Source organism: Pituophis catenifer, unplaced genomic scaffold, assembly GCF_029215685.1.
Source record: "Pituophis catenifer annectens isolate HBS135680 unplaced genomic scaffold, rPitCat1.0.hap2 SCAF_4, whole genome shotgun sequence".
Classification (NCBI taxonomy): Eukaryota; Metazoa; Chordata; class Lepidosauria; order Squamata; family Colubridae; genus Pituophis; species Pituophis catenifer.
The window spans coordinates 125,098,400-125,159,347 of NW_027256884.1; the positions used below are offsets into that span (position 1 = coordinate 125,098,400).

General features: G+C 44.9%; 1 protein-coding gene across 1 annotated transcript; it reads left to right on the forward strand.

Annotated features, from left to right (window-relative positions):
* Window positions 1-13,240: 13,240 nt before the first annotated feature.
* Window positions 13,241-60,529, forward strand: RAB30 (RAB30, member RAS oncogene family). Its single transcript, XM_070942965.1, has 5 exons — window positions 13,241-13,441; window positions 47,660-47,760; window positions 50,741-50,824; window positions 55,552-55,735; window positions 58,247-60,529. The coding sequence occupies exons 2-5, from the start codon at window positions 47,668-47,670 to the stop codon at window positions 58,495-58,497; spliced, it is 612 nt and encodes a 203-aa protein (XP_070799066.1). The 5' UTR covers window positions 13,241-13,441; window positions 47,660-47,667; the 3' UTR covers window positions 58,498-60,529.
* Window positions 60,530-60,948: the final 419 nt, after the last annotated feature.

The window sequence follows — 60,948 nt, forward strand, 5'->3', positions numbered from 1 at the left end:
TATATGGGGTGGGGGTTGGGGAATGAAGAGGGAGGGGAGAGTTCCTTAAGGTTGTTGAAAAGCACAGAGAGAAAGGAAGGAAGGAAGGTAAGAACGCTTTTGAATATTTGGCAGAATAAATGGTGACTTTCAGTTTGGAAGATACCATGTGGAGCAGGGGTGAAATTCAGCAGGTTCTGGCGAACCGGTAGCGGAAATTTTGAGCAGTTCGGAGAACCGGTTGCGGAAAATTTGAGCAGTTCGGAGAACCGGTAGCAGAAATTTTGAGTAGTTCAGAGAACCGGTTGCGGAAAATTTGAGCAGTTCGGAGAACCGGTAGCAGAAATTTTGAGTAGTTCAGAGAACCGGTAGCAGAAATTTTGAGTATGGCCCTAGAGTGGGGTGGGAATGGAGATTTTGCAGTATCCTTCTCCTGCCATGCCCACCAAGCCACGCCCTCAGAACCGGTAGTAAAAAAATTTGGATTTCACCACTGATTTGGAGTAGCTGCAAAAAAAGGAGGAAAAAAGTTGTATCATCAACACAAAATGCACTATGTATCTATATATTATCTATCTATCTATCTATCTATCCATCCATCCATCTATCCATCCATCCATCCATCCATCCACCCACCCACCTCAATAGAAGTGGATAGCACTTTTAAAATGGCTCAAAATCCTGCAAATGAAGCAACCATGTTAGTATACTTACACACACATCAGCTTTCCTGCTCCCGTTCCCAAGGCGAGTCCAGAAACTTTGTGCACTAAAAACAAGAGCTCTGTTGCAAACATCTTTTGAGTTTTTTACGGAGTTACATAACCCACTTGCCCCAAATCTGCACAAGGCGAGGACCACACAAAATGAAAGGGGATGAATTCACACCTCATCACAAACCACTCCACGTTTCAGCCAGGCCGTTATGGAAACCGAACTGTATACAGCATTAATTATGCTTGCCCCTTGGACTGTAAATAGCAGGGTATAAAACACGGCTTATGTAAATGTCACCTAAGCAACGCTGGTACTTCTGTGCAAAACTATTAAAAAGTAAATTCTACTTCAGGCTGAATTCTGTTCTCGGGGACCGAGATGGACTTACCTGTAAACCTCCAGCTTAGCTTACACTCCTGCCCGGTTTTTAGTCAAACTCAAAATTACAAACACCACCGCTCCCACGAACACAGATAAGGAAGGGCAAACCAGTAGTATACAAAGAGCAAACCCAACTCCCTTCCAGTGCTGATGATGTTACCAAGCTGGGTAGTGAAACGTCCGGCAAGAAAACAATCAAGCTCAGAGAAAACCAGACTCCACAGAACACCTTTTAAGCAAGCCTCTTTCAACAGCATCTCTTGATTTTCCCCCCCTATACCTGGAAGGATCAGGTTTGTAGGGATCAAAAGGCAAGATTTGGATAGATGCACGCAACCCACATTGGCTACAATTTTAAAGAAAAATAGCATTGAAATATTTTTCAGAGTATAAGATGCACCGGAGTATAAGACGCACCTACCTTTTTGTGTGAGGAAAAGAAGAAATCTCTCTTCTGCCTCTGAGCAATTTTGCCTCATTGGAGCAAACAGCCTGCTTTACTTTCGTTTTCAGCATAGCTTGATTAGCACAAGGGGAAAAAAAAATCTCTGCTCCAGCAATTTACCTATTTGCAGCAAGCAGCAGAGCCCTGCGCAAAACAGCGGAAAGCAAATCAGCTGAGTCTGGAGGCCGATCTAATCAACTTGTGCTAATTAGGCCATGCTGAAGCTGAAAGGAGCTGTTTTTTTCTTGCTTTTTGCTTGCAAGGAGATAACTGCTGAGAGGCAGAGGCCAAAGGGTGGGGGCCTGTGGGTGGGCGGGGCTACATTCAGTGTATAAGACGTACCTATATTTTCACCCCCTTTTGGGGGGGGGAAAGGTGCGTCTTATACTCTGAAAAATACGGTAAGTTGCTGGGAAACTTGATAGGACTTTACTTGGGTAGGTGTAGGCTTCCAGTTTACCTGTCCCATCAAAGCCCCCAATTGAACTGAGTCACAGCAGCTGAATCCAGAGATTGTGGGTGCTCCAACACTGGAAGTTTTTAAGAAGCGATTGGAGAACCATTAGTCTGAAATGGTGTAGGGTTTCCTGCCTGAGCAGGGGGTTGGACTAGAACAGGGGTCCTCAATCCATGGTCCGTGAACCAGCACGTCAGAAACCAGGCTGTGCAAATAAGCGAAGTCCCATCTGCGGGATGCAGGCAGCGCACAGAACTACTCCTCCAGTCCGGTGAAAAAACTCACTGCACAGAACCAGTCCCTGGTGCCCAAAAGGTTGGGCGCCGCTGGACTAGAACAGGGGTCTCCAACCTTGGCAACTTTACGACATGTGGACTTCAACTCCCAGAATTCCTCAGCCAGGTTGGAGACTAGACTAGAAGACCTTCAAGGTCCCTTCCAAACTCTTGTTATTCAGATTCGGCTAATGCCACGTTCCTCTTTGTGATGCCTAGACTCTGCTAACAACAGGTAATCCTGCAATTATGAATTGCCAATAGGGTGGAGGTTACCTGCGAACTAAAAAAAAAACCAAAAAAACCCACCTGATAACTTGTTTTACGTGGTTATAGATTTACTGAATGAGGAGGGGAGGGAGGGACTACTCTACACACAGGTCACCATTTGCACAACCAGGATTGCCACCAGCAACCCAGGCGAGGTTGTTGCAAGGATGACACACAGCGCACTCGGTTTAAAGGTAAAGGTTCCCCTTGCACATATGTGCTAGTGGTTCCCGACTCTAGGGGGCGGTGCTCATCTCCGTTTCAAAGCCGAAGAGCCAGCGCTGTCCGAAGATGTCTCCGTGGTCATGTGGCTGGCATGACTCAATGCCGAAGGCGCACGGAACGCTGTTCCCTTCCCACCAAAGGTGGTCCCTATTTTTCTACTTGCATTTTTTAATGTGCTTTCGAACTGCTAGGTTGGCAGAAGCTGGGACAAGGAACGGGAGCTCACCCTGTTAGGCGGCGCTAGGGATTCGAACCGCTGAACTGCCAACCTTGTGATCGACAAGCTTAGCGCCTTAGCCACTGCATCTTGGTTTAACTCTCCCCAATTCTTGCCTTCCTGGAAGGACCGTCAGGTCAAGAGACTCTATTGTGTGTTGCTGACCCGTAAACCTGCAAAATATTCCCTGATCAGCTGGGCTGTGAAAACATTTGGGTGGAGGCCTCTCCTTGGTGCTTGTTCTTTTTTTGGCATTTTAAAGGAAAAAGTGGGGGGGGGGGGCGGGATTGTTACAGCATTCAAAACACTTCGAGCTTGCAATGTTTACAGCCACATCTGCACAGCCGCAGCTCCTCTGCTCACCTCACCCAGGTGCAGCCACTGCCGAGACAGAAACCTAGAGTCTAGGGCTGTTCCCTACATGAACCCTGTCGGCGATGAAACACCGTTTACATTTGGCCTGCTCGGAAACCGATTGCGTAGCTGATGTTCTCTGGCTTGTTTGCGGCTGATGCTTTGCTTCCTGTCATCAGCTCACCGGGGCCTTGCGATTTCACAACCGCCCTGCTGCTGAATTGCATCTCGGCTGGCTGTCGTGGGTTTATATATATATATATATTTAATTGGGCATTTTTAGGACATTTCCACACCCCAAATTATCGGGAAAAATCAATTCTCATGCGCTCCACCTTTTGCACCAGGGAAAAGCTTTGAAAAGACATTCCTCCTCTTTTGTTGCTTGTCTTGTGGCGGCCATGCGCACCATAAGGAAAAGTTGTTATTTGGGTGGGAGTGTTTTACTGGCATACTTTTTTTGTTTTGTTTGACCACCGAAAAGCCCAGGATTTGCACTACTGCTGCCACCGAACCTGTTGGGAGAAATGAAAATGAGAGCTTTTTTTTTTCCCCAAGTAACTTCCTGCACAAATAATGAAGTGAAAATACAGCATTTAGAATCAACACAGAAGTGGCTGAACATTGTATGTTATTTCTTCCCTTTTCTCCATTCTATTTCCTTCATCGGACCCCTCATTCACCCACCCTCCATCATAATCCTCAATGAGCATAAAATGACTTACCTCCACTTACATTTGCAGGAGAAAACGGCCTACGTAAACTCAGAGACAAACCACAAAAGTGATTCCAAATCTACTTACGAGGTTTAAGATAAAATGTGTTTGTTCTTCAGACGCTGGGCAGTAGAGAAATGATCCATTGCTGGGGTTTCTGGAGAAATGGCAAACAAAGGAACACCAGCTAGCAGAGAAACGTGCATTGTGCAAAAGCTTAAATCGGCCAGTAATCAGCATGTAAATGCCAAGTTGCTGGGCTTGTATAAATGCTGGTCTCAGCTCTTTACATCTGCAGTTTCTCTACAAGCCACACACCATCCATATCTCCCAAGCCGACACTTATTAGTTCAGCGTTATTAATCCTAAAGAAACTTAGAAGGGACCTTCGAGGTCTTCTAGTCCTACTCAGGCAGGAAACCCTGTGCCATTTCAGACAAATGGTTGTCCAATCTCTTCTTAAAAACTTCCAGCGTTGGTGCATTCACTTCTGGAGGCAAGTTGTTCCACTGGTTATTGTGGAACAAATAATTAACTTGATCGTGTTAAGCCTTCAAGCTGAACACCAGGTAGCTTCACGGATACTTCCAAAGAGTTTTCTTAGCTACATCTTTCCCAAGCCAGCTTGGATTTTTTGGTGGCCTCCTGTCCAAAGGTTAACCTTGTTTTCTTGAAATTGGCTACCTTTGCCTGTTATTGTAGTTGTGGTCAAAGGTTGCTTTCATTAAATGGACTTCACGGCCTTTGGCGAAGGGCCTGTTTTAATTATTTGCGGCACGAATATCAGATTGAGCGGCAAGGATGAGCAGGTGGAAAATGATTTGGCAAATTGGGGCAGCTAACTTCAAATGCAAGCCTTCATTAGAGGGGCACTGAATGAAGTGCCTTATGTTCTTTAAACATAGCTCACGCTAATCTAGTGAGAGAAACAAACCAGATTCTACAAGCCTGACGTAAGCTTCCCATTCATATTATGGTGTAGCGCAAATGCACTTTTGTATAAGTTGCCACATTACAACATAAACACAGGAGCCACAGTGGCAGTGGTTAATATTGAAGATTCTGCTCACTGCCATCAGTTCGATCCTGACTGGCTTGTGCATTCCATCCTTCTGAGTCCAGTAAAATGAGGACCTAAATTGTTGGGGGAAAGATGCTAACTCTGTAAACTGCTTAGAGAGGGTCGTAAAGCACTGTGAAGTGATATAGAAGTCTTAAGTGCTATTGCTATATATAAAGAATATAAGCAGTCCCTCACTTATTTTAGCGACCATTTCATGACGACAGTCATGAAAAGAAAGTGCTTTAGAGTTGGTTCTTGCATTTATGACATCATCCCTATGGCCACGTGAATGCAACTTGGGCAGTTGGTAGCGAGCATCCTGGGGCCATGCGAGCTGCGCTTGCGAACTTCTCAGCAGGCTTCCGATAAAACAAAACCCATTGACCTTCGGGCAGTCTCTCTCTTCTCAGCCCAACTTACCTCACAGGGCTGTTGTTGTTGTGGAGAAAATAGGGAGTATTCCTCATAAGACTTTATTTGTAAAAAAAATAAGAAAGCCAGGACACAAAGTAAATTAAATGTTTCCGGTGCAAAACGAGTAAAGCTGCACGGATTAAGTCATGCGGCAATTAAGGGAAGCTAGTTAAGAAATCCAGCCTCTCGGCATAGTTCGGTGACACCGAACGTGGCCAATATATAAATGACCAGTTCTTGGGTCAATTCCAAATTTTGAACACAGGTGAGATGGTTTTGGAAAAAAGCTCACATTACAGATGTGCAAGTGGACCGTATGCTGGTTTGCCTCGAACAGCATCTGGCTCTTAAAACACGCACACACAACCCATGTATTAAAAATGGACTGTTGTGTGTTGTATGTAGACAGATGTCCATGACAGCAAACCTATGGCACACGTGCCCAAAGTGGCACATGGAGCCATATCACCTGGCATACAAGGCGTCACCCGTTCCTCTTCTGGGTTTCTGGCGGACATGTGCACATGACAATCAGCTGGACTTTGTGCATATGGCAGTGCCAAAAGGTGGAAGAGTTGGTCTTCCATTTTCTGGCATGAGCATGCATGCCAGCCAGCTGATTTGGCACTTGTATATGCGCGGCAGTAACCAGAAGATTTGCTTGCTGGCGTGCATGCATGCGCCGGAACCCCGGAAGTACCTTATCTGGTGCGTGCATGCCCCAAACAGCACCTTTTCCTGGTTGTGGCTTGGACGAGCGCACGTGTGCACAAAATGCTCTCTTTTAAGGTACTCTGTGCCGAAAAGGTTCTTCATCACTGGTATACGTATATGTATGTGCATGGTAAGTGTAGGGCTATTTCTTTTGAGTGTGGGAATCAGAATTTCGTATTTTATGTGTGCCGGTGTGTTCACAGATTAAAGTGCTAAGGTTATCTTATCTCAGTGGGTGCTTGGTGTCCAAATAAAATCTGGTTTAGACTTCCACATCACTGCACAAGGAACGTATGTATGCGTTGATCGGAGACGGTTGTATGGCAGTTGCATTTATAAGTCTGCGAATGTGTAACATTCTCGCCAGGGGGCGCTTAAACAGCCACACACAGAACAGGAAGTTGGAGCATCTCCGCGCAACATCCAGCTGGGATTCGGGAGGCGGGTACATACATTGGCCCCTCTGCAAACCTAGACTTACCCATCCATCCATCCCTTGGCACCGCAGGCATGCAATGACGGCTATGCAGTTGCAGGAAAGTCTAAATAAAGCTTAATGTGTAATGAACGCAATAGCCCGTTGGTGACCCAGTGGTTAGAATGCGGTACTGCAGGCTAACTCACTGCTCACTGTCAGGAGTTCGATCTTGACCGGCTCAAGGTTGACTCAGCCTTCCATCCTTCTGTGATTGGTAAAATGAGGATGCAGATTGTCCGGGGGGGGGGGGCTATGCTGACTCTGCAAACCGCTTAAGAGAGGGCTGTGAAGAGGTATGTAAGTCTTAAGTGCTGTTGCCATTTGGGGGAATCACAGCTTTATCTATCACCGCAGACAACAAATTGATTGCCCTCCTTCTTCACGGAAGCAGATCCAATCGTCGCTTTGCTTTTTCAAATACTTACCATTCTCACCTAGGAAGGGTATGGCGAAGGCTCTAAGCGAGATTTAATTAGCAGAGAAACACAATGTTCTATTCGCCCGGAGAGGAACATGATAATCCAGTCAGACACCTAAGTCCTAAATAAATCTTTGTGGTTTTTTGTTTTTTTTTGGTCAAGAGCCAATGAAGCCTGACACTATCTAGAAAAGCACGTGGAATAAACATACTCCCACGTACTGTCTGTAGAAAGGAGAGGTCCAAAAATATGATTTGCTCCCTCTGATCATGCTAATTTACACCGTGGTCTCAAATCTACTTGGATCCAAGGTTGAGAAGCGTAAATTTCACCCCTTCCGGATTCATCGTTCAGGAACGGTAAGATTAATCCCAGCTGGAACAAACTACCTGGAGAGAAGGTGCTACAGAAGTCGCGTTTCACATCTGTTGCTCTCCTAGCTCCTGAAAGAGAATGCAAATCTGAACATTTAGTAGGGTGCATTTACACTCGCCTCTTATTCCTGAAGAAATGTACGGAGGTTTCCCCTCTAAAACGTTCCAAATCCTATTCTCCCCTTTCCTGCCCCCAATACTTCAAAATCATCCAGGTGCTACATAGTTTGTGACTAGCAATTCTGGTTACTTTTGCAAGATTGCTTTTGGGGCAAAAAATGTTAATGGAAACAATTTTGGTGGCTCAGTGATTAGAATGCAATCATCGTCATCTTCATTTTATGACCCTATACTCTGTTTCCCCGAAAATAAGACATCCCCTGATAGTAAGCCCATTCAGGCTTTTGAGCGCATGCACTAAAATAAGCCTCCCCACAAATAAGCCCTTCCCAAAAATATTTACACACATGCGCAGCTGGTCCCTGCCATTTCCTCTGGTTAGGTGGAGGGCAAGAGGAGCCCCAAAATAATAAGACCTCCCCAAAAATAAGGCCAAGCGCTTATTTTGAGATTAAAAAACAAATAAAACAGGGTCTTATTTCCAGGGAAACACGGTAATCCCTTGCAATGGGGTGGAATCTGGGCAACTAAATGGAGCTAGCAAAGTGTTTTACTGGCCAGATGCCCTCCGTATTGCCAATGTGGAGTTTTGTTCAGCAGATATATTCTCAGTGTGCCCAGAGAGAGAAACATCTGCCTCTACCTAGCATAGAACTCAACAGCCTTCTGATTGTGAGGAGAGAGTTCCACCTCTAGGCCACCGCACCACTCCAATGGTTAGAATGCAATACTGCAGCTTAATTCTGCCGATTGCCAGCAGTTCGATTCTGACCGGTTCAAGGTTGACTCAGCCTTCCATCCTTCCGAGGTCGGTAAAATGAGGACCCAGATTGTTGGGGATGATATGCTGACTCTCTTAAGCAGTTTAGAGGGCTGTAAAGCACTATGAAGAGGAATGTAAGTTTAAGTGCTATTGCTAATCAAAAAAATGTTTATGGGATAACCTGTGTTTCTCCACCTGAGCAACTTTTAAGACACATGGACTTCAACTCCCAGAATTCATGGCTGGCTGGGGAATCCTGGGAGTTGAAGTCCACACATTAAAATTTGCTGAGGTGGAGAAACACTGGTATAAAACACAGGTGGCACATCCCATGTTGTTTCTCTCAGTATAAATCTTACCTGTCACCTTCCCAAATTGACCTGGAAGACACAAAAAGTATTCAAGGGCCTTTGGAGGAATTTCACCTTAAGGTGGTTCGTTTTAAGGATTGCTCTGCTTTACACACCAAGCCAGAGGAAATCCTCCCATCTCTGCTTCACTTGAAGCCAAAAAAAACCCCACAAAAAAAAAATTGTTTAAATACTTGCATAAGGCGTGAAGCGGCTTTTCCTAATCTGGCATCCTTCCAGATAGACTAGAATTGCCACTCCAGAATTTGGAGCCAGTGTAGAATTGGATTACATTGTGGAAAAACGGATTAAGAAAAGTTCTTGGAAAGGTGCCAATATTTAGCCAATTTTTCAGGAGGGGGGGAGAAAGAAAGAGGCTACAGGTAGTCCTCAACTTACGACCAGTTGAGCCCAAAATTTCTGTCGTTGAGCGAGACATTTGTTAAGTGAGTTTTGCCCCATTTTTACGACGTTTCTTGCCACCGTTGTTAAGTAAATCATTGCGGGTTATAAGTTAGTAACCCAGTTGTTAAGCGAATCGCGCTTCCCCATTGAATTTGCTTGTCAGGTGGTCACGAAAGGGGATCATATGACTGTGGGACATAGCAACGGTCATAAATATGAACCAGTTGCCAAGCACCTGAATTTTGATCATGGGGGGGTGGGGAGGCTGCAAAGGTCGTAACTGTGAAAAACGGTCATAAGTCACATTTTTCAGTGCTATCGTAACTTTGAACTGTCACTAAATGAAGTGTTGTAAGTCAAGGACTACCTTTATTTTACCCAGAAGGGAGCTTTCTACATTCAGTGTCCCAAAGAGGCATAGTGGATGCATCCAGAGAGCTTGGCCCCAACAAGAAAATGACTACAGCTGCATTGATTTTGCCTGTGATTCAGGAAGTGCCTTCAAAATATTAGGAAAAGCCACATTGGATAGAATTGATCCAGACTCCGAATAAAATTGAAGCTTGTACTTTACAATTTTAGGAATCTACAACTTCCCCCCCCCCCCTTTTACCCATCAAGCACAGGAACGATCTTTGTCTTTCTTATATAACCCGGAGAGTTACCTACTGTATATTTCGGACTGTAAGACTCACCTGAGTATAAGACGCACCTAAATTTAGAAGAGGGAAAACAACAAAAAAATGCTTTTTGCCTCCGCGCGCCTCATTTTCGGCCCTTTTTTCAGGCATTTTGGGCCCATTTTTGAGGCTTTTTTCGTCGCGTTTTCAAGGCTATCTTCGCCCCTTTTTTTGGAAAAAAAGCCTCAAAAACGGGCTGGAAAAAGCCTCAAAAACAGGCCGAAAAAAGCCTCAAAACGGAAAACGGACTGAAAAGCGTCCCAAAAACAAGGCGTGCAGAGGCCACAAAATGGCTGGCGGTGGGAGCGGCTTTGGCAATATTTGGTCTATAAGACTCACAGACATTTTCACCCCCTTTTGGGAGACAAAAAAGTGCGTCTTATAGTCCGAAAAATACAGTATCTTGTTTAGTATAAGGATTTCAGACTAGTTTAACTACTCAAAAGAGGAAATGTAAAAAAACAAAACAAAACCCTTTAGTAATCTCCAAAACGATGAACACCCTGCAAGGGAAAATGTAAAAAAAAAAAGAAAGAAAAAAAAAGAGCAGATTAAAATTAAGTAACTTTTAGTTCAGATTTTTTAAAAAATAGATGATGTTAAAAATATTCTAGGTTATCAAAAAGGATTTACGGTCTGAATAAAAATGCAACAAACGTGAACTACAGTTATTTTGAAGTGTTTCCACTTACCTTTCTGCGTATAAATTCTAGTCATTTGGGACTTCTAGGTAAATGTTTAAATATTTGTCAAGTAAGTATTAAAACAGTTTGTCAATATTTAATAACCTTTCCTTCCTAATAAGCTCCATTCCAGGTTTTACAAAGATGTTTGTGCAGGACTAGGAAAAAGATTATCAACAGCTTTTTTGTAATTTTTTTTTTTTTAAATTTCCAGCCAGGGCCTCAAGATTCCAGGATCTTGGCTGGGAATCTATTTTCCTAGTCTTGCACAAATGTCTCCGTAAAACCTGGAATGGAGTTAATATTCCAAGCGAAGTTGTGTGATCTGCTTATATTCTGCATAGCTGGCTGGAGAATTCTGGGAGTTGAAGTCCACAAGTCTTAAAGCTGTCAAGTTTGAAGACCTCTGCTCTAAGGAGATCCGTTGTAACTTTGAACTGTCACTAAGCAACAGGTCATAAATCAAGGACTACCACTATATCTCACCTAGTTCCATAATAAGATTATAATCCTGTATGCAGGTAAAAAAAAAAAAAACCTTTATGAAGTTTTATAAGACTTTCATCCAGGAAACACAGATGAGTCCTTGATTTTCCACATTCGTCGTCGTCTTTTGACAATTAAAAATCCATTTTTATTTTATTTTAATCCCTGCTCAATCCAGACCTTTTACTAATCTTTTCTAAGCTTGGCCTTGAATAAATGCAATGCTTTTTTTGGAGACATTCTCATTATAGTTAATTTAAAAAGTTACTGAGGACAATTTGGGTCTTGGTCTTGCAGGCATTTCCTAAGTCTAGGAAAGGGATAGGGTGGCTGTATAAATCGATCAATTTATTTGTAAATTGATTATAAATTAAAATAAGTACAAAAGCAAGGCACAAAAACCTGGATGTTCTCCCAGGAGCCCATGAATGATTTTTTTTTCTTATCACAATTATGATTTAAGACTGGGTTAGATTACCCAGGTTGCAATTAATATTGTTATTGTTGAATTTTACTGGAAGTCCTTGACTTACGACTAAAAACGAGCCCAACAGTTCTATGGCTAAGTGAGACAGTGAGCTTTGTCCCATTTTACGCGACTTCCTTGCCATATTAAGCGAAATTCCTGCAAGTTTTAACAACACCCAGACAACTGTTAAGTGAGTAAGTGAGTTTTGCCCCATTTTACGACCTTTTATTCCACCGCGGTTAAGCGAATCGCCACAGTCATTAAGTTAGCAACACGGTCGTTAAGCGAATCTGACTTCCCCATCGACTTTGCTTGCCGGAAGGTCACAAAAAGGGGATCACCCATGACCCCGGCGACCGTTGTAAATATGAACCAGTTGCCAAGTTGTCTCGATTTTAATCATATGACAGGATGCTGCAACGGTCGTTAAGTGTGAAAAATGGTCATAAGTCCCTTTTGTCTCAGTGCCACTTACTTTGGTCACTAAACCGAGGACTACCTGCATGCTATGCTTACCATCCAGAATTGCAACTGCAAGATGGGCCATAAATAAATATTTTTTTAAATGTATTGTTTGAAACCCCTCCCCCCCTTCAGCAAGCTCTTGATCACAACCACCCAGCGAGGTAGGCTCAGAAATAGAAAAAAAAAGTTACTCAATTCCCCCTCCCTTCCTTTTAGTAATGGCAGAGTCTAGAGAAGCGGTACCCCAGATCCCATCATCCACAGCTTCCCTTCGTTTCGAGGGAAATCTTGCGATGAATTTATGCGGCGCCGGGACTCGAACACGCAACCTTTCGAACTTCGAAGAGGGACCGGGCACCACTAGGCTACGGCCAACGTTCGACCAATAGCCGCGCGTGGAACTCCTTAAAAAACAGAACTAGGCGGAGGGAAGACCCACATCCGGGTCCTTGCCGCAGGCTGCCATAGCAACGCGCCGGCCCTTCCCCAACCCCGCGCGCGCCTCTTTTTGCAAAGGGGAGGGGTAGGAGGCACAGAGAGCAGCTATTACGAAACGCGACTGGAACAGTTTTGGCCCTCGGACCCGCCGCCGGGAGGCCAACATCGCTTTTTTTTTTCCCCCTTGGGAAGAAGCAGCCCGTTATTACCCCCACCCCCTTTTCCTTCTTACACCGACCTACGAAGCGCGGTCTCCCGACGGCCTCTTCTCCGCTTTTTCAAGGGGCCTTCCCAACCGCGAAGCTCTTTACTACCGACATACCGCCGCCCTCCGCCACGACTCGGGCTAATATGGCCGCTACGGAGAGAGGGTTCGCCTTCTCAGGAGCCAAGCAAGCCTCTCCCTCCGTCGGCCGTCTCGGTGGTTCATTTGTGAGGCTGCGCGGCGCGGGGCTTGACGGGCGTTGTAGTTCTGGCTGCGCTCAAGCAACGCTAATCGGGTCGCAATTGGGAACTCCCCTTCCCACAAGGCCGCGCGGCGGAGGAACGCCCGGCCCGAAAGGCAGCCAATGAAAAAACCCCGCTCGCCTTCTCGCAGCCAGTTTCTCCCCCCGCCCCCTCGCGTTCCGAACCTTCAGAAGGATGATGTAATGGCCAAGCGGGCGAAAGGGCGGAGCTGCCCCCCCCTCCCTTCCTCGCGCTGCAATTCATTGTGCCGTATAAACCCAGCCCGGGGATTCGCCTTCTTCCCGGCTCCTGCTGCTGCTTTGCAAGCGCGCAGGGCAGGGGACGAGCCGCTAACTCCCCCCCAGCGAAAGGGGGGGGGCGGGAGTGGGTGGGTTGGTGGGGAGGGGGGGAAAAAAGAAAAGAAAAGGGGGTGGATTTTTGGGGTCCCCCCCCAAAAAGCGCCCCAATCTCCAATCCAGGAGTTTGCATCCTTTAAGGAAAGCTGCTGCAAGCTTTTAGCCCCCCCCACCCCAAAATGTCCCAGTGACTTTGCTTTCAAAACTGGCTTTTTTTTTTCTTCTCTCCGTTTTCTATTCTTTTTGGCAAAAGGGCAGAGGGAGCGGCAGTCCCCAATCAGGTGAGTTGCTTTCTATATATATACATGCATAGATATATAGATATAGGGGTGGGTTATATATATATGTATATATATATATATATACATATATACACACACACACACACACACACACACACACATATATACATACATCATACATACATACATACATATATATACATATATATATATATGTGTATATCTATCTATCTATCTATCTATCTATAAAATTTATTTATTATTTTATTTATTTTATTAAATTTCTATACCGCCCTTCTCCCGAAGGACTCAGAGCTGTGAACAGCCACAAGATAAAACACATAAATACAAAAATTTAAAATAAATTAAAAACGAATTAAATAATTTGGCTGAATTTAAAATACCCCATAATTTTAAACAAATTAAAATTTACATTTTAAAAATGTAATATTATAAATATTATAATATATAATTAATATATATATATATATATATATATATATATATATATATATATATATAATTACTATTATTACTATTATTACTATTATTACTATTATTACTATTATTATTATTATTATTATTATTATTATTATTATTATTATTAATTGAATTTCTATACCGTCCTTCTCCCGAAGGACTCAGGGCGGTGAACAGAATAACATTTCATATACATATAATAATTTTATTTTTTTTTAAACAGTAAATAATAAATTGAGTCAACTTAGTGTATCTGCTAAGACCTTGGCATAGAATTTAGATGTTTATGCTAGCCCTTCTTGTTGAAATAGAAAGGTCTTCAGGGCACGTCAGAAAGTGCGAAGATCTGGGATTATTCGTATTCCAGGGAGTATTTTGTTCCAAAGAGTAGGTGCATATATATGTATATGCATTATTGTTTCAGCCAGGGTTTTTCCAACATAAATCAAGATGTTTATATAGCCATAGTTCAGTGAAATCCCAATTCACTATTTTCTAGGCTTTATCAGACATTAACCAGCATTTTGCTGTCTGTTGTAAAAATCTAATTTAAAAATCAGTTTGGGCTGTCTTGAGTCTGCCAAGCCTATATAATAACCTTCTGCTGGTGTTACAACAGGGGATGCTTTGTCTCCTGTGGGTTGTTGGGGTTTTTTTGGGGGGGTGGATGGGTGGGGTGGAGGTGAGGGGGAGAAACCAGCATAGCCCCGAAGTTGGAAAATTGGTAGGGATATTCGGGATGGGCCTCGCCTTTCTTGGATAGGAGAGCAATGGCCCTTTCTGAGCTTCTCGGCCCCGGGAGTTTTATCCAAGGGTTGATCTTCCTTCTTTCTCTGTCCTTCCTCCCTCCTTTTCCTTGCTACTATCCTCTTTCCTTCCCTTCCTCCCCTTCCTTCCTTCCTCTCTGTCTTCCTTGCTACTATCCTCTCCTTCCCTTCTTTCCTTCCTTCCTTCCTTCCATCCTCTCTCCCCCCTTCCTCTCCTTCCTTCCTTTCCTTCTTCCTCCCTCCCTCCTTCTCTCTTCCTTCTTTCCTTCCTCCCTCTCTCTCTGTCTTCCTTGCTACTATCCTCTCCTCTTCCTTCCTTCTATCCTCTCTCCTCCCTTCCTCTCCTTCCTTCCTTCCCTCTCTCCTGCTCTGTCTTCCTTGCTACTATCCGATTCTCCTTCCTTCCTTCCTTCTATCCTCTCTCCCTCCCTTCCTCTCCTTCCTTCCTTTCCTCTCTCCTGCTCTGTCTTCCTTGCTACTATCCTCTCCTTCCCTTCTTTCCTTCCTTCCTTCCTTCCATCCTCCCCCCTTCCTCTCCTTCCTTCCTTTCCTCCTTCCTCCCTCCCTCCTTCTCTCTTCCTTCTTTCCTCCCTCCCTCCCTTTCTGTCTTCCTTGCTACTATCCTCTCCTTCTCTTCCTTCCTTCTATCCTCTCTCCTCCCTTCCTTTCCTTCCTTCCTTTCCTCTCTCCTGCTCTGTCTTCCTTGCTACTATACTCTCCCTCCTTCCTTCCTTCCTTCTATCCTCTCTCCCTTCCTTCCTGTCCTTCCTTCCTTTCCTCTCTCCAGCTCTGTCTTCCTTGCTACTATCCTCTCCTTCCTTCCTTCCTTCCTTCCTTCCTTCCTTCCTTCCTTCTATCCTCTCTCCCTTCCTGTCCTTCCTTTCCTCTCTCCTGCTCTATCTTCCTTGCTACTATACTCTCCTTCCTTCCTTCCTTCTATCCTCTCTCCCTCCCTTCCTGTCCTTCCTTCCTTTCCTCTCTCCTGCTCTGTCTCCCTTGCTACTATCCTCTCCTTCCTTCCTTCCTTCTATCCTCTCTCTCTCTCTTCCTCTCTTTCCTTCCTTTCCTCTCTCCTGCTCTGTCTTCCTTGCTACTATCTTCTTCCTTCCTTCCTTCCTTCCTTCCTTTTATCCTCTTTCCCTCCCTTCCTGTCCTTCCTTCCTTTCCTCTCTCCTGCTCTGTCTCCCTTGCTACTATCCTCTCCTTCCCTTCCTTCCTTCCTTCTATCCTCCCTTCCTCCCCCTTTCCTCTCCTTCCTTCCTCTTCCCTCCCTCCCTGTCTTCCTGGCTACTATCCTTTCCTTCCCTTCCTTCCTTCCTTCTTTCCTCCCTCCCTCCCTCCCTCCCTCCCTTCCTTCTGTCCTCCCCCCATTTCCTTCCAAATGCATACCCTGCAGAGAGGGACTTGGCTGCAGAAAACGCAAATCGGGGGGCAGTGTTTTCTTTTTCGCAGCTCCCTCCCTCTTTCTTTTCCCTTCCAGATGTTGGGGTGGGAGCCTCTGGGGCCGCTGGAAGAACGGGTGGCGGTATCGATTGCGCGTTGCCGGGGGGGGGGATATGGCGGGGGGGAAGGGAGGGAGAGAGAAAATGACACGTTGGATGACTTGTTGGGGGGCGGCAATGGCTGTGAATTTATGACACCTTATAAAACTGGTCCTTCCTCATCCTTTCATTGTTGGTTGCTTTGATGTCGGAAAAAGCTTTCTAAATGCAAAATATTGCTGTTTTCTCCTTCTATCCTTTTTTTCAAAGCTGACAGACGTGTGTAAGGTTTTTTTTTAAAAAAATCAGCTGCTTTAGCAGTTCCATGTTGTGAGTTTATCTACTCTGGAGTAAATCCCAGTAAGTTCAGTGGATCTTTTTTTTTAAAAAAAAAACAGTCTTGAGCTGGTTTGCAATGGAGTGGCGCTTTCTTTGCCTTTGATTTCTGCCCATCTAAATGCCCCACCAACCTCACAGCTGGGTGTCAAGGGGGCTACAATTGTAAAGGAAGAGTTAGCCCGTTAAAAAGACCCCCCCTCTCTAAATAACCGTTTAGGATTTGGCTTTGTTTGCTCCGAATGTAAGATGGACTTGGAAAAAGGTGCCTTTACTCTTAATAGTGACAGAGTTGGAAGGGATCTTGGAGGTCATCTAGTCCAACCCCCTTTCACGCAGGAGATCTGGACTAGGGATTCGAACCGCTGAACTGCCGACCTTTCTGATCGACAACCTCAGGGTCTTAGCCACTGAAAAGGTTGGAATCGAACGGAAGAAAATGCAGGGGATTAAATTAACAGATTTCAAGGTTCTGAGGGAGCCGCTTTTGCAGATGTTTGAAGAAATGCTTAGAAAGCTCTTTTTTTTTTTCTTCCTTTCGTTTTTTTTGCAAATATTCTTCTTCGACCTTCCAACTTTGGTTTGGTTTCCAATGGATCCCAGTCGAAGTAATAAATGACGGAGATTTTGCTGGTAACGGTGGGTGGATGGGTGGGTCCCTTATTTTTTTGGGTAAAAAGGACATGCAATGCAGTTCGTTGGAATTGACCCCCATCTTAAAAACGGTGACTTTGAAAGACAGACACAGGCTTTGCTGAGGGGAGAAGAGCAAACATTAAAATTAATCTTGGCTTCTTAAAAAACGGGCCTGGGGAAGTTCTCAGTGAGATCTTTTCAAGTCTGTTCGAAAGAGTTTTTTTCTTTTTCTTTTCTGGCAGCTGTGACCACCGCTCTTTGTTTAGTTGCAAGGAATTGCTTTGAGTTCGCCACAACTTCTAAATATTGCAGCGTTTCCACAGTGAAGGGCCTTGATTGCAATTTTGTGGGGCTCGGCAATCCTGACATCACAAAGCATAAATACCTTGTCCTTTAGGGCAGGGCTGGGTTTAGGAAGGGATATTCAAGGTTTTCTAGATTATAAAATGGGTTTGTTTAGACCAGGGGGTCTCCAACCTTGGCAACTTTAAGACTTGTGGATTTCAACTCCCAGAATTCCTCAGCCAGCTTTGCTTAAGTCTTAAAAGTTGCCAACATTGGAGACCCCCTGGTTTAGACCGGTGTTTTTTTTCAACCTCGACAACTTTAGGATGTATTTGTATTTATTTGCATTTATTAGTTTCTCAAACATGTACAAGATAGCAGGTATAAATATAAACATGGATATGAACGAAAGAAATGAATATAAATAAATGGGGACAGTAGGGCAGGGACTATCCTATATCCCTGTCCTACTGTCCCCATTTATTTATATATATATATAAATATATATGTAGGTCTTTGGTTATTCGGGTTTTCTCCCGCGTAAAATTGGAGGTTTCTTGGCAACGTTTCGACGAAGTCTCATTCGTCATCTTCAGGCTGGTGTTTTCGGCTTCGTGCTTCTAGGAGCAATGTGATTATATATATACATATCCAGAAATACCGTAAGAACTTAGTTTTAACAGTTGTTTGTCGTGCACCACTGAATCAAAGGCTTTGCAGAAGTCTATGTATGGACTGCAGTTACATGGCTGAGGGAGGCTGGGAGCTGAAGTCCATCTCAAAAGTTGCCGACTTCTCAAACTCAAAAAGTTGAGAAACGTTGGTTTTTTAGATATTAGAATATTCTCTCCCTTCTCCCCCCACCCCCCGTTTTCCCCGTTTTCTTCTGAGGAATAAGATGGCAGTTGAAATCATACAAGAGAGAAATGATGGGTATTTTAACAGAAAAAGTATGATAAAGGGAATACATATTTAATTTTACATGTGTTAACAGCAGCGAGAATTGGACAAAAACGAAGAGATCTCTACAGATGAAAGTAATAAAAAATACTAGAATGTGCAGAGATGGATAGATTAACAGTCAGAAGAAAGGAGAAGAAAGGAACAGAATATTTTTTGATGTGGCATTTGTTTTACCAATGGTTAGTTAATAGAAACAGAAGTCAGAAACTCAAAAGTTTTAAGAGAATTATTAACTAATATAATTAGTTAATTATAACTAACCTGCCAGAAGGTTTATTAGTATGGATAAGCAAATATTATCATGTGATTATCAGTAATGCTATGAATATTAGTGTTATTATTGCTATTATTACTTTTCAAAATTAATTGTACCCACACAACACACTGTTCATGCAGATATTGAGTTTTTATGTATTATAAAGAAAAATGTATAAATAATATATGTATATGAAAAAAGTTAAAATCTCAGGTGTTTTCCTGCGTCATTAAAAGTCTGTTGGTTAAAATGCTTAAAATCCTGGCTAAAATCCCAGCTTAAAATCCTCCAAAATCCCAACAAAACACTTTGTAAGGTCTTTTGAAACTCTAGCTAAAATCCTAACCAACATTTTAAAAGTTTTCTTTTTGGCAATGTTTTGACAAGCTCTCTTAACTTGTCATCATCGGGCCCCTACTTTCAGTTTAGAAGCTTTGGGTATGCTGCGAGGTCAGAGTTGTCGCTTTTCGCTGCTGCTGACGTATGCTGATTAGCCTGCAACTCTGTGTCCTGATTGGAGGGCAGCAGTTTTTTCTCCTGCTTCATTATCCTAGCTGCAGCCTGACTGCGTGTTAAAGGCCCAGCTTTCTCTGGTTCCCTATTACTAACTGTCAACTGCAAAGAGGGAAGGATTCTGGTAGGCATCACAACACTGCTGATTGCCTGTTGAGATCTCAGCCTGTCTTCTGACTCGGTTCTCTCTCTCCCTATTGCTAGCTATCATCTGCAAATATGCATATATATATATTTAAAAAAGAGAGAAATTATTCTGTTGTGTTTCACCACAACGGGTTAGAAAATTTGCTTTAGGAATATAGATGGTCCTTGAGCTACGACCACAATTGAGCCCAAAATTTTTGCTACTAAGCGAAATGTTTGTGAAGTGAGTTTGCCCTATTTTTCAACTTTCCTTACCCCCGTTGTTAAGGGAATCACTGCAGGGGTTAAGTTAGTCACACGACGGTCAAGTGAATGTGGCTTCCCCATTGGCTTTGCTTGTCAGAAGGTCGCAAAAGGGGACAGCTCCCCCCCCCAGACAATGTGACCGTTATAAATACGAGCCGCTTGCCAACCATCTGAATTTCGCCCAATCCGGGGTGAACCGGTAACAACCCACCACTGGTGCAGCAGTATATAAGTCTAGGTGTTGGAAGGAAGAAAGGAAGGAAGGAAGGAGCCGTGATGGTGCAGTGGTTAGAATACAGTATTGCAGGCTGACTCTGCCCGCTGTCAGGAGTTCGATCCTGACTGGCTCAAGGTTGACTCTGCTTTCTATCCTTCTGAGGCTGGTAAAATTAAAATGAGGACCCAGATTGTTGGGGGCAACAGGCTGATTCTGTAACCCGTTTAGAGAAGGCTGTAAAAAGCATTGTGAAGTAGTATATAAGTCTAAGTGCTATTGCTATTGACACACCAGTGCTGGTGGCACTACATGGCCTCTTTCCAAGCCTATTAACAATATTCTGTCAAAGGGGGTTGGACTAGATGACCTTCAAGGCCCCTTCCAACTCTTGTTAATCTGTACCTGTATCTGAAGGCTCTGAACGTAATGAAGAACTTAAAATCTTAAGTCGCCTTGCAAGCTGCATTGGTCTGAGAGAGCTCTCTTTCCCACATGTGCAGGTTTTGGTTCCCAGTATTTTCAGTTTTTTTCCAGTGACGCCTGGAGAATGATGGGAGCTGAAATCCATGCATCTGGAAAACTGGCAAAAGGTTTGTGCAAAGTCACAAACCTGAAAAATGTTTTTCTTCTTCTACTTATTTCTGGGGTAAGTAACTTACTCACGGCAGCGATTCACTTAACAACCGTGGCAAGAAAAGTCGAAACATGGGGCAAATCTCACTTAACGACTGTCTCGCTTAACAAAGGAAATGTTGGGCTCAATTGTGGTGGCGCGTGGAGGACTCCCTGTACAGCTAGCCCTCGACTTAACAACCATTCGTTTAGTGACATAGTGACAAAGGCACTGAAAAAAGCGACATACAACCGCTCCTCATATTTATTTTTTATTATTTTTTATTTATTTTTATTATTCATATTTCTATGCCGCCCACTCTCCGAGGACTCTGGGCGGCTTACGCCAAAGACAGTATACTAAATAACATATTGCCCCCTAACAATCTGGGTCCTCATTTTACCCACCTCGGAAGGATGGAAGGCTGAGTCAACTTTGAGCCGGTGAGATTTGATCCGCTGATCTGCTGAACTAGCAGTCAGCTGAAGTAGCTGCAGTACTGCACCCTAACCACTGCGCCACCTCGGCTCTCATATTTATGACTGTCACATCCTCTCCATAGTCACGTGATCAAAATCCGGGCTTTGGCAACCGGCATCCTAGGTGGGTCATGTGATAGCTATCCCAGCTGGCTTCTGGCGAACAAATTCAGTGGGGGAAGCTGGTTTCACTTAACAACCTTAGTTTAAAGCAACTTTTAAACTATTGGGATTTTTAATTGTCTTGGGCTAAATTATTTAATTTGGTTTTAATTATGTTTCTAACTTTTGTATTTATGTATTTTATTTTGTGCCTGTTCACTGCCCTGAGTCCTTCGGGAGTAGGGCGGTATATAAATTTAATAAAACAAGCAAATAAAACAAACCACATGATTCATTTAACAATCACACGATTCACTTAACCCCCATACGATTCACTTAACAACTGTGGTGAAGAAGATAGTAAAGTCAGCCATGACTCGCTTAACAACCTTTCCTTGCTTAGCAATGGAAATTCCTGGTTCCCATTGTGGTCATAAGTCGAGGACCACCTCTGTAGACCATGCCAAGCAAGATGACAATGTAGGCGGGTTATTTCCCAACCTCAGCAACTTTCAATTATATGTGGGCTTCAACTCCCACAATCTCCCAATTGGCTGAGGAATTCTGGGAGTTGAAGTCCAACATCATACTACTGTAATGCTCTCTACATGGGGCTCCCCTTGAGGAGCACCCGGAGGCTCCAACTGGCGCAGAGTGTGGCCGTGCGGGTGGTTATGGGAGTGACGTGGCGCTCCCATGTAACACCTCTCCTGCGCGAGCTGCACTGGCTTCCGGTGGTCTTCCGGGTGCGCTTCAAGGTTTTGGTTACCACCTTTAGAGCGCTCCATGGCTTAGGGCCTGGTTATTTACGGGACCGCCTGCTGCCACAAACGGCCTCCCACCGGCCGGTACGCTCTCACAGAGAGGGGCTCCTCAGGGTGCCGTCGGCCAAACAATGTCAGCTGGCGGCCCCCAGGGGGAGAGCCTTCTCTGTGGGGGCACCCACTATCTGGAACAAGCTCCCCCCGGAGATACGGAGGATCCCGGATCTGCGCACCTTCTGCCGTGCTCTTAAGACCTTTTTATTTCACCAGGCTGGTCTGGCCTAACCTTTCCCATTCTTTTTTTAATGTAAATTTTAATGTAATTTTTAATTTGTCCTTAACCTGGGGTTTTAAATTTGTCTTGGGCTAAATTGATTTAATTCGATTTTACTTTTGCTCATAAGAATTTTTGTATTCTTATGTGTTTTATTCTGTGCCTGTTCACCGCCCTGAGTCCTTCGGGAGTAGGGCGGTATACAAATTAAATAAAATGAAAAAATGAAATGAAACATCTTAAAAGTCTCTGAGGTTACAGAAGTGCTGGCAGAGACCAATTAACCAGTGGAATAACTTGTCTCCAGAAGTTGTGAATGCTCCAACACTGGAAGTTTTTAAGAAGAGATTGGACAACCATTTGTCGGAAGTGTTGTAGAGTTTCCTACCTAAGCAGGGGGTTGGACTAGAAGACCTCCAAGGTCCCTTCCAACTCTGCTATTCTATTCTATTCTACTGCATTCCAAGGGAGATGGGCCCGTGTTCCTGACTTCATTCCAATCCAGCTTTTGGGATTTTTCTCCTAAAATGTCTGATCCTCGGGGGAAGAAACTTTTGCCAAACTTTTTGCCTCTTTAAAACAAAACCCCCATGTTGTTTTTTATACTTTAATAAAGAGAGAGGGGGAACTTCGGGCCGGCGAAGTTCCTTTCACTCTTTTGGGCGAACACTGTGCGGCTTTTCATCCTTCCATTCTGGTGAGAAGCCAAAGTTGGGATTCGTTTCATTGGGAACCAGTGAAGCTTTTCACACTTTGTCTTTAGGATCAACGCCCAGGAAGCTTCTCCCCAGAACTACTTCGAAAAGAAGAGGTGGGGGCGGGGGGGGGGTAAGGATGATTCAGCAAGAATGAGGGGGCAAGCAGAGGTTTATATTAAACCTGCCTTCTTCTGCCCCATATCTTGCTATGCAATTCAAGGCTCAAGCAAAAACTCTCTCTGGAAAAACAGACTACAGTGAACAGTAACAGAGATGGAAGGTGTCAACTTGCAAAGCTTTTATGTTGCCATGAGCAGGAGGGAGGGAGAACTGAAGTGAATTCCATACATTCTTTCTGACCGCAATCAGAAGGAGGGCGTTAGGTTTCACAGCCAGCCAAAGTGGTTAATTGGAGAATGTGACTTATGACATGGCCAGAGAGGAGGGGAGAGACAGGGTCATAGGGGAATGTAAATCTACGTAGGATCAGTCCTAACTGCATCCGAGTATTGCCGGAATGTTGCTCCTAATAAATGAATATATTTCCTTTGAAGTTTGGATCATGGCTCATGAATTAATTAGGGCATCTTTCGGAAACTTGACAGAAGGGACCTTGGAGGTCATTTAATCCAACCCACTGCTCACGTAGGAGAACTGGACTAGGGATTCGAACCGCCGAACTGCCGACCTTTCTGGTCGACAAGCTCAATGTCTTAGCCCATAACAGTTATTAATAACAGAGTTGGAAGGGACCTTGGAGGTCTTCTAGTCCAGCCCCCTGTTCAAACAGGAGATCCTATACGATTTCAGACAAACGGCTGTCCAGTCTCTTCTTAAAAACCTCCAGTGTTGGAGCACCGATAACCATGATGGCGGACCTATGGCACGGGTGCCACAGGTGGCACACGGAACTATATCAGTGGGCACGTGAGCGTTGCCGTAGCTCAGCTCCAGGACGCATGTGTGCGCTGGCCAGCTGATTTTTGGGCCTTTCGGTCCCACCAGAAGTTGGGAAATGGGCTGTTTCCGGCCTCCGGAGGGCCTCCGGGGGAGTGGGGAAGGCCGTTTTAGCCCTCCCCAGGCTCCTAGAAAGGCTCTGGAGTCTGAGGAGGGTGAAAAACGGGCCTACCGGGCCATCATGTGCTAAAAGGGGGGGGCATGCGCACATGTGCAGGGGCGGGGTGCATTGAATTATGGGTGTGGCCACACGGGGCAACCTCCCCGTGTCCCCCCCGCTTTTGACACGCGACGGCAAAGAGGTTAGCCATCACTGACCTATCTGGAGGCAAGTCGTTCCACTGATTAATTGTTCTCACTCTCAGGAAATTTCTCCTTAGTTCCAGGTTGCTTCTCTCCTTGATAGGTTTCCATCCCTTGCTTCTTATTACAGGTAGTCCTCGATTTACAACAATTCACTTAGTGACTATTTGAAGTTACGACACTGAAAAAAAAAGTGGCTTGAGTTATGACCGTTTTTCACAATTACGAATCTTGCAGTCCTCCCCCCTCCCATGCTCACGTGATCAAAATTCGGATGCTTGGCCCCTGGTTCAAATTTATGACGGTTGCAGTAACCCGGGTCATGCGATCCCCTTTTGTGACCTGACAATCGAAAGTCAATGGGGAAGCCCGATTCACTTAACAACCGCATTACTAAATTAATAACTGCAGTGATTCACTTAACAATTGTGGCAGGAAAAGTCGTAAAACGAGGCAAAATTCACTTAACAATCGTCTTTCTGACATAGCAAGAGAAATTTTAGGATCAGTTGTGGTTGTAAATTGAAGACTATTGAATAAACAAATGGACAAGAAGCAATGGATGGAAACTAATCGAGGAGAGAAGCAACCTAGAACTAAGGAGAAATTTCCTGACAGTTACAACAATTAACCAGTGGAACAACTTGCCTCCAGAAGTTGTAAATCCTCCAACACTGGAAATTTTTAAGAAGAGACTGGATAACCATTTGTCTGAAATGCTATAGGGTTTCCTGCCTGAGCAGGGGGTTCGACTAGAAGACCTCCAAAGTCCCTTCCAACTCTTTTATTCTATAGAATCATGTTTAAGAGCCGTGCTGGCGCAGTGGTTAGAATGCAGTATTACAGGCTAATTCAACCCCCTGCCAGGAGTTCGATCCTGACCGGCTCCAGCTTGACTCAGCCTTCCATCCTTTGGAAGGAAGAAAGGAAGGAAGGAAGGAAGGAAGGAAGGAAGGAGCGAGTTATGGTGGTGCAGTGGTTAGAATGCAGTATTGGAGGCTGATGCTGCCCACTGCCAGCAGTTCGATCCTGACCGATTCCAGGTTGACTCAGCTTTCCATCCTTCTGAGGTTGGTAAAATGAGGACCCAGATTGTTGGGGGCAAGAGGTTGACTCTGTAAACTGCTTAGAGAGGGCAGTAAAGGACTGTGAAGCACGATATAAGTCAATTGTGAAGGAGGGAGGGAGGGAGGGAGGGAGGGAGGGAAGGAAGGAAGGAAGGAAGGAAGGAAGGAAGGAAGGAAGGAAGGAAGGAAGGAAGGAAGGAAGCCAAGCAAGCAATATGCTGTATGCAGTATGCTGACTCTGTAAACTGCTTAGAGAGGACTATAAAGCACTGTAAAGCGGTATATAAGTCTAAGTGCTATTGTGAAGGAAGGCAGAGTAGGGAGGGAAGGAAGGAAGGAAGGAGGGAGGGAGGGAGGGAGGGAGGGAGGGAAGAAGGGAGGGAGCCGTGGTGGTGCAGTGGTCAGAACGCATTATTGCAAGCTAACTCTGCCCATTGCCAGCAGTTCGATCCTGACCGGCTCCAGGTTGACTCAGCCTTCCATCCTTCCGCGGTCAGTAAAATGAGGACCCAGATTGTCGGAGGCAAATATGCTGACTTTTCGAACCGCTTAGCGAGGGCTGTAAAAGCACTGTGAAGCGGTATAGAAGTCTTAAAAAGTGGCACTGCTACTATTCCGAGTAGTTTAGCTTTAGCAGGCTTTACTCGGGAGCCAAAATGCATAGGGACACAGCAGGGTGTTGTGTAATCTGCCGTTTGTGGGATTTGTTGGCGTCGGTTCCTTCGCTGTGTGGGGATATCTGGAATTGGATCCCTGGGCCCCAAATGCCGGATCCCTTCCAGCTGCTGTTTCTTGTTATGACCGCAGAGATTTATTTGAATTCTTCTCTTGTGTAACCGACATCTTTTGGCCTTTGGCAAATTCTCTTGTGTGTGTGTGTGTGTGATTACACGACACGAAAGCTGGCTAAACAATGACATCCCCTTTTCTTTTGAGTTCCCCGAATTTGTAAACACTGCCAGAGTGGCTTATTTTGTGTTACGTGCGGCTTGATATTTTTTTTCGATCTTGTCTGTGTGCTGAAAAGTGCCTTTCGCTGACATGAGATCTGATCTCTTTTCCTTCCTCCCTTATTTTCCTTAAAAAAGAACAATAAAAAACCCCAGTCCTCGAATTTTTACTTCATCTTATTCCAAATTACTATCTGTCCCCATCATTTCATTGGCAATATATTTCTCTTTTTCATTTCAATCAGTCAATTGTATTTTACCGATTTCCCTCCCTTATTTTTGACATTTCTTTATCTCCCCATTATTTTTCTTCTTCATTTTTCCTTTCCTCCAACCACTCATACCATCTGTACCAAATTTTATAGTATTCTTTAGCCTCTTTTTCTTTGAGTTCTTTTCTCAATTTATCCATCTCTGCGCAGTCCAAATTTTTTTTTTTATCAGCTCCTCCTCTGTTGGTGTATTTTCTTTTTTTAAAATTCGTGGAAATAGTAAATAGTAAGGAAGGACCACTATGAAAAAGCAAATAATATGAAAAAAGTAAATAATAAGGAAGGACCACTATGAAAAGTGTTGTATGTCTTGTATTGTTTTACTGTGTTATAAATAAATAAATAAGCTTTTTTTTTTTTAAAAAAAAAGTCCCCAGTCCTGAGTCTTCCCTAGAATTATTATTATTTTTTCCTTATTGAGCTTGGATTTTTATTTTATCTTCTTTTAATTTCCCCCTTCCTGGCTTAAAAGGAAAAAAAAAAATTGGGAAACGTGGCTTCCAAACTTGCATTGGGAAATTTTCCTTGACAAGTTGACAAAAAGTATGAGAAAACTATGCGAAGACTTTAGGAAAAAGGGTGGGTTTTGAGTGTCAAATCCAAACATAATGGAACAGATGTTGTTGGTAGACTTGCTAAATATTGTTTCTGTTTTTGCAGTCTTGTGGGCTGGTTTCCTATCGTAACTTCACCCTCTTTCTTAGACCTTAAGGATTGCATTATGTTATATTATTGACAAAGTTATGTACTTTCTTTAACTTATTTTGGATAAAGGTAAAGGTTCCCCTCACACACATGTGCTAATCCTTCCTGACTCTGGGGGGCGGTGCTCATCTCCATTTCAAAGCCAAAGAGCCAGTGCTGTCCGAAGACGTCTCCGTGGTCATGTGGCAGCGTGACTAAACGCCAAAGGTGCACGGAACACTGTTCCCTTCCCACCAAAGGTGATCCCTATTTTTCTACTTGCATTTTTTACCTGCTTTCGAACTGCTAGGTTGGCAGAAGCTGGGACAAGTAACGGGAGCTCACCCCGTTATGCGGCACTAGGGATTCGAACCGCTGAACTGCCGACCTTTCGATCGACAAACTCAGCATCTTATAAAATGGTTATAAGTCTCTTGATTTACAATAGTTCATTTAATGGCCGTTCAAAGTCAGGACAGCACTGAAAAAAGTGACCTACGACCGTTTTCCACACTTACGACCATTGCAGCGTTCCCCCACGATCACATAATCAAAATTCAGATGCTTGGCAACCAATTCACACTTACGACGGTTGCTGTGTCCCGGGGTCATGCAATCCCCTTTTGCCACCTTTCGTCAAGCAAAATCAATGGGAAAAGCCAGATTCACTTTACAACCGGGTTTCTAACTTATCAACTGCAGCGATTCCCTTAACGACGGTGGCAACTGTCACACTTACCAACAGAAATTTTGGGCTCAATTCTTACCGGTCGAGTACTACCTGTATAAGATCTCCTGCTTAAACAGAGGGTTGGACTAGAAGACCTCCGAGGTCCCTTCCAACTCTGTCATTCTGCAGAATCTACAGCTGGGTTTGAAAGCTTGTTTATTTCAGTGGCATAGCGGAAAAATTAAGCTATAGGTAACGTCTGTTCCAGCACAAATGAGCATGAGTTCCTGCAATTACGGGGTTGGCATAGCTTCAGGAACTGGTTTGTGGTTGAAGAAACTGTCTGTGGAGCATTTCACAACGAGGGTGATGATAGATTTCACGGACTGAAAAATGGGCGGCTGCAAGATGTTGGCTAGACAGGCATGTGAATCTGGCTTCCCCCTCCCCTTGATTTTGCTTGTGAGAAACTGGCTGGGAAAGTAGCAACAGCGATAGCACTTAGACTTGTATACCGCTTATGTTGCTTTATAGCCCTCTCTAAGCATTTTACAAATGTTAGCATATTGTCCCCAACAGTCTAGGTCCTCATTTTACCGACCTCGGAAGGTTGGAAGGCTGAGTCAACCTTGAGACGGTCAGGGTCGAACTGCTGGCAGAGGGCAGAATTAGCTTGGAATAATGGGTTCTGACCACTGCACTACTACGGCTTCCTTCCTTCCTTCCTTCCTTCCTTCCTTCCTTCCTTCCTTCCTCCCTCCCTCCCTCCCTCCCTCCCTCCCTCCCTCCCTCCCTCTTCCCTTCCCTTTCCTTCCCTTCACTTCCTCCCAGTAGACTTATATTCTGCTTCACAGTTCTTTACAGCCCTCTCTAAGCATTTTACAAATGTTAGCATATTGCTTCCAACAATCTGGGTCCTCATTTTACTGATCTCGGAAGGATGGAAGGCTGAGTCAACCTTGAGCCGGTCAGGATCGAACTGCTGGCAGAGGGCAGAGTTAGCTTGCAATAATGCGCTCTAATCACTGCACCACCACGGCTTCCTTCCTTCCTTCCTTCCCTCCCTCCCTCCCTCCCTAATAGACTTATATACCGCTTCATAGTCCTTTACAGCCCTCTCTAAACGGTTTACAGAGTCAGCCTATTGCCCTCAACAATCTGGGTCCTCATTTAACCAACCTTGGAAGGATAGAAGGCTGAGTCAACCTTGAGCCGGTCAGGATCGAACTGCTGGCAGAGGGCAGAGTTAGCTTGCAATAATGCGTTCTAACCACTGCACCACGATGGCTCCTTCCTTCCTTCCTTCCTTCCTTCCTTCCCTCCTTCCCTCCTTCCCTCCCTCCCTCCCTCCCTCCCTCCCTACGCAATAGACTTATATACCGCTTCATAGTGCTTTACAACCCTCTCTAAGCTGCTTACAGAGTCAGCATATTTGCCCTCAACAATCTGGGTCCTCATTTTACCAACCTCGGAAGGATGGAAGGCTGAGTCAACCCTGAGCCGGTGAGATTCAAACTGCCGGCAGTGAGCAGTCATCCTGCAATAATGCGTCCTAACCACTGCGCCACCACAGTAGCAAATGGTGATCGCACAATTGTTGATTCTAGGTTGTGAGCTAGGAAGCTGCAAACATTGCAAATGCAGGTAGTCCTCGACTTGCAACAGTTCATCTAACGACCGTTGAAAGTGACAATGGCACTGAAAAAAGTGTCTTGTGATCATTTTTCACAGTTACAGCCTTTCTCTAACATCCTCATGATCGTGTGATCAAATTAACCAGTGCAACCACTTGCCTTCAAAAAGTTGTAGGGGCTCCATCACTGGAGGTTTTTTAAGAAGAGACTGGACAGTCACTTGTCTGAAATTCTTGAGCAGGGGGTTGGACTAGAAGACCTCCGAGGTCCCTTCCAGCTCCGTTCTGATTGATCTCGCCTCCTGTTTCTTTCTCAGCCCTCTCAAACTTTCTCCCCTTATCTCCGGGACCTTGAGCGTGCTTCAACAAGAGCAAATCCACAGAGCCTTTCGATCTCTGCCTTTCGTCTTATGTTTTCTTTCGCTGGGCTTTTTCACTAGGTGATGGGCTGCCTTTTACCAACAAAACACAAAACAAAACAGGGCTCCTTATCATACTTGGAGTTCCCTCGTCAAACTTTGTCCTGTTTTCTGTTAGAGCAAAAGCCACAATTTTTTCCTAGCTGGCTGAGATCTTTTTTCCCCCTCTCACTCAGAAAAGCCATCAGAGGGCCCTGATTTCAAGGTCGCCGTGTCCTGGGATATCTTTATTATTATTATTATTTAAATCGGTAAATGACAATCGATTCCGTGTCATACGTGCTGCTTATTTGGGAGCCAGGAGCTGCCCAGAGGTGGGTTTCATACAGTGGTGGGATTCAAGTAATTTAACAACCGGTTCTCTGCCCTAATGATTTCTTCCAACAACCACTTTGCCAAACTGCTCAGAAAGTTAACAACCGGTTCTCCCGAAGTGGTGCGAACCGGCTGAATCCCACCACTGGTTTCATATAATTTTACCACTGGTTCGCCGTGCACCGAAAATGTGAGTGCATGTGTGTAGCCTTCTACGCACGCACTTTGCTCGCACGCACGGATTGCACGCATGCACACGGTTTAGAAAATGTGGCTAAATAGAACACTACCAGTTCGCCCAAACCGGTCCGAACTGCCTGAATCAGTCCGAACCGGCTGAATCCCCCCACTGCAGCTGCCTTGCTTGCGTTGAGGAGGCTCCAATCTACTTCTGCAAACTTGAGCCTGGATAGCTCTGCAGACAAGGCACTGTAATTTAACACCAGCTGTCTGCAATTAAAGTAAGTTCGAATCTCGCCAGGCTCAAGGTTGACTCAGCCTTCCATCCTTTCTAAGGTAGGTAAATTGAGGACCCAGATTGTGGGGGCAATAAGCTGACTTTGTATAAAAATATACAAAAGTATGAAGGCTATTGCTTAACGCACTGTAAGCTGCCCTGAGTCTCCGGAGAAGGGCGGCATATAAATCAAATTTAAAAAAAAAAAAAAAAAAAACTTGGCAACTTTAAAACTTGTAGACTTCAACTCCCAGAATGGCTGGCCTGAGGAATTCTGGGAGTTGAAGTCCATAAATGGGGGTGAGGGGGGGCGGCATAGTTCTTCAGCCCTGCTCTGCAGTCTCTCTGCCATTGGGTTTGATTTTGCAGTTGGAAGCAGCTAAGAAAGAAATGCCTCTCTCTTTCTTGCTTTTTCCCCCTTTCCCCCCCCCTCCCCTTTTCATGGAGATCTGGCTTCCGGGTTCTTATCCCCAGCCTCAAAGATTGCGAGCTAATTTATGCAGCCTTGCAAGATTTTTGCAGCATATGGAAATCTCCAGTTGTAAATTGCTGCACCATTTAGTTCTTAGAATAGCTCAGTAAGATTGGAGCCATTTGAAGAAAGAGGGGTGGCGTGATGATGGCCAAATTGTCCGGATTCCATATGTGCGCACGCACAGAGAGAGAGAGACAGAGAGAGAGAGAGAGTGAGAGAGAGACAGAGACAGAGAGAGAGAGAGAGAGAGAGACAGTCTGGTCCCTGCCATCTTCCTCTCCCCCTTTCATGATGCAATCTGTTCCATTTTGACCCTGGGAAATGCCCAATTGGCTCAGGACAGGCAGTGCTGTCCTCTAGACAAATCTTTAATTTTGGGTTGTTTTTTTTTTTTTTTAAGACTCTGGCGTAGCAGTTTAGCTGCTGCAGAAAGTGGCACAACTTTGTGGAATGCATCTGGGGTGAGGGAGTGCCGGTTGGCTGCCCCCTCGAGTTGGGTGCAGTGTTAAAAGAGAGCAGAACAGCCAAGTTTGCAACACAGAGACACACAAACGCGCACAAAACTGAGCAATTAAGCAGAGAAAAGGTTAGGAGAAAACCTATGGAACAGGGAGCCACTGAATGTCAACAGATGCCTCAGGAGACCAAGACCCAATAGCACTATTTCAATAGCAATAGCAGTTAGACTTATATACCACTTCATAGCGTTTCATAACCTTCTCTAAGCGGTTAACAGAGTCAGCCTCTTGCCCCCAACAATCTGGGTCCTCATTTTACCCATCTTGGAAAGATGGAAGGCTGAGTCAACCTTGGGCCGGTCAGGATCGAACTCCTGGCAGTGGGCAGAGTTAGCTTGCAATAATGCGTTCTAACCACTGCACCACCACGGCTCCTTCCTTCCTTCCTTCCTTCCTTCCTTCCTTCCTTCCTTCCTTCCTTCCTTTCTTCACAATAGACTTATATCCTGCTTCACAGTTCTTTACAGCCCTCTCTAAGCAGTTTACAGAGCCAACCTCTTGCCCCCAGAAATCTGGGTCCTCATTTTACCAATCTCAGAAGGATGGAAGGCTGAGTCAACCTGGAGCCGGTCAGGATTGAACTGCTGGCAGTGGGCTAGCGTCAGCCTCCAATACTGCATTCTAACCACTGCGCCACCATAGCTCCCTCCCTCCTTCCTTCCTTCCTTCCTTCCCTCCCTCCCTCCCTCCACTATAGACTTATATACTGCTTCATAATCCTTTACAGCCCTCTCTAAGTGGTTTACAGAGTCAGCCTATTGCCCCCAACAATCTGGGTCCTCATTTTACCGACCTTGGAAGGATGGAAGGCTGAGTCAACCTTGAAACGGTCAGGATTAAACTCCTGGCAGTGGGCAGAGTTAGCTTGCAATACTGCATTCTAACCACTGTGCCACCATGGCTCCTTCCTCCCTTCCTTCCTCCCTTCTTCCCTTCACCTAGACTTATATGGAGGAGCCAAGGTGGCGCAGTGGTTAGAGTGCAGTACTGCAGGCTACTTCAGCTGACTGCTAGCTGCAGTTCGGCAGTTCAAATCTCACCAGGCTCAAGGTTGACTCAGCCTTCCGTCCTTCCGAGGTGGGTAAAATGAGAAGCCAGATTGTTGGGGGCCAATAGGCTGACTCTTTAAACTGCTTAGAGAGGGTTGTAAAAGCACTATGAAGCGGTATATAAGTCTAAGTAACAGTAACAGAGTTGGAAGGGACCTTGGAGGTCATCCAGTCCAACCCCCTGCTCACGCAGGAGACCTGTACTTGGGATTCGAACCGCCGAACTGCCGACCTTTCTGAGCGACAAGCTCAGCGTCTTTGCCACTGAGCCACCTTGTCATTATGCTATTGCTATTGCGATATACAGCTTCACGATACTTTACAGCCCTCTCTCTAAGCGGTTGACAGAGTCAGTGTGTTACTCCCCCAACAATCTGGGTCCTCATTTTACCGACCTCGGAGAGACGGAAGGCTGAGTCAACCTTGAGATCGGTCAGGATTGAACTGCTGACTGGCTGTGGGCAGAGTTTGTTTTGTTTGTTTTATTAGATTTATATACCGCCCTACTCCCGAAGGACTCAGGGCGGTGAACAGGCACAAAATGAAATACATAGATACGAAAGTTAAAAAACATAATTAAAACCAGATTAAATAATTTAGCCCGAGACAATTAAAAATCGCAATAATTTAAAACAGATTAAAATTTCGATTTAAAAGAATTTTAAAACGGGGGAGAAAATTAGGCCAGGCCGGCTTGCTGGAATAGGAGAGTCTTAAGACCACGGCGGAAAGTGCGCAGATCCAGGATCCTCCGTATCTCTGGGGGGAGCTTGTTCCAGATAGTGGGTGCCCCCACAGAGAAGGCTCTCCCCCTGGGGGCCGCCAGTCGACATTGTTTAGCTGACGGCACCCGGAGGAGCCCCTCTCTATGAGAGTGTACCGGCCGGTGGGAGGCTGCTTGTGGTAGTAGGCGGTCCCGTAAATAACCAGGTTCTAAGCCATGGAGCGCTCTAAAGGTGGTGACCAAAACCTTGAAGCGCACCCGGAAGACCACCGGGAGCCAGTGCAGCTCGCGCAGGAGAGGTGTCGCACGGGAGCGCCATGTTGCTCCCATAACCACCCCGCGCGGCCCGCACTCTGCGCCAGTTGGAGCCTCCGGGTGCTCCTCAAGGGGAGCCCCATGTAGAGAGCGTTACAGTAGTCCAGGCGGGAAGTTAGCCTGCAATACTGCATTCTAACCACCACGCCACTACGGTAAGCCACGGAGCTCACCCGACGGTGGCCAATAAGGTGGTAAAAAGTGGGGGGAAACTTAACTGAAAGAAGGTTTCACTTAACAACAGAACTTCTGGGCTCAGTTTTGATCGTAGGAAGTCGAGGACTTCCTCTGTTTCCCCATGCGCGAAAACCATGGTGCGTTTAATAGAATTCTGTGGAGAACGAGAAGCAGAGAGGGGTGGGGCGGATTACCCCAAAGACTTTTGTGCTTAAGAGGAGGTGTGTTTGCCTGTTGCTGGGTTGCGGGAAGCAAGCAACTCATGCTTTGCATCTTGATGAAAGGACCTGATTCACCTCTTCTTTTTTCTTTTTGAAGCCAAGGACATAAGGGGACCGGAGGCATTGAGCAAGCGGAGCTCCCAGCCTCATATTCGTAGTGGTCCAGTTTGTGCTGCTGAGCCTATCCCAGCTTTTCAGGGCTCTTAATGAGGATAAAAACTCCTTGGATTCCTGGATGGAAAAGCTTGGATTGAAGCTAACAAGGAGTACAAGCGTGAATAATCCTGATAGGTAGTCCTTGACATAGCAATAGCACCTAGAGTTATATGCTGCTTCCCAGTGCTAATATGAGATACGCACGATATCAGACCTCCGGACTTTTCATCGGGCCCTGAAAACACACCTATTCCATCTAGCCGGGCTGGCTTGATCCCATCCTCTCAGTTTTAATTGAATTCGGTTTTAATTGGGTTGTTTTTAAATCTTGGGCCGAAATTATTTAATTGTTTTTTAAACTGTTTTTAAATTTTATATGCAATGTTTTATCTCGGCTGTACACCGCCCTGAGTCCCGCAGGAGAAGGGCGGTATAGAAATAAAAATAATAAATAAATAAATAAGCCCTCTCTAAGCGGTTTATAGAGTCAGCATATTCATTCCCTCATTCCCTCCCTCCCTCCCTTTCTTATAGCACCTAGACTTATATACCGCTTCACAATGCTTTACAGCCCTTTCTAAGCGAATTACAGAGTCTGTTACTCCCCAACAATCTGGGTCCTCATTTTACTGATCTTGGAAGGACAGAAAGCTGAGTCAACCTTGAAACAGTCAGGATCGAACTGCTGACGGGCTGTGGGCAGAGTTAGCCTGCAATACTGCATTCTAACCACTGCGCCACCACGGTAACACATGGAGCTCCCTTCCTTCCTTCCTTCCTTCCTTCCTTCCTTCCTTCCTTCCTTCCTTCCTTCCTTCCTTCCTTCCTATCTCCTTCTCCCTCCCTCCCTCCCTCCCTCCCTCCCTCCCTTTCTTTTCCTTCCTCCTTCCTTCCTTCCTTCCTTCCTTCCTTCTTATCTCCTTCTCCCTCCCTTCCTCCCTTCTTTCCTTCCTTCCTTCCTTCCTTCCTTCCTTCCTTCCTTCCTTCCTTCCTTCCTTCCTTCCTTTCTTCCTTTCTTCCTTATCTCCTTCTCCCTCCCTCCCTCCCTCCCTTCTTTCTTTTCCTCCTTCCTTCCTTCCTTCTTATCTCCTTCTCCCTCCCTCCTTTCTTTCCCTCCCCTCTTCCTTCCTTCCTTCCTTCTTTCCTTCCTTCCTTCCTTCCTTCCTTCCTTCCTTCCTTCCTTCCTTCCTTCCTTCCTTCACAATAGCACCTAGACTTATATTATAACTTCCCAGTGCTTTACAGCCCTCTCTAAGTTTCTAAATTTCAGTCAGGATCGAACTCCTGGCAGTGGGCAGAGTTAGGTTTCAATGCTGCATTCTAATCACTGTGCCACCACAGCTCCTTCCTTCCTCCTTCCCTCCCTCCTTCCCTCCCTCCCTTCTTTCCTTCCTTCCATCCTCCCACCCTCCTTTCTCTTCCTTCCTTCCTCCTCCCCCCTCCCTCCCTCCTTCCATTTGCAAGAGCATGTAGATTTATATACCGCTTCAAAGTGCTTTAGAGTCCTCTCTAAGCGGTTTACAGTCAGTCTATTGCTCCCAACAATCTGGGTCCTCATTTTAGCGACCTCGGAAGGACGGAAGGCTGAGTCAACCTTGTCATACGACCATGATATAGAACCCAAATTTCTGTTGCTAAGTGAGTTTTGCCCCAATTAATATGTACAGGTAGTCCTTGACTTACGGCCCTCATTGAGCCCCAAATTTTTCTTTGCTAAGTGAAAGAGTTGCTGTTTGAGTTTCTCCCCATTTTACGACCTTTCTCGGCACCGTTCTTCAGTGAACCACCGCCGTTGTGAAGTTAGTCACACCGTTGTTAAGCGAATCTGGCTTCTCCGTTGACTTTGCTTGTCAGAAGGTTGCCAAAGGGGAGTCACATGACCCACTGCGACCGTCATAAATATGAACCAAGTTGCCAAACGGCTGAATTTTGATCACGTGACCCTGGGGAAGCTGAAGCAGTCATAAGTGTGAAAAATGGTCATAAATCACTTTTTTCAGCACAGTTGTAACTTCGAACAGTCACTAAACAAATGGTTGTAAGTCGAGTACTACCTGTATTGAGAAGAATAGAATAGAATAGAATAGAATAGAATAGAATAGAATAGAATAGAATAGAATAAGGAATGAATAGAATAGATAGAATAGAATAGAATAGAATAGAATAGAATAGAATAGAATAGAATAGAATAGAATAGAATAAGGAATAAACACAATAAGGAATAAGGAATACATAGAATAGAATAAAATGAATAGAATAGAATAGAATAAGGAATAAGGAATGAATAGAATAGAAAGGTTGACTCAGCCTTCCATCCTTTCTAAGGTAGGTTAAATGAGGACCCAGTTTGTGGGGGCAATAAGCTGACTTTGTATAAATATACAAAAGTATGAAGGCTATTGCTTAACGCACTGTAAGCCGCCCTGAGTCTCCGGAGAAGGGCGGCATATAAATCAAATTAAAAAAAAAAAAAAAAAGAATAGAATAGAATAGAATAAGGAATAAATAGAATAGAATAGAATAGAATAGAATAGAATAGAATAGAATAGAATAAGGAATGAATAGAATAGAATAGAATAGAATAGAATAGAATAGAATAAGGAATAAGGAATGAATAGAATAGAATAGAATAGAATAGGGAATAAGGAATACATTATTGTCCCAAATTTCTCCTTAGTTCTAGGTTGCTTCTCTCCTCTGTCTTGTCTTCTCCACACTTTTTATTTCAAAGCAGAACGGTGGGAATGAAACAACCGATTTTTTTTAATTAAAAAAAAAGATCCCGCTTGATTTGCAACCTTATTTGACTTAAGCACCCCCCCCTCCTCCTGCACACACAATGATTTCTTTGCCTGCGTGTGCAAACTGCCAATGGGGCGGTCGGAAGGGGGATAATATACGAGAAGTTATATAGGCAGCGATAATTACTTATTAAAAGGTTTATCACGCTATCAGCTGTTGGAGAGTAAATAGAGGCTTTATCTCTATTCGTCCTTGGGCAACCTTGAGCGCTGAGCAAAATATATGCTTTGCTTTACCCCTGCTTTGCCAACGTTCGAACTGCAAGGAGAGAGAGCACATCATAAAACAGAGATATTGGGTGGCATTTGTTGGCAATACAGATATATCCTTCGTTAAAGAGTGTTGGAGGAGAGACGTGGTGGCTCAGTGGCTAAGACGCTGAGCTTGTCGATCGAAAGGTCGGCAGTTCAGCGGTTCGAATCCCTAGTGCTGCATAATGGGGTGAGCTCCCGTTACTTGTCCCAGCTTCTGCCAACCTAGCAGTTCGAAAGCATGTTAAAAATGCAAGTAGAAAAATAGAGGTCACCTTTGGTGGGAAGGTAACAGCGCTCCATGCACCTTTGGCATTGAGTCATGCTGGCCACATGACCACGGACACGTCTTCGGACAGCGCTGGCTCTTCGGCTTTGAAACGGAGATGAGCACCGCCTCCTAGAGTCAGGAACGAGTAGCCCATATGTGCGAGGGGAACCTTTACCTTTACCTTAGAGTGTGGGAAGAAATGTCGTTCTGGGTTCAGTTCCAAGTGGGGAAAAAGACACTGGAAACATGGAAGCTGTTTGGAAAGAGGGTTTTTAATGGTAGACAGGACCACATGCCTTGAAGATCTTGGGTGAAGAAAAAAAAAAAGGGGGAAGAGATGCTGAGAGTGCCTAAATTTTATACCCTCTCTGGGCTTTTGAATTTGAACTTGTTTGGTTGTCAGACTCCCATGGGGCCATGCAGGGGTAACTTTGTAGGTTGTCTGTGTCCCAGGCTTGGTTGAGCCTTGCTGGGTGATGATGTAATGAAAGGGCTTTGGACAATTCCTACTATGGCTCTGCCTGAAGGAGGATAGATCTTTGTTATGTAGAATAGACTGGCCCAGGCCTTAAATAGCCCGTTGACAAAGGTGGGAGTGGAGGCTGAGTTTCTGCCTCCCTTTTAGGGGAAATGTTCTGCCCTTTTAATCTTTCCTAAAATATCTCATTTTCCGAGGAGAGGGGTGGGTGCTAACTTCCTGCAAGAGTTTGCAGCCATCCAACCAGCACACAAGGAAACAATTCAGTAGGATTCATTTATATAAGAAACTTCTTTATATACAATAGCCATGCAGAAGAAGCCATAACAGGGGTGGGCTTCAAAACTTTTACCAAGGGGTTCTCTGCCTGGTTGCTGGGTGGGTGTGGCCATGGTGGGCGTGGGTAGTTTTTCTCGAGCCTCTGGGAGAGCGAAAATGGCCTCCCCGGGCTCCAGAGGCCCTCTGGAGGCGGGAAATGGGCCTGTTTCTGGCCTTCCCAAACTTCCGGTAGGCCCGTTTTTTGCCCTCCCCGAACCTCTATGTGCACCCTGTACTTACCTGCATCCAAGACGGCCATGTGGGGACTCCTGGGAGGGGTGGGGCAGAGTGGGCGGAGCCAGCTAGGAGTAGGATTTTGCGGGTTCTCCGAACTGCACAGAATCGTAGCGAGAGGTTCTCCTGAACCCCCAACAGCCCAGGCTCCAAACTGTCTGAGTCACCAAACAAGTCCCCATTGGCTGACCTGTTGCTATGTCTATTCCAATTCATGTCCTCTTATACACTGACATCCTTTAATTTTGCCGACAGAGGGCACCAGAGATTTGCTGTTGTTATCCTTTTCCAGAGGTTTCATCCACAGGGTTTCCTGGTGGTCTCCTTTCTATTGCAAGTCCCCTTTCAAATTCATCCAGGGGCTGCTTTCTTTTTATTTTGCAAGGATTTAAAAACAACAGATACATACGTAGCTTTTTTTGCTGGTTTATGACCGTAATACAGGCAAGTCCTCAACTTATGGCCCACAATTGAGTCCAACATTTCGGTTGTTAAGTGAGACGCCTTGTTAAGCGAATTATGCCCCGTTTTATGACCTTTCTTTTCATAGTTGTAAAGTGAATCACCACAGTTGTTAACGTTAGTTGCAGGGTGGTTAAGTGAGTCTCATTGAGACTCATTTGCTTGTCGAAAGGGGATTGCGTGACCCCGGGACACAGCAATCGTCGTAAATATGAGTCAGTTGCCATTTTGCTCACGTGACTGTGGGGATACTTCAAGGGTCATAAGTGTGAAAAATGGTCATAACTCACTTTTTCCAGTGCCATTGTAACTAGGGTCATTAAATGAATGGTTGTAACGTAAGTCAAGGACTACCTGTGAATTGCTCAGGTAGTGAAATGCCTATGTCTTCCACAAGGGGGCGATGTTCCTCAGGAAAGATTATAAGGAAAGGATTACATAACCCAAAACTTTCAGCCAGGAAGGAAGATTGGGCCAGGCAGGGTTAGCAGAAAAGAAAGAAGAGGTTTCTCCATCCAACGTACTGATCATTAATCCGAGTTGGCAACTTGGTTTATGCCCAGACAAACCACACTGAGTTGGTGCCAGTGGTAGTAGGTTCACCCACGCTTAGTTATGGTTTATTGTAAACCATATTTTTGTATTCGTCTGTTACAACATTCATATATCAGGAGATAATAATACTAATGGTAATAATCGAAAAAGTAATTGATAGGCGGACAAAAATGCAAAATCCTCCCTTTCCCTGCCTTTGTTTTCCTTCTTTCTTCCCTCTCCCTCCCTTTGTTTTCCTTCCTTCCTTCCTTCCTTCCTTCCTTCCTTCCTTCCTTCCTTCCTTCCTTCCTTCCTCCCTCCCTCCCTCCCTCCCTCCCTCCCAACCTTCCTCTTTCCTTCCCTCCCTCTTCCTTCCCTCCCTCCCTCCCTCTCCCCTCCCTCCCTGTCCTCCTTCCTTCCCTCCCTTCCCTCTCCTTCCTCCCTCCCTCCCTCCCCTCCCTCTCTCTTCTCCTTTCTTCCCTCCCTCCCTCCTTCCTTCCCTCCCTCCTTCCCTTCCTTCCCTCTCCCTCCCTGTCCTCCCTCCCTCCCTTCCTTCCTTCCCTCCCTGTCCTCCTCCCTTCCTTCCTTCCTTCCCTCCCTCTCCTTCCTTCCCTTCCTCCCTCCACTCCTTCCTTCCCTCTCCTCCTTCCTTCCCTCTCTCTCCTCCTTCCTTTCCTCCCTGTCCTCCTCCCTTCCTTCCTTTCCTCCCTCTCTCCTCCTTCCCTCCCTCCTTCCCTTCCTTCCCTCTCCCTCCCTGTCCTCCCTCCCTCTCTTCCTTCCTTCCCTCCCTGTCCTCCTCCCTTCCTTCCTTTCCTCCCTCTCTCCTCCTTCCCTCCCTCCTTCCCTTCCTTCCCTCTCCCTCCCTGTCCTCCCTCCTTCTCTTCCTTCCTTCCCTCCCTGTCCTCCTCCCTTCCTTCCTTTCCTCTCTCTCCTCCTTCCCTCCCTCTCCTTCCTTCCCTTCCTCCCTCCACTCCTTCCTTCCCTCTCCTCCTTCCTTCCCTCTCTCCTCCTTCCTTTCCTCCCTTCCTCCCTCTCCTCCTTCCTTCCTTCCCACCCCCCTCTCCTTCCTTCCTTCCTTCCCTCCCCTCTCCTCCTTCCTTCCTTCCCTCCCTCGCTCCCTTCCCTCCTTCTCCCTCCCTCCCTTGCTTCCTTCCTTTCCAGAACTTAAAAGTTGCTGAGGTTGAAAAACACCTAAAAGCAGGGAAAGGGGTTTTGATCGGTAGAGTTGCCATCGTCAGTCAATATAACCGCCATTACCAATCTGCAAATCTCACAGCCCCCCCCATCACACTCACGCTTAGCCCTTCTACCTGCGTTGAGGAGGAAGATCTTTCCCGCAAACCTCTCCATTTTACCTCAGAAAAACCCCCCAAAGAATGCCTCTGTGGCCAAACCTTAATCTTTTTCTCATTAAGCCTCCATTTCAAAAATCAATTCTTAAAAATGCCCTCTAATTAAACTGGTCACCGAAATGGATTTTGGATTTTAGGCTCATTTTAAAACTCAAAAGGCGGAAAAGAGGACAGGGGTGTATTTCTCCTTGTGCGAGAATAAAACGAAACACCGTGTGTTTTTCTTCCTTGGAGCTCTGCTCTTCTGCTCTCTTTGCAAACATAAGCAGAATTTTATTAAATCGATAAATCAAAAGCAGCGGTTAATCAGGTAAGGCATCTTTAAGCGGGCAACGGCTTCAGAAATTCCCCAGATATGAATACTGCAAACATTTTGGAGTCTTCCACAGAAGTAAAACAAGCTTTCAGAGGGGGGGGGGGGGAAGGAAATATATAGATTATAAATATAGATATAAAGTGAATGGATAATCGAACAGTATTTTTTTATTTTATTTCATTTCTTTTTGCAGGATTTCTATCATATGACTCTGTGCTCTGTACACACGAGCAAACGACTTTTTTTTCTAAGCCCAGTTAGACAAACCAACATTACTATAGATCAGGGTTTCTCAACCTCAGGCACTTTAAGCTGTGTGGACTTCAACTCCCAGAATTCCTCAGCCAGCATGGCTGCTATAAATAACATATAGATATCTCCCCGCCCCAATCTTACCTATGCGATTGCAGAAGGACAATGTCAACTGCCACCTCATGCTTGCTTTGTGCTTCGCTGAGATGCAGTGATAGTCTGCCATGAACTAGGGAGAAAGGGGGACAAAGTGGGGGGGGAGGGGCATACTTGGGAAACCGAAAGTAGTTGCTGTGTCTTCTCGAAATGCTGCTTCAAGGTTGCCCAGCTGGAAGGAAAGTGGGAGAAGCCTACCAGAGCACATTGAACTGACGGTTAGGAAAACAGCTTGCAGGATTTTAATTTGTTATCATAGGGTGGGAAATGAAAGATGGGAAAGGAGGGGAAAGTATAGTGTAGGAATTTTGGCGGGCGAATCTCAGTTTTGGCTATGCATTACTGCAATGCAATGTGCACGTGCACACACATCTATATCTATCTATCTATCATCTATCTATCTGTATTTTATCTATCTCTATTTTATTTATCTCTCTATACCCTGTTTTCCCCAAAATAAGACATCCCCTGTAATAAGCCCAATCGGGCTTTTGAGCGCATGGCAATAAGGCCAAGCACTTATTTCAGGGTTCAAAAAAATAAAATAAAATAAGACAGGGTCTTATTTTCAGGGAAACACGGTATCTATCTATCTATCTATCTATCTATCTATCTATCTATCTATCTATATCTCTTTATTTCTAATCTATCATCTATCTATCCATCCATCCATCTCTATCTTCTCTCTCTCTCTCTCCCTCTCCCTCTCCCTCTCTTTCTCTCTCTCAGCAAATGGAGCCAAGTATTGTTTTCTACCTAGAGGTTTAAGTTTGTGGCAGGTCTGACAGAACAAATTCAGTGTTGGAACAGAAGTGAAGGAAAAAGTGAAAATCCCTTGCAAGGAAATGTGATGAAATGGTGCCAAATTTGCTTGAAAAGACGGGCAGAGAAGAGGGAAGGCAGGAAGGATAATGAGATGAGGGAAGGAAGGAAGGATAATGAGAATGAAAGGGAAAGGGAAAGGAAAATGAGCGGGGAGGAAGGATAATGAGAAGGAAAGGAAAGGAAGGAAAAGGAAAGGAAAGGAAAATGTATGGGGGGAGGGGAGAAAGGATAATGAAAAGGAAAGGAAAGGAAAATGTATGAGGGGCGGAGGAAGGCTAATGAGAAGGAAAGGGAAAGGAAAGGAAAATGTATGAGGGGAAGGGAGGAAGGATAATGAGAAGGAAAGGAAGGAAGGAAATGTTGGATGGTCAGCAGAACCCACAAATAGCTTCTCCCTGTGCCAAATGTCTCTTAACTGTGGTTTACCCTAAGCATGGCACCATGCCCCATTGCAAACAAGCCTTCTGTTTCATTGACTCCACACAATTCTTGTGAAGGTAGGATGCCAGCATCCTGCTGCTCCCTCTCTCCCTCTCCCTCTCTCTCTCTCTCTCTTTCTCTCCCCCTCTCTCCCTCCCTCCTTCCCTCTTTCTCTCACACACAAAAAAAGTTAGAATAATGCACACTAACTCAAAATCAAAACCAGCTGCTCAGTTTGCAAGCCGGAAAGCAATAGTCCACGGTGGTCATTCTGGGAGTTGAAGCCTCCCATCTTTTCAAGCTGCCAAAGTTGAGCAAAGCCCTGGCCTGGGCAATTTCCTGGGGAATCTTCCTTAACTACCCTGTTTCCCCCGAAAATAAGACCCAACCGGAAAATAAACCCTAGCATGATTTTTCAGGATGCTCCTAATATAAGCCCTACCCAAAAAATAAGTCCCAGTTAAGATCATCAACCAGACGGAAGCGTTTAGTACTGTATTTTCCCCAAAATAAGACCTAACTGCAAAATAGGCCGTAATGCGTTTTTTGTAGCAAAAATTAATATAAGACCCAGTCTTATTTTGGGGGAAATCATGGTAGTAAAGAAACAGTTTTGAGAACGGCTGTATACAAATCCTGCTGAGACGGAGGAATTCTGGATTGAATTCTCTGGGCGATGCTGAAGAAGCTTGTAGGGTGAGGTCATTATTTATGTCCCTCTATCATCCGATGAGGCGAAATAGCTTTTCTTCTGACAAGCAGTTGGAGATAAACACTAAAAGGAATGCATTACCGATAGCAAAGTATTCTGCAGCTCAATAGCATGCCTTTAATGCAGAATTTGGAATGGGATGGGATAGGATAGGATATGAGTAGAATAGGAGTAAAATAGGGTAAGATGGAATGGGATGGAATGGGATGCGATGGAATGCAATGGGATAGGCTAGAATAGAATAGAATAGTAGAATAGAATAGGAGTAGAATAGCAATAGAATAGAATAGGAGTAGACTAGAAGAATAGGAGTAGAATAGAATAGAATAGGGGTAGAATAGAATAGGAGTAGAATAGAAGTAGAATAGAGTAGAATAGAATAGAATAGGAGTAGACTAGAAGAATAGGAGTAGAATATAATAGGGGTAGAATAGAATAGGTAGAATAGAATAGGAGTAGAATAGCAATAGAATAGAATAGGGGTAGAATAGAATAGGAGTAGAATAGAAGTAGACTAGAGTAGAATAGAATAGAATAGAGTAGGGTAGGGTAGGATAAAATGGAATAGGAATGGGATAGGAATAGGAATAGGGATAGGGATAGGATAGGATAGGATAACAGAGTTGGAAGGGACCTTGGAGGTCTTCTAGTCCAACCCCCTACTCAGGCAGGAAACCCTATACCCATGATGGCGAACCTATGGCACGTGTGCCACAGGTGACACGCAGAGCCATATTGCTGGGTACGCGAGCGTTGTCCAAGCTCAGCTCCAGTATGCATGCGTGCGCTGGCCAGTTGATTTTTGGGTCTTCTGGGCCCACTGGAAGTTGACATACGGGCTGTTTCCGGCCTCTGGAAGGCCTCCGGTGGGGCGGGGAAGGCTGTTTTCGCCCTCCCCAGGCTCCTAGAAAGCCTCTGGAGCCTGGGGAGGGCAAAAAAAATGGGCCTACTATGCCCACCATGGTGTCACATGCCAAAAGTGGAGGGGGGGAGCATGGGATCACATGCGCATGCATGGGGGGGGCAGGTCGCCTAGAATTATGGGTGTGGGCATACGCGCACATGACTACCCCGCATTCCCCCAGCTTTTGGCACGCGATGGCAAAAAGGTTACCCATCACTGCCTTATACCATTTCAGACAAATTTATATAAATAGTAAGCCAAATGACCGGGAGGATCTTTCATCAGGTTTGTCTGATTCGCCAGTTGCGTCCCTTTCTGGATCGGGACTCGTTATGCACGGTCACTCATGCCCTTGTCACCTCCCGCCTGGACTATTGCAACGCTCTCTACATGGGGCTCCCCTTGAGGAGCACCCGGAGGCTCCAACTGGCGCAGAGTGCGGCCGCGCGGGTGGTAATGGGAGCGACATGGCGTTCCCATGTAACACCCCTCCTGCGCGAGCTGCACTGGCTCCCAGTGGTCTTCCGGGTGTGCTTCAAGGTTCTGGTTACCACCTTTAAAGCGCTCCATGGCTTAGGACCCGGTTACTGGCGGGACCGCCTACTACCACCAATAGCCTCCCACCGGCCGGTACGCTCCCATAGAGAGGGGCTCCTCCGGGTGCCGTCGGCGAAACAATGCCGACTGGCGGCCCCCAGGGGGAGAGCCTTCTCTGTGGGGGCACCTACTATCTGGAACGAGCTCCCCCCAGAGATACGGAGGATCCCGGATCTGCGCACCTTCCGCCGCGCCTTAAAGACCCTACTATTTCACCAGGCCGGCCTGGCCTAATTTTCCCCCTCTTTTATAAAAGATTTTTAAAATTTTAAATATCTTTTAGTATTTTATATATTCAATTTTAAATTGGTTTTAAAAGTTTGGGGTTTTAAATTTGTCAGGGCCAAAATTATTTAATTTGATTTTATTCTATTTTTTAAATTTTGTATTGTATGTGTTTTTATTGTTTGGCTGTGCACTGCCCTGAGTCCTTCGGGAGTAGGGCGGTATAGAAATCTAATAAAATGAAATGAAATGAAATGAAATGAAATGAAATGAATGTGGGTGGGTGTGCTTCTATAAGTCCTCGACTTACAACTGCTCGTTTACTGACTATTCAAGGTTACAACAGCACTGAAAAAAGTGATTTTTTCCGGCCGTTTTCCACAACTGGAGACTGTTGCAGCATTCCCCATGGTCATGCAGTTCAAAAAGGAACAAGTTTCCGGTCCTTATGACCTCTGGAAGCCTTATTTTTTTGGGAGGGGGTGGGGAGGCGGGCTTCAATTCTCCTAGCCGAGTTCGTGCATTTTGACTACCTCGTCGTGGCATTCCAGATGTATCTGCAGCAACCAGATAAATCCGAGTAAATATTTACTATGTGGAGAGAACATTTCATGCCTAATCTCCCTTGTCCCTTCCAGTAAGTGTCTGGCTTTCTCTTCGTCTTCAGTTTCCCATAGATTAGCAACCAGCCATCTGAATTTTTTTCCTTCCTAATTCTTATTCACACACATACACGCACCCCAGCATGGATTTTTTGCTCTGCGGCACGTCGGTCACGCGGAAGTCCTTATCGGCAGAGAGAAAATAGCTAGAAAGAAGGTCAGATTCACAAACATCTTGGAAATTTCAGCTCTTGCGAGATTTTGAGGCTTCCAGGATTTCTAAGCCATTATTTTTCTCCACTTTCTTGTCTTCTATATTATTATTATTATTATTATTATTATTATTATTATTATTATTATTATAGTCATATTTCTATGCCGCCCACTCTCTGAGGATTCTGGGCGGCTTACACCAAAGACAGTATACTAAATAGCATATTGCCTCCTAACAATCTGGGTCCTCATTTTACCCTCGGAAGGATGGAAGGCTGAGTCAACCTTGAGCCGGTGAGATTTGATCTGCTGAACTAGCAGTCAGCTGAAGTAGCTGCAGTACTGCACTCTTAACCACTGCGCCACCTCGGCCCTTCTTCTGGCGGAACTAGTGGGTGGGTTTCTACTGGCTCGCCCGAACTGGGGCGAACCAGTAATGGCAGCGGCGGGAGGCTCCGCCCACCCGCCTGGACATCATCACGGATGCTGTGGGCATGCGCAGAAGGTTCTGCGCATGCGCAGAAGCGCCACGCGCACTCACAGTTCCAAATTGGTAAGTGGAAGCCACTACTGGGTGGAACTGATTAGGATTTATGAGTGTTGAAAATCTTTGGTGGGTCTCCAACCTGTTTCGCGAGAGCCGTGTGATGCCCCTAAAAACATGGAGACTGGGGGTCTTCTTTGATTCAAACTTCCGGTGAATTTTTGGAGCGGTTTGTAATGGCCTTTTTCCCAATATATTTTTCTTTACCTGCTGGTTTAACCCACAGCTACATTCCCTGCTGGTAGGGACGCGGTGGCTAAGATGCTGAGCTTCTCAATCGAAAGGTCGGCAGTTCAGCGGTTCGAATCCCTAGTGCCGCGTAACGGGGTGAGCTCCCGTTCCTTGTCCCAGCTTCTGCTAACCTAGCAGTTCTAAAGCACGTTAAAAAATGCAAGTAGAAAAATAGGGACCACCTTTATGGTGGGAAGGTAACAGCCTTCTGTGCGCCTTTGGTGTTTAGTCATGCCGGCCACATGACCACGGAGACGTCTTCGGACAGCGCTGGCTCTTCGGCTTTGAAATGGAGATGAGCACCGCCCCCTAGAATCGACTAGCACATATGTGTGAGGGGAACCTTTACTTTTACCTTATATTCCCTGCTAAACTCTCTTTTAAGTACTAGCTTAGTCTGATCCCAGTTTAGCTAGAGCAGTCAAACACAAGGCCCGCGGGCCAGATCCGGCCTACAATGTGTTCGGATCTGGCCTGCAGGGCCATCCTGGAAAACGTAAGGGGCCGGCCCGCGTGGCTTCATAGGTGCGAGGATGTAGCAACTGTGGCCAAAAAACAAAAAACCACAACAACACAAAGGCCGTAAAATCAGGTATAACTCACTTAATTGCCTCCTTTGCTTAAAAGTGGAAATTCTGGTTCCAATTGTGGTTGTAAGTTGAGGATTGGCAGTTCTGTTCTAGCATTACATTTCAATAAATATTGTAGTGTTGGAAGAAAGGGCCAATACACGGGGACCTTTGTCCTGCAGAGTTGAAGGAGCAAAGTCTGTTAGTCGTCGAAAAAGTCACTGGATCTGCCAGCTACTAATCGTTTTGCTTCTAATCCTGTAACGTTTTCTAGATTCTCCGCCGCTTTCTGTTAGAAAGCTATATATATATATATATCTTCTGGATCGATTGAGTTCTTTTTTTTTTCCCCTTTTCCTTTTCCTTGCAGCTTGGTAAATGAGTATGGAAGATTATGACTTTCTCTTCAAAATAGTTTTAATCGGGAACGCTGGTGTGGGGAAGACCTGCTTAGTGCGACGATTCACACAGGTAAGAAGGCGTCCATTCCGATCGGAGCCTCGTAGATATTTCTGCGTATCGGGCAGAAAGGACTATATAGGATATGATTCCCCCCACCCCACCCCCCAATTTCCTAGCCATTTGCTTTTGATGGGAGGTGATACGTTTTATTTTATGTATTTATGATTCATTTTATTTTATTATTTTATTATTTTATATATTATTGTTTTATATTATTTTATGATTTATTTTATGATTTTATGTTATGTTACTTTATGATTTATTTTATGTTAATCTTATTTTTATTTTATTGTTTTATATTATATTATTTTATTATTTATTTTTATTTTATTTATTTTAATTTAATTTGTATACTGCCCTTCTCCCAAAAGGGACTCAGGGCGGTGAACAGCCAAAATTAAAATATATACAATACAAAAGTTAAGATAATTAAAAGAGATTATCGGCCTCCCAATTTAAAACCCCAAGTCTATAAAATTTAAAAATCCCATTAAAGTTATGGTTTACTTTATTATTTTATGTTATGTTATTTTATTTTAATCTTTATTATTTTTATTGTTTTATATTATATTATTTTATATTATTATTTAATGTTATTTTATTTTTTATTTTATTTATCTTATTTTATATATTACTTTTACTGCATTGTTTTATATTTTATTTTATTGTGTTTTATTTTATTTTATTGTTTATTTTATTTTATTTATTATTTATTTTATTTTATTGTTTATTTTATTTTATTTATCTTATTATTTTTATTTTATTATTTTATATTTTATATTGGGCCAGCTGTCAGGCCCAAGAGGGGACTAGAACTCCCAGTCTCCTGGTTTCTAAGATAGAAATAACCAAGTGAATAACCAATTCACTTAACATCCGTGGCATTTATATAATGACCACTGCATTTGCTAAATGGCCGTCACAGAAAAGATTACAAAATTGGGCATAGTCACAGGCTGGCCCGCTTAACGACCGACACGACATACGACCTTAACTCACTGTTGTAAGTCAAGGACGACTTACATTAGCAACCTACAGTTGCTCTCAACTTGCATTTTTTGCTTTGCTAATTATTTTTGAATCATGCACCATCCAGAGTCGTTACAGAATTGGGCAGACTTACAGATTTAGTGAATAAATTAACAAATTTAAGATCCCACTGGCTGGTTGTTTTATCTGATCCAATCTCAGGACATTTTTTAAAAAAGAAAATCCTCAAATTTTCTCAGGAAAGGCTCTGTTTCATGGATCTCATTAAAAAATGCTTGTGTGATGACCCGGGGCAAGGCACAGAGGCAACACAGTCAGCTGATAGTTCAAATCACCCCTTTACCGCTCCAACTTTCCCCCAAATGCTCCCATGTTGATGGCAAATCCCAGAGCAAAGTGAGCCTCTGCCTGCAAGTAATCCAGCATAATGCTGTGAGCACAATGTCTGCAAAGCAAGAAATCCAGTGGGCAAGGGAATAAGTCAATGAGTACAGAAAGCAAAGGAACAAGGCAATTAATCCAGGGAGCAAGAAATAAAGCAAGAAGTCCAGGAAACTCCAAATGTCGGCAACGGCATACAACACTCCGTGAATTCAGCATTTGTTCCTGACAAATGCCCCTCCCCACAGCGTTTCCTTAAAGCTCAGTCCCCAGGTATGCCTTGTGAAGAAGGGCAGGGTGCTCTCCTCCCGAGTTATCGGGTCGGCCTGCCCTGTTCCCGCCTTCTCTTCACTCTCCGTGCTCGGGGATCAGGAGGGGGCGGTCCTTGCTCATCGCCTGAGCTCTGTCGCTCCTCATGTTCACTGGTCATCCTGCCTCCCTTCCTCCTTGCCTACAAGCCTTCCCAATCCTGAAAAGCCCTGGGCTGACTCGGCCTGCTCCTCCTCACATTCCTCCCAAGTCCTCGATCTCCATTAGCTCCAGCTCTGGCTCGTCTTACTCCTCAGATTCAGGCTCCGATGGGGGCATAACAGCTTGGGAGTCTGTCTGCTGCTCCCATGTGTACTCTCTTGTCTACCACATCAAAATGACACTTCAGCAGCAGTAATTCATTGTTTTATTTTTGATGTGCCTGTAAGCCAGCTGCCACGCAAAGCAATATACATCCCAGCATCAATAATGAATTCAGTTGCTCGCTCAAATCCATTTGGAGATCGCCGCTGAAATACAGAGGCTCCAATCCCCTCGATGGCTCGTAATGTTGGAAGCGATCCTTAAAACCCGTATGGAAACAACAAGGCATTTATTTCTGCAGGGAGAATTAATACTTAAACCAGCTTCACGCAGCCACCTGCAGACAAAATGGGTTTTAGGGCCTTTTAAAATGTTGATAGATCGGGCTCCAGGTATACAATAATTCTGGGAAACTCCGGTGCCAACAGTCTGAAATGAAATGGGGGGGAAAATGCTTTCGATTATGACCTGGCTATTTTAGTGCCAGTTGGTGAATGAGCTGAACCTACAAATGTGAGGTTTTAGAACTTTGATCTGTTTTTTTGCCCCCCTTTTTCCTTCTACCCAAGTAGTTCTCGACTTACAGCCACAATTGAGCCCCCAAATTTCTGTTGTTAATAAGCCCCCCCCCATTAGTGCAGGTCACATTGTCCAATTAGGTGCCCAGGTGTTATGCGAAAACCTCAACGACTCTGGCGGACACCTGCTGAAACGTCCTTGGTTCCCATGAGACAGTTTCTTGTTATCGTCTGGACTATACATTCCAATCTCTCCCTCCCTTCGAAGCCTGACATAGGCTGGGTTGGTTGGTTGGTTGCCAGCCAAGCGTCCAAATTTTGGTCACATGACCATGCAGATGTTCCAATGGATGTAAGTGGGAGGATAAATTGCAAGTCACATTTTTTGGTGCCGTTGTAACTTCTAACCTTTGCTAAATGAATGTTTGTAAGTCCATTCATCCAAGGCTGAAACAATAATGGTGTGCCAAACGATCTCCAGAGCTGAAAGTGTTGTCTGAATATTTTTATTTTCTTTCTTTATTAAGGGACTTTTCCCACCAGGCCAAGGAGCCACCATTGGGGTTGACTTTATGATTAAGACGGTGGAGATAAATGGTGAGAAAGTAAAGGTAAGTCGTTGTTTAACTTTCCTGCCTAAGCTTAGAATCTGTTCATGTTCCAAAAGTGTGCCTTGCAACTGAGGACAACTTAAAGGACAATTTCCAACCATCCATGTGGAATTTAGTCTCCAATCTAATCCGTTCTTAAAAACCTCCAGTGTTGGAGCATTCACATCATCTGGAGGCAAGTCATTCCACGGATTAGTTGCTCTCACTGTTAGGAAATTTCTCCTTAGTTCTAGGTTGCTTCTCTCCTGGATTAGTTTCCATCCATTGCTTCTTATTCTGCCTTCAGGTTCTTTGGAAAATAGGTTGACCTCCTCATCTTTGTGGCAACTCCTCAACTATTGGAACACTGGAGGGAGGAGGGAGGAAGAAAAGATAGAGAGGAATGAAAGGAAGAAAGGAAGAAAACAAGGAAAGACAGAAAGACAAAGGAAGGCTGGATGGAAGGAAGGAAGGAAATGTAGGATGATCAGTTGCAACAGAGAGGGGAAGGAAGGAAGGAAGGAAGGAAGGAAGGAAGGAAGGAAGGAAGGAAGGAAATGTAGGATGACCAGTTGCAACAGAGAGGCCCAGGAAGGAAGGAAGGAAGGAAGGAAGGAAGGAAGGAAATGTAGGATGATCAGTTGCAACAGAGAGGCGAAGGAAGGAAGGAAGGAAGGAAATGTAGGATGATCAGTTGCAACAGAGAGGCCCAGGAAGGAAGGAAGGAAGGAAGGAAGGAAGGAAGGAAGGAAGGAAGGAAGGAAATGTAGGATGACCAGTTGCAACAGAGAGGCCCAGGAAGGAAGGAAGGAAGGAAGGAAATGTGGGATGATCAGTTGCAACAGAGAGGCGAAGGAAGGACGGAAGGCTGGAAGGAAATGAAGGAAAGAAGAAAGGAAGGAAGGAAATGTGGGATGATCAATTGCAACAGAGAGGCCCAGGAAGGAAGGAAGGAAGGAAGGCTGGAAGGAAATGAAGGAAGGAAGGAAGGACGGAAGGAAATGTGGGATGATCAATTGCAACAGAGAGGCCCAGGAAGGAAGGAAGGCTGGAAGGAAATGAAGGAAGGAAGGAAGGACAGAAGGAAATGTGGGATGATCAGTTGCAAGAGAGAGGCGAAGGAAGGAAGGAAGAAAGAAAAAGAAAAAGAAAGAAAAGAAAAGAAAAAAAGAAAAGAAAAAAAGAAAAGAAAAGAAAAGAAAAGAAAAGAAAAGAAAAGAAAAGAAAAGAAAAGAAAAGAAAAGAAAAAAAGAAAGAGGAAGTGATGGAGATTGTTGCTTTATTCTCTTTGCCCTTTCAAGCCGATTATTTTAGGAACTTTGCCACTTTCAAAACCGATCTTCAAAATGGGTGTTTTTCTCTTTCTTCATCGTCTCTGTTTCCTTTGGTCTTGGGTCTTTTAGAATATGTAAGCAAGGGCGAGGGTAGCTTTGTTTCTTCTGGCTCACATAAGCTGCTGTGATCATTTCTGGAGCTTAACAGAAGGAGCCAATTTTTTCCATCCCAAAGAGTGTTTCCCCCCCCCCCACCTTCCCAATCCCTTTTCCCAAAGCATCTGGAAGGGACCCGTTTTGGATAGGCTTCCTTAAGCAGAAGGACCCATTAACTGCTGACTCCATGATGTTTTCAGCGAGGCTTGGCTCGGCATGCAGTTTAGCATCTGTGGTTGTTTTCCTTCAGTAGGAATCGAGTTGCTTTTAAGTTGTTTTTTGGTTCTCCTGCTGGAGCCACGGGCTGCCCTCAGCACTTCACAAGAGCAAAGCTGAAATAACAAGTCTCTTTGCTCAGGCAGAATTGCTGAAAATTGCATTAAAAACATTTATGCGGTTTGAATCCCAGATTAATGGGGAGGGGAGGGCGATCGCGCAGTCACAATCTGTGTTAGAAAAGAGAGCCAGTTTGGTCTATAGAGAGTTAAGGCACAAGGGTCCTGAGTTCAAATCCCGCCTTAGCCAGGAAAGCGAGCTGGATGACTTTGGGCCAGTCAAGTTTTTCTCTCTCTTGTCAGTCCAATTCACCTCACAGGGTGGTGGTTGTGGGAAAAATAGGAGGAAATAAAGGGGCCATAGTTCCCCATGCTGGCTCAGGAATTCTGGGAGTTGAAGTCCACATGTCATAAAGGGGACAGAGTTCCCCATGCTGGCTCAGGAATTCTGGGAGTTGAAGTCCACATGTCATAAAGGGGACAAAGTTCCCCATGCTGGTTCAGGAATTCTGGGAGTTGAAGTCCACATGTCATAAAGGGGCCAAAGTTCCCCATGCTGGCTCAGGAATTCTGGGAGTTGAAGTCCACATGTCATAAAGGGGCCAAAGTTCCCCATGCTGGCTCAGGAATTCTGGGAGTTGAAGTCCACATGTCATAAAGGGGCCAAAGTTCCCCATGCTGGCTCAGGAATTCTGGGAGTTGAAGTCCACATGTCATAAAGCGGCCATATTCCCCATGCTGGCTCAGGAATTCTGGGAGTTGAAGTCCACATGTCATAAAGCGGCCATAGTTCCCCATGCTGGCTCAGGAATTCTGGGAGTTGAAGTCCACATGTCATAAAGCGGCCATATTCCCCATGCTGGCTCAGGAATTCTGGGAGTTGAAGTCCACATGTCATAAAGCGGCCATAGTTCCCCATGCTGGCTCAGGAATTCTGGGAGTTGAAGTCCACAAGTCTTAAAAGGGGCCATAGTTGTCCACCCCTGGGTTAAAAGTTGAGGATATATTTGTTGTGGCCCACCAGCGGCCAGCAGATTCGGACAGTGAGGAGGTTGGGGAGGAACGTGGGCCAGTCCTGGAGTCTGGGGAAGGCTCGTACAATGGCTCTGAGTCGGAGGCAGAGAGGGGGCCAAGGCCATCTGGTGGTTCTTTGCTGCCTCCGGAGTCTCTGGAGTCTGACATCAGTGAGGCAGAAGAACAGCGTGAGCCTGTTCCCGGTGTGCGCATGCACAGAGCTGCCAGGAGACAGGAACAATTAGGGAAACAGGGTCGACTTGGGAGTAAGGCTTGGAGATGATTGGCCCCTCCCATAAGACATAAAAGAGAAGTGAACTTTTGCAGGAAGCGATTCGTTCATCTGGCCGATTCAAGATTTGAAACTTCTGTTTGTGACTCTGTGCCAAGTTTGGCCTTGCCCTGTGTCTGGAAATTAGCTCTTTGAGTTCCACGTGAGATAGGTGGGTATTGACAACCTTCCTCTGAAAGACTGTAAATGAAAGTAATTTACAGCCATAGGAATTAAAGAGGTTTGCCGGGACTAAGTTTGTGCTGTTTAATTTCTAAGGAAGCCTAGGTCAGAACAATATTATTAGTTTGTTGCATACCGAGCTTGGGTATCATGTATTCGTAGTCAGCCTGTCTACCGCTCCATTGATTTAGTCTACAGTCCTGTGTAATTTATAGTTAAGAGGCCATGATAAGACATGCAGGAGTGTTCTGTAAAATAGCAAATACTGCATTTTTAATACAGGTACATTTGATGGAAGGCTAATGGCCAGAGAACAACAGTTATTGTTTAAAAGGAAAGGCAATCTTTTGCTTGCTTGGGGAAAAAAAAAGTTTGCAGCTTGGGAAAAAAAATAAGTTTGCACGTACGGTATACATTACTTTAAATGATTCTCCATAACAAAATTTCACTTTTAAATTTATTTATTTATTTATTGATTGATTGATTGATTGATTGATTGATTCGATTTATATGCCGCCCTTCTCCGGAGACTCAGGGCGGCTTACAATGCATTAAGCAACAGCCTTCATACTTTTGTATATACCTGCTTAGTAGGGCTTTCGGCCCCCCCAGCGATGTTCCTTTTTATACAAAGTCAGCTTATTGCCCCCACAATCCGGGTCTTCATTTTACCTACCTCGAAAGGATGGAAGGCTGAGTCAACCTTGAGCCTGGTGAGATTTGAACTTGCAGTAATTGCAGGCAGCTGGTGTTACTTAACAGCACTTTAGTCTGCTACGCCACCAAGGCTCTTTGTTGTTGACGTTGGCTCTCATTTATTAATCATATTGGCCCATAGCTCTGGAAACCTTAATCTAGGGGTTTGCTGAATTCATTGTATACTGAAACTTTTCTTTTTCCAAGAAAATGAAAAACCGAGTTATTAAAATTCTGTCAAACAAACAAACAACAGGCAAAATCAGTATTAGTGCCCAATATTTATTTTTTTTTTAAAAGAAAAGACTTAAAAAAAAGAGAAGCCAGATAAAAGGATGCAGAATTCAGCTAAAACCTTTGGAGAATAAACCTCAAAAGTTGGCATGTCACTTGCTTTGAATGCCATTAAGATGTTTTGGTGGGAGGATACATTCGCCGTGAGGTCCTTTTGTGCTCTCTGAGCTTGGTTGTTTTTTTGCAGACGTTTCATTACCTGACTGGGTTACATCATCAGTGCTAATCGCACTCCCTTCTAGCCCTGATGATGTTGGGTAATGAAACGTCTGCAAAAAAACACACAATCAAGCTCAGAGAGCACCAGGGACTTTTCCTTTCAACCCTGAACTACAAATATTCTCCTTTATCAATACCTTTTTCCCCTTTCTTTTTTCTTTGCTTTTTTATATTTTATACTTTTTTTTTTTTAATTTAAAAAAGTTTTGAAAGAAATAGAGGTGGACACTTGATATGGATGGGAACACGTGGAGGATCTGTGGGCTAAAGAAGGACATGAGGTCACAGGTTTTATTGGCGTTAATGCGAACACGTTCTTTTTTCCTTCCCCTAACCCTTTGTTTTCCCTCTCTTCTCTTCCCAAAGCTGCAGATTTGGGACACAGCGGGACAAGAAAGATTTCGTTCCATTACGCAGAGCTATTATCGCAGTGCCAACGCGTTAATCCTGACCTATGACATCACCTGCGAAGAGTCCTTCCGATGCCTCTCCGAATGGCTACGGGAAATTGAGCAATATGCCAGCAATAAGGTCATCACCGTCCTAGTTGGTAAGAGACATTGGCACGTTTATCCGATACCAGGGATCTGTCAGGCGAAATCGATCAGGAAGCAAGGCGGTTCAAATGACTTCAGGTTTATTGCATGGTAACGCTCTGGACACGAATCTGAACTACTAACAGTCAAAGCAAATTAGTGGTAGATAAGTCAATGGAATTCAAGCTGGGCTGGATTTACAGTAGTGGCCAAAATTGTGGAAACTTTTTGAGAAAAGTGTATTTTCTAAAACTAGTAATAACACCACTTTTTTTTGAGTAGTACCATAAAATTATTTATCAATGGAAAGATAATTTAATGAAAAATGTAATGCAATAACTTTTACGAAGGATTTGCTGTTAGAATAGCAGTGAAAAAAATTGAAACACGTAGAAAAAACGAGATCTACAAAAATTATCACCATAGTAAAAACAAGATATACAAAAATTATCACCATGTCAGTTAATACTTAGTTGGGTAACCTTTAGCATGAATGATGGCCTTACAACGTCTTCCCATGGAGTGAACCAAGTCTTTTAGTTCTGCAGCTGTTCTAATGTGAAACCAAGATTGAAGGATTGCTTCTATTAACTGGGTTTTATTGCTGGGTCGCTTCTGACTAACCAGTTTCTTTAGTCGGCTCCATAGATTTTCCATTGGGTGAAGGTCTGGGCTATTCCCAGGCCATTCCAGCAGTGGAATAGGATAATCTTGAAACTCCCCCCCCCCCAAAAAAAGTGGTGTTATTAGCCATCAAAGCTCAAAAAGACACTTTTCCCAAAAGGTTTCCACAATTTTGGCCACTACTGTAGATCTCTTGTGAACACAAAGGGACTCCAAACTGATGATGTGCTTGACACCTCCCTCAGGCTCAGCCTGGTGATCTCCTATATCTGTGAGGGCGAACCTATGGGCACGTGTGCCACAGGTGGCACGTGGAGCCATATTGGTGGGCATGTGAGCATTGCCCTAGCTCAGCTCCAGCGTGCATGTGCGTGCTGGTCAGCTGATTTTTGGGCCTTCTGGGCCCACCGGAAGTCGGGAAACAGTCTGTTTCCGGCCTTTGGAGGGCCTCTGGGGGGGGGGGGGAGGCTGTTTTCACCCTCCCCAGGCTCCAAGAAAGCCTCTGGAGCCTGGGGAGGGCGAAAAACAGGCCTACTGGGCCCACTGTGCCATTGCCTGCCAAAAGCGTGGGGAGGTCACGTGCGCATGCGTGGAGGGCGTATTAATTTATGGGTGTGGGCATGCGCACATGCGACCCCCCACACTCCCCCCGCTTTTGGCACACGACGCCAAAAAGGTTAGCCATCAGTGTCCTATATCTGGCCAGATTAAAGCAACAACCTGCGTAAGTATTAGATATTCTCTGTGAATAGCTAGAGAGGGTCCATCTTCACTCTTTTCCTGCATATCAAATATTTCAAGCTACTCTCGGGGAAAGAGCCCCTCTCGCTTGTGACTTTGGGCCACATTTCGCCATACTCCGGCAACCCAAATCTGATTTTTATCAAGCTCCCCCACCCCTACCCCTCTTCTATAGTTGATATTTAGCTCAATAAGAATCACTCCTCTTTGGTTGTGACCTAGGCTTACTGAGTCATTATAAGACACAATTAGTCCCAAACAAACCTATTTTATTGTAACAACTGAGAATTATGTTCATTCCCAGCTGTCCCAATTAGTTGCAAAACAAGTCCTTCGGAAGAAGTCCTTCGGGATAATCACCAACCTTTATCTTCTTTGACACCCTGCCAAAGGCCTTACTTGGCAAAGCCCCATGAAATTCAGAAACAAACGAGACGCCGACTGGAAACAGAGTTAGCAATGTTGCTTTCCTGCAAAAGCCCCAGTGCCTTTGTTTCTCTCTCTCTTTTTTTTTAATTTGATTTATATGCCACCCTTCTCCGGAGACTCAGGGCGGCTTACAATACGTTAAGCAATAGCCTTCATACTTTTGTATATTTATACAAAGTCAGCTTATGGCCCCCACAAACTGGGTCCTCATTTCACCTACCTTAGAAAGGATGGAAGGCTGAGTCAACCTTGAGCCTTGGAGAGATTCGAGCCAGCAGTAAATTGCAGTCAGCTGTGTTAATAACAGGGTGTGTAGACCACTGTACTATCAAGGCTCTTTTAAGCCTTATGGGAGGGGCCGATCATCTCCTAGCCTTACTCCCGAGTCGTCCCTTTTGCTTTAGCTGCTCTTGCCTTCTGGCAGCTCTGCATATGCGCGCACTAGGAACAGGCTCCTCCTGTCCGACTCTGGGGGCTCTGGAGTCCATGCATCGCTCCCAGATGGCCCTGGCCCCATCTCTGCCTCCAATGCAGAGCCCTTGTCCGGGCCTTCCCCAGGCTCCAGGACTGGCCCATGTTCCTCCTCAGCCTCCTCACTGTCCAACTCCGCTGCCAGCTCCGCAGGCTGCTGGCGGACCACAACATCTTTGCAGATCCTTTGTTCAGTTGTTGGCTTCATAACTTTCTCGATCCAGTCTAATGTCTTCCCCCTCCTGTTTGTTTTTCTCTAGGAAACAAGATTGATTTATCCGATAAGCGTGAAGTCTCCCAACAAAGAGCCGAAGAGTTTTCCCGAGCCCAGGATATGTACTACCTGGAGACGTCAGCAAAAGAATCTGATAACGTGGAAAAACTCTTTTTGGACTTGGCTTGTCGGCTGATCAGCGAAGCGAGGCAGAACACCTTGCTGAACAATGTGGAGTCTCCCTTGCCGGGCGAAGGGAAAAATATCAGTTATTTGACTTGTTGCAATTTTAACTGATCGCCTTTGAACCTCAAAGAGTTATTATGACTGCTCCTTCTACAGGCCTCTCTCCGGAGGCAAAGGCGGCTATGACCCGGTCTGACTGATGGCGATAGTCAGACACCCGATCATGAAGCATGCCAGGCTGACCATTTGTCTGCAGAGTCAGCCTAGAATATAATCCCTTTTTTTTTTTTCCTTTTTAACACGTGCCACCCCAGAGCCCCAAAATTTGGAGGAGATTTAAGATTCAAAAAAAGGTGCTAGGTAGCAGCTGGTCAGGTCATGGTTTTCACTTCTTTGGAAGCATCTGGGATCCTTTCGCTTGGAAATTCAGGATGAATCATGCCTGCCTTTTTTTTTTACATCTTTACAGAAGGAAACCGAGAGGCGCGTTAGAAAATGGCTGTGGGTTGCCAGCTTAAGTTGACAACGCTTGTATATAAACCAGGACCCAGAGTGCCATTTTGTTACGGCACAAACTCCACCGAGTGTGCGTGTCACGTGCATATGTAATTTAAAAAAAAAAACCTAAGTATTAACGCATCTGTGTTCTGGGATTTTGATAAACATGGAAGTTAAAAAGGGATCAGTTGGTCGTTTGCAATCAGGAGGTCTTGAGGTTGGGACCCTTTTGGTTCTTCTTTCTATTCCCGAAGCGAAATTTCCTCTGTGGTCAGCTTACTCTCTTCTCCACAGTCAGGAGGTGTGGAAAGGTGCTGATCGTAAATACAGCAGCCTATTTGTTAGTTCATGCCCACGTGGCACGGCTCGTTCTGGGTACAGAGACCAATGATATGAATTCAAAAGTTGACCACTAGTTATCCCTGCACCTCTGATCAAGTAAGCGTTCCAAAACTTTGTTTCTGCAAATCAGCATTTGTTTTACCGTTTTTGCCATTGGGTGGGGCTTCCAAAAACCCACTTTTGTTGCTTGCGGAAAATTGCTGGTGAAGTATTGTTCATACCCCTCCACCGATCTTGGGTTTAGCCAAAATAGCTTCTTTGGTGAGAAATTGCCGGATCCTGGAAGTCTGGCTTTCAGATGTTGTTTGAGAGAGGATGCTGCAGCTCTGAGGCTGGAGGCTACACTGATGCACAAATGTCATATTTGGGGTGTGCTCTATTGTTGATGCCTTTGAGGAATGGGGCATGGATGTCCTGCATTTGTCCCAGGAAGGTCTTAAAAAAATCCCTCTTGAAATGAGCTGTTGAACGTTAACAGATCTCATGGCTGAATTCTGCTTTTAATTAAAACACTAGCACCAGCTCTGGAATTTGCTGTCTTATTGGAAAAGGCGTGTACAGTTTCAAAAAGTTTTTTTAAAATACGGTTGAGGGAGAAAAAAATAGCACGTTCTAAATCTTTTAAGACGGCTTTATTGAGTCTGCGATCATCTTGCAGAATACGTAACTCTGCAAAGCAATTTCAAAAGGCAGAAAAGCAAGCCCACTTCCCACAGTCAGCTGGAGATATTCGTTTTGTTTGCTGTACTTGGGCTCAATTGTGCGTAGGTGTGCGTGCGCCTGTGTGCGTACGCCAAAGAACGGTGTGCAGGCAATATCCTTGAACCAGAGCCTCGATGCTGGAAGGACGATATACAGAAAAGTCTCACCGTACGAGTTTGCAGATTCAGCACTCCGAACGTCAAATTGCAAGGAGTCAACACAAATTTCCTTATCGGTGCTTCACTTGTATATCTTTGAAGAGAGACAGACAAACTGGTCTGGAAGGCAATGGACTCACAACGGGTTATTAAGATATTAGCATTACATGGCCGGCTGTTCCGTATTTAGCATCACTTCATTTGGGTAATTGGAAGAAGCAAATAAGGATTTTGGTATGGCATTCAATGAAGAGGTGGTTCTATCCAATGGGCGCATCAGCCTCCAGTAAAAGCAGTGGTATCGTCAATTCAAGAGAGCCGGTTAGTACAGGATGTTTTGGGGGGATAGAGTTGTGCTCAAACTATGACCGATGTCCCCTTTTGCATTAAAATAAAGCTGCTAAAATTTTAGCCTTTTTGAGAATAAAGCTGACATTTTAAAAGTGTTGCATTTTTTGCCTCTTTCTTGCAGCTTTTTTTTCTTTTTCAAAATCCAACCAGTGGTGGAATTCACGTTTTTTACTACCAGTTCTGTGGGCATGGCTTGGTGGGCATGGCAGAGGAAGGATACTGCAGAATCTCCATTCCCTCCCCACTCCAGGGGAAGGATACTGCAAAATCCCCATTCTCTTCCCACTCCTGGGGGAAGGATACTGTAAAATCCCCATTCCCACCCCACTCCTGGGGGAAGGATACTGCAAAATCTCCATTCCCACCCCATTCTGGGGCCAGCCAGAGGTGGTATTTGTCAGTTCTCCGAACTACTCAAAATTTCCGCTACCGGTTCGCCAGAACCTGCTGAATAGCACCCCTTAATCCAACATTACTGTTATAAAAATCACGGAGTTATCCATCCTTGCAG

Bases quoted from the DNA above. Each gene is read 5' to 3' on its own strand.
- RAB30 (XM_070942965.1), top strand. From the start codon at position 47,668: ATGAGTATGGAAGATTATGACTTTCTCTTCAAAATAGTTTTAATCGGG. The intron at 47,761-50,740 runs GTAAGAAGGCGT...TTCTTTATTAAG, and splicing joins TAGTGCGACGATTCACACAG to GGACTTTTCCCACCAGGCCA. The intron at 55,736-58,246 runs GTAAGAGACATT...GTTTTTCTCTAG, and splicing joins GGTCATCACCGTCCTAGTTG to GAAACAAGATTGATTTATCC.